Below are 72089 nucleotides of genomic sequence, written 5' to 3'. Positions count from 1 at the left end.
GACAAGTACCGTGATTAGACTGCAGTTTTGGTAATTTGTACTGGTGACATCATTCCAACCATGACCCTTCCCACTGAGGGAAGACAGGAGCTAAAGAAGTGGTCCTTAGCTGTGGCTGCCCACTGAACTTATCAATGGAGATTTAAAAATATTGATGACCAAGTTCAACCCCGTCTCCTTACCCCTTCACTATTATCCTCCACTGAGATTCTGATTTAATTCATTTTGGGTGTGGCCTAGGCATTGGGAATTTTTTTTAACCCAGGTTAGAGTTGGACATGACTTAGCAACTCAATCACCACCAATCACCATATTAATTTGCAGTTATACTTGAGGACCACTAAGCTAGAAAAACCAGGGCTAGCAAATAATATACAGTGACAGGGTAAAGTCTTAAATTCATATTTTAAAACTCAACCATAAGGAAAATAATGATATATTTGACCACAGTTTTTTGGGCAGGGGGGTGTACCACATGGGTTATGAGATCTTAGTTCCCTGATCAGGGATCAAACCCATAGCCTCTGCACTGGAAACGTGGAGTCTTAACCACCTAACTGCTAGGGAAGTTCTTGACCACAATTTTTTAAAAATCATTTTTGCTCTTCCCAAAACTATTGGACAAATTAGTATGCCAAACAGATAACTTCTTAAAAAGAAACTGAAATAGATAGGGAAGACCAATGAGAAAGTATACATCCCCTGAGTTACCCCCAGACCAATTTTAAAGTTCTATCATATATAAAAAGCCCCTGAAAATCAATAAGAAATATATAAAAAACATAATACTCTAACAAAAGAAAATGAACAAAGACATGAAAAATGATTCTCAGTAGAATAAATACACATGTCTAATAAGCTTATGATTTTTTTTTAACTCAGCCTTTTCAATAATCAAAGAAATGCAAATAGAAACAAGCCACTGGCTTTAAATCTATTAAATTAGCAAAGACAAAAAGAAAACCTCTATACTGGCCTGGGTAAAGGAAGCACTCTCAAACTCTGCTAGTGGAATTGTAAATTAGTTCAACCTTTCTAGAAAGCAATTTGGCAGGACAATCCCAATTAAGTTAAAAAAATATATATGTACATTTAGCCATATGAAAAATGCTGGGAGGATATAAAACAAATGTTAACAGCAATTTTCTTTCTATAATAAGATTAGGGTGATTTTTATTTTCTTTTTTATACTTTGCTGTATTTTCCAAATTTCCACAGTGAACATGAATTGCTTTCATAATGAGGAAAAAAGAAAAACAATGAAAGGAGACACATTTTTTAAAAACCTTGTTATGTTCTTTTGAAATGTGTTTTTTACCGTTTCATTCCAGGATGCTTGGTTTTGCAATGCTAAGCTCTTTCTGAAGAGTTTTGTGCTGCATCCTGAGAGAATTGTCCAATAAAAGGAATTGGTTATTTTAGTACATCTAGTAAAAGAGAAAGCACACCTGCTCTGTACTCAGCAGACCTGTGTAGGTATTTCCACTTTGCCCCTTCTTGGCTGTGTGACCTTGGGTGAGTCATTCAAACTCTGTGAGGTTTGGATTCCATATCTTTAAAGGAAGCCATTTAAGCATTCCTACTTCATGGGACCGAATGAGATAGTTTATGTAAAGTGTCTCGGACCATGCCTGGAGCATAGGAGGGGGTCAATAAATGGAAACCTATACAAACTACATGATAGGGTAAGTCATGAGATTCTTACAAATGGGAAGCAGTCATCCAGAGAAGAAAACTGGAGAAAATCCCTCTTGGAGATAAGTACACCTCATATCATCATTCCCATTTTACAGAGGGAGTTCTATCAGAAAGGCACTGCATAACACTTGGCCCAAGACCCTTCCAGGACTTCAGGGTTAAGAGCCGAATAAGCAGCAGAGCCCAACTTCCTTTACTCTTGGAATATACTCTGCTGTTCCCTGAGCCCAGAATGACCTGCCGTCCATCTTCCCAGGTCTCCCCAAACCAACGGCAGCATCTCTTCCCACCGTCCACAATATGATCCTCTCTTGTTCACTGCGGCACATTTGTAACAGAAGTTTCAAGCCATCCAGATGTCTGTGAGCTCCCCAAGGACAAGAACCATGTCCATTTTGCAATCCCTTGTCTTGTGTCCCTAGTTTCGAGTCAGATGTGAGCTGGAGTAGAAAGGAAACAAAGAGCCAACACATTGGAAAAGACCCTGATGCTGGGAAACATTGAGGGCAGGAGAAGAAGAAGGTGGCAGGGGATGAGATGGTTCTATGGTATCATTGACTCAATGGACAGGAGCTTGAGCAAACTCTGGGAGATAGTGAAGGACAGGGAAGCCTAGTGTGCTGCAGTCCATTGGGTTGAAAAGAGGAGGACATAACTGAGCAACTGAACAACAACAACAAAAAAGGAAACAGGAAGATTCAAAGGGCCCTGACCCCTGGCTCCCTGGCCACTCCAAACAGGTGATCTCATTCTGCTAGCTGCTGTCAGCAGAGTCAAGAAAGTCAGCTACTGGATGAACACAATGGGCAGGCTGTGTAAGATCTTGTAGGTCATGGTGAGCTGTGTGGCTTTTAATGGAAAGGCAGAGATTTTTGCCTATTTGTTCACTGAAGTAGCCTCAAGAGCACTGCCTGGCACAGGTACTGTGCTGTGCTTAGTTGCTCAGTTGTGTCTGACTCTTTGCTACCCCATGGACTGCAGCCCACCAGCCTCCTGTGCCCATGGGGATTCTCCAGGCAAGAATACTGGAGTGGGTTGCCATGCCCTCCTCCAGGGGATCTTCCCAACCCAGGGATCAAATCCAGGTCTCCTGCATTGCAGGCGGATTCTTTACCATCTGAGCCACCAGGGTGGGAAGCCTATCTGGCACATAGTAGACACTCAATAAACAGTTGCAAAAATAAATACTATGCAGCCAACAAAAATTCCTGCAACAGGAAGATATTTAAAATATATTGTTTCAGTGCTTTTATGTGTTCAGTGTTTTTAAAAATTGATTATAGGAGGACTTCCCTGGTGGTCCAGTGGTTAAGACTCCACCTAGTAATGCAGGGGAAGTGGGTTCGATCCCTGGTCTGGCAACTAAGATCCCATGTGCCATGGGCCAACTAAGCCTGAACACTGTACCACTGAGTCCACGAAATCCAGAGCTTGCGTGATACAACTTAGAGAGATCATGTACCATAATGAAAAATCCCCACAAACATAACGAAGATTCTGCAAGAAGCAACCAAGACCCCGTCAGTCAAATAAATAAAAATAAATAAAACTAAATTTAATTTAAAAATAAAACTTTTTTTAAAAAGGCTGATTACAAAAGAGTATAAAACTGGGCAACCACAAATTGTTAGCAGTGGTTGGCTGTGAATTTGACAGGGCAGTGAATTTGCTCCCCTCCTTATTTTCTGTTCTTCTAACTGAATATGTCCTAAAGAACTTACAACATCTGCGTAAGAAAGGAGAGAAATAAATGAATAAATTTGATGAAGGAGTGGGACAGAAGAAAGGGAAGAGCTAGGGAGAAGACAGGTTAATTCAGGCTGTGAAATCTAGTTCATGCCCTCACCTCCATCTCTTTCACACACACACACTAACATTGGGAAGCCCTCCTTCCCTTTCTTGGCCTTGCGCTTGGCAGCATTTCAGACTCTCTATGCTTTTTCCAGCCCCCTCACCTCTTCCCTGAGGCCAGTGCCAGCAGCCCACTGCTGCCCAGGCCACAGCAGAGGCTGCCTTCAGATCTTTGAACAAAGGCAGTTAGCAAGGGCCTGCTGCTTGGCTCTTCTAATTGCCCACACTCTCGAAAAGAAAGGAATGACAGCTTTTAATGAGGAAAGTAAGAACAACTCAACCATTAGGCCCACAAGTGTGCAGAGCAGGACTCCCCAAAGAATACCCAGAAATTGCCAGGGATGGGAATCACATGACAAGATGGCAACACTGCCCCAGGAGAGACAAGGCTGGCTAACCAGAATGGCCCCTTGCCTGGCTCTCTGAGGACTGACCGTTAATCTCCTAACATGAAATCAGATCTCTAGAAAAACTGGGTTCAAATCCCATCTCCATCATTCACTAGCTGGGTTCAGTTCAGTTCAGTCGCTCAGTCGTGTCTGACTCTTTGCAACCCCATGAATTGCAGCACGCCAGGCCTCCCTGTCCATCACCAACTCCCGGAGTTCACTCAAACTCACGTCCATCAGGTCGGTGATGCCATCCAGCCATCTCATCCTCTGTCGTCCCCTTCTCCTCCTGACCCCAATCCCTCCAAGCATCAGAGTCTTTTCCAATGAGTCAACTCTTCACATGAGGTGGCCAAAGGACTGGAGTTTCAGCTTTAGCATCATTCCTTCCAAAGAATACCTAGGACTGATCTCCTTTAGAATGGACTGGTTGGATCTTCTTGCAGTCCAAGGGACTCTTAAGAGTCTTCTCCAACACCACAGTTTAAAAGCATCAATTCTTCAGTACTCAGCTTTCTTCACAGTCCAACTCTCACATCCATACATGACCACAGGAAAAACCATAGCCTTGACTAGACGGACCTTTGTTGGCAAAGTAGCCTGGACCAAATCACACAACCCAGCTGAGCCTTGACTATGAATGGGAGCAGTGACAGCATCAGCCTCACGGGGTTATTGTGGAGCTAAGAGAGAAAGCACCCAGTTAGAGCTCCTGACTTCTGTCCTTCATGAGCATACCACTGCCTCTGCCTATGCACCTTCCCCCACTCCTCCCCCAGTTTCACTAATTCTTATTTGTCCTCCAGGTTCAGGTGTTCAGGTGTCACCTCTTCCAAAAAGCCTCCCTGACTCCTTCAGGCTGAGTTTGGTGCCCTTGCCCTGTGCTCCTGGTTTACACACACTTATCTGTGCAGGTCAGGGCACATTGGTCGTGAATGACAGAGACACAGCCTCTGGCAAACTTAAATAGCAAGGGAGTTTATTGGAAGGATGTCAGAGCTCAAGAAATCAATGTGAGGCTGGAGAATGGCCCTTGAGAATGAACTAAAGATGCTCCAGGGAGCCAGAAAGTAGATTCTGGGCATGAGGTCACTGCTGGGATGGAAACAGAACCTTGATCCTTTCAAGTGCCTTGTCCCTCTGCTCAGAATCAAATTCCATAGAGAAGGGTAGACAGCCCTTGCTAAAGGCACAGGCCAGGGTAGAGCAGAGCCTCCAATTACAACCCCTCTATGGGGAGAGGTTACCCCATAAAAGAATTGATCTCTGAAATATGAGTGGGTGCAGGTCAATGAGTGAACAACTGAAATCTGTCTCAAATACAAGCAGGAATTTTGTCTTATTCACCCCTCTCCGAGTCTCTAGCACTTTACTCAGTGTCTCCACTAGTTTGAATGAATGTGTAATGGGGAAACCACAGCCTTCAAGGCAAGCCGAGCTAAGGGTCCCCTTTGGGGACCAAGGGCATTAATGGTTAGAAACACGGACTTGAGAGTCAGACAGAGCTGAGTTCAAGTTCTAGCTCTGCCTCATTTTTGACTTTGCTTTCTTTGACTTTGAGCAAATTGGTTTCTAGGCTTCAGTTTCCTTATCTGTAAAGGGATCTTTGTAAGTCTGTTGTAAGGATCCAAGAAGGTTCATGTAAAGAACTGATACAATGCCTGTGACATAATGGGGTCCCTAGGTAGCACTAGTGGTAAAGAAGTCACCTGCCAATGCAGGAGACGAAAGAGACATGGATTCAATCCCTGGGTCGGGAAGATCCCCTGGAGAAGGGCATGGCAACCCACTCCAGTATTCTTGCCTGGAGAATCTCATGGACAGAGGAGCCTGGAGGGCTACAGTCCATTGGGTCACAGAGTCAGACACAACTGAAGTGACTTAGCACGCACGCACGCTGGGACATAATAAGTGCTCAATAAACCACACTCCTAATACTCTCTTGTTTTTATCACTGTTGTGATTATATCAGGAGATGAGGGGGAGGGGAGAGATCTGCTAATTGAAACGTAGAACCTTACGGAGAAGGAATCACTGTGATACGTGTGGGCCCTGTGGGAGGCCCCTAGATGATCCTGCCCCAAGGAAGCTCAGAGCAGAGTGAGGGAAATATGAATTCTCACCCGAGATAGAGTGTAAAAGTCATATTTTTAAAAAATGGACAAAAATGAAACTAACATATGATGAAAAATGTATGCAGCCAGTAGAACCAGATGCAGGAAGAAGCAGAATTGAGAGTAGTCAAGGACTGATTTACTCAGCTCACTACATTCTGGGGGTAGTGATGAAACCACCCAAGTCTTGGGGAAGGGAGGAGAGTGCTCCAGAAGCCACCTGAGGCTGGAACTTGAGTTGAGGTTTGAGTTAAGAGGCAAGAAGGAGGGCACTCCAGGCAAGGGGCATGGAAGGAAACTAGAGTGTCAAGCCTTAGGAGGCTGTCTTAGCTCAGGCTGCTCTAACAAATGCCATAGGCTGATGGCTCCAATGATATATACTACTTACAGTTCTGAAGGCTGTAAAGTCTAAGATCAAGCTATCAGTAGATTCAGTTCCGGGTGAGGACTCTCTTCCTGAGTTACAGACACCATCTCCTTGCTGTGTCCTCATATGGTGGAGAGAATGAACTCCTGCCTCTTGCTCTTATAAAGGCAGATCGCACTATGGGGGCCCCACCCTCATCACCTCATCTAAACCTGCTTCCAAGTACCATCACATTGGGAATTACAGATTCAACATATGAATCTGGATGGCAAAGGGACACAAATATTCAGTCCATAACAGAGACCTAGGCTGTGGGCAGGGGGAGCTAAAAGGGAGATGGTGATTCTGCAGCTGGCTTACATTTTTGGCAAATCCTGTCTCCTCTCTATATCTTTATTCGCGTTCAGATAGGGGCACCCAAACCTGGTCTTACATCCAAAGCAGTTGCTGAGTGCAGGAATAGAGATGAAGACATAGAGAACAGACTTGTAGGCTCAATGGGGGTAGGCGAGGGTGGGACGAACTGAGGGAGGAGCATTGGAGCACATACATTATCTCACGTGAAATAGACAGCTAGTGGGAAATTGCTGGATCACACAGGGAGCTCCACTCAGTGCTCTGTGACAACCTAGAGGGGTCGGGGTGGGTGGGTGGAACAGAGACTCAAAAGGGAGGGCTGCTATATATGTATATATGTATATAAAGGGGATATATGTATAATGGCTGATTCACTTTGTTGTATGGCAGGAAACAACACAACATTGTAAAGCAATTATCCTCCAATTAAAAATTAAAACAGACATTGTTCAAAGCCAGGGTCTAAAAATAGTAGTGAAAAAAAAAAGAAAAGTAGCTGCTGAGGTTTCCTTCTATAATTCAGAACCCTAGCTGTGCCCCTGATATACTAAAGCAGAATCTCGTGGGACACAGCTAGGAAATTTGGATTTTTTCATTTCCTCAAGTGACTGTTCTTAATTGAGATAAAATTTACGTAATATAAAATTAACCATTTTCAAATGTATGACACGGTGGCATTTGGTACATTCACAGTGATATGCAACCACCACCTCTATCTAGTTTCAAAACACATTCATCATCCTGAAAGGAAACTCCTCATCCATGAAAAGGAAACCCTCATATCCTACAGCCCTTTCCTCCAGCCCCCGGCAACCACTAACTGGCTTTCTGCCCATATGAGTTCGCCTGCTCTCGATATTTCATATACGTGGAATCATATAATGTGAGTCCCTTTGTCTCTTCTTTCACTGCACATCATGTTTTCAAGGTTCATCTTTGTGTGTGTGAAAGTCGCTCAGTCATATCCGACTCTTTGCAACCCCATGGACTATACAGTCCATGGAATTCTCCAGGCCAGAATACTGGAGTGGGTAGCCTTTCCCTTCTCCAGGGAATCCTCCCAACCCAGGGATCGAACCCAGGTCTCCCGCATTGCAGGTGGATTCTTTACCAGCTGAGCCGCAAGGGAGGCTCAAGGTTCATCTATGTTGTAGCAAATGTCACAATGAGATGAAATTCTGACAAGGCTCATCTATATTGTAGCAAATGTCAGAATTTAATTTCTTTTTATGCCTGAATACTATTCTGTTGTATGGATGGATCACATTTTGTTTGTCCATTGGTCCACCAATGGACATTCAGGCTATCATCTTTCAGTGACTGTGAACAGAGCTGTCCTCCAGGTGATTTTGAGTTCATCGACTTGAGAGTTGTCATTTGGGAACTGCACTTAAGAAAACCAAAGTTCCGAGACTTCAGGGTGCCTAAGGTCAGAATCACCCACAGTGCTCGCTGGAAACACACACGCCAGGGCCCTACTTCCAGATACCCTGACTAGGTAGATTTGGGTGGGCCTGGAAACCTTCATTTTCAATGAGGTCCCACCCTTCACTCTCCCAGCTTTTGTTACAAATGACCAAACCACTGTCCTGTAAGAAACTTAAAGAAGGAAGTCATCCATGTTTGAATTGTGGGTACATTTTTTTTCTATTTTTTTTAAACACTTGCCAATGTCAAATATTCAATAGTGAGCATGTTTTATATTCAAAGTTATTTTAAGTACTAATGAATTTTTTTAAAAAGGAAAAGGATCTAATGGCCTGCCTGATTCCTAGCCCCTGCCTCTCTCCAGTTCCCTCCCTGCACCAAAGAAGGCTTCCTGAGCCCCTCCAGTGCTCTCCCAAGCTCAGGCTCTTTCTAAAAGCACACACACACATTATGAAAGCCACCCTCTTATTTCTATGCATGGGACACTGTTGCCTACGGCATGTCATACAATTTGCTTACTTACTGTGTGCTTTTTGGAGCATCTAAAGAAATCAAAGCTAGGGGCTGGATCTCTGTTTGTTTTCCTACAGATAATGATATTCTCCCACCACCTAAGTTAATAGATTGAAGCTTGCAGGCATTTATGAGTGGTGTTTTTAATACGGTGCTGGAATATTTGCCCTATAAATTCTTAAGAACAGACTTATAGATTGCCTATTACCAGCATTACGGACTATTAATAAATCAGTTACAGGCACGTATTTTTTTTTTTTTGAAATTGCATTTTCCCTTTATGTTCACATTCTAAGCACCTAAAAATCAGAGAGAGACAGAATACTTGTGTTGGATGAGGGTTGCAATTTCCTACAGAGAGATGGCAGGGGAGCAGAGTTGACAGCTAGGTCTGCAAAGGCAAACAGTTTGGAGCAAGGAAGAAAGAGGAGCAAGAGGCCCCCAGCAGCTGGGTGTTGTTGCAACGTTTTAGAGTCGCAATCCATCTCCCAGTGTCCTCGGGCAGCAAGGCTGAGCCTGCCAGTGTCACTGTGATTCTGTTGCCGTAAATCCCCCCAGTAGTTCTCTACTCAGGATGCTTTGTGTTAACTTTGCATTTAATGCTATGCTGCCTTGTGTGGACAGTCACTTGAGCCTCACTGAGACTCCAGCAATACTCAGCATGGTCACATGGGTGGATGGATCCAAGTTTCTACAGCTCCCCAGCCCCTTCTCCCGCAGGAGGAACCCTGGGCCTCCTTCAAGTGTCCTGTCCCAGTCTGGAAGTTGGGGGGTCCCTGGGGCTGATGATGCATTCACATCTAGCATTTCAGGCAGCTGCTGCTTCCCACCCTCCAGCCCTACTTGCACAGCACTGCTCCCCAGCTGTGGGACTCAGAGCTCCCTCGACTGGCACTGACCTCCCCAAAGCTGAGCATCATTCACCCCTCAGCCCGCCCCACGGGAGGAACCCCCAGCACTGGCGCTGGGCCACAGTGTCATACGCTTTGCATTTTACACATACGGCTCTTTGCTCTCACCAGTGCCAAGTCCACTTGAAGAAAGTTAAAGCTTCATTTAGGTTTTTTGTTTGTTTGTTGTTTTTATCAGATCCCCTCTTTTCTTCCAACCCCCAATCTTCTTGCTGGGACCAAGTCCCTAAGCCCCTGGAATGTTATTCTCATCAGCAGGTTCACTGGAACAGACCCCTCTGTCACCTCACAGTCTAGTCTCTTCTTGCTAAGCCTCCCTTGCGGTGCCACACTGCTGTGTGTGCATGCCTGTTGTGTCTAAACACCACTCCAGAATTTTTTTCCGAGAATCCTCCAGTGCAACTCAGTCGATTCAAAGAGATACAGGGAAGAGCCGTTTCTGGCATCACACACCCCGTGTGATATAAGAAGGTGCAGCTACCTGCTCTTACAAACCAGCTCCATGTCTCGACGGCCTAAAACAATTAGGGTTTATTTCCTGCTGACCTCATAGTCTGATGCAGAAGGACAGGCTTTTCTGGTGGCTCTCCTCCAGGTGATGACTCAGGGATCCAGGCTCCTTTCATCAGGAGCTGCTGTGATCTTGAATACCTGACCTCCACAGTCACTGTAGAAGTGAGGGGAGAGGAACTATCAAAGAGATGCTCACATTTTAGCCAAGGGGCTAAATCACAGTCAGTGGGGGTCCAACATAATTGTAAAGAGAGCTGGGAAATTTGATGTGTGCCCAAGAAGCAGCAATGGGATTGTTGGGGCATCTAGCCAGTCTCTGCTATCTACTCACTTTCCACTTTGGCTCAGCCAGGAATCCAGACACATGTGGATTCCCAAAGATCTTGTATATTTTTTATATTGGATTGGCCAAAAGGTTCATTTTGGTTTTTCCATATGATGTAACAGGGAAACTTGAATGAACTTTTTGGCCAATCCTATCTATCTATCTGGATTCTCAGGTGGCTCCATGGTAAATAACCCACCGGCCAATGCAGGAGACGAGGGCTGGATCCCTGGATCTGGAAAATCCCCTGGAGAAGGAAATGGCAATCTAGTATTCTTGCCTGGGAAACCCTATGGAGAGAGGAGCCTGGCAGGCTACAGTCCATGGGGTCACAAAGAGTCAGACACGACTGAATGACTAAGCATACACACATCTATCTATCTATCTAGAGAACTCTGACAAATATAATACAAACACCTAGTATCCATCAAGAGCTAAAAGATGTATAGTATCTCATTTAAAACCCACAAAAATCACATGAGATTATTTTTATAATTGTCCCCAGGCTATACAGTATCAATGGTATAAATTGTATCTGAGCCAAGGCAAGAGATTCTAAAGCCCTTGCTGGTGACTGCTACTCAAAGGAATACACAGTAAAAGCTGTCTTCTTTGAACACCCTGTTCTACGAAATGTCTCAGATCCTCCTAACACGACTGCTACTAGAAGTATCTGAGCCAGTTCTGGGTGGAGGGAGGGGGTAGGGGGAAGCACCCACCCTCCTGTGTGCTAGGGGCAGGTCCATGTAAAGCAAGCTGCATTGCCATCCTGGGACACATAACCTTGTCAGTACATACCTCCAGTCCTCAAGCCCCCAGTCTCCCAGCTTCTCACCCACACAATAGCCCTGGAGACCACTGGGGCAATATCTCTAGCCCAATCTTATCCCCAACCTCCCCCTTTTCAGGTCGGGTGCTTCTTAGGGCCAGCCCCTACACATCCTGTCCCAAGCTCCCAGCCAGAATTGGACCAACTGACAATCAACCAGGAGAGTTGAGATCTCTGAGAAGCTTCCCAGACTATCCCCCACCAGGCACTTGTTACTGAATCAGAATATTCCCTAATGGAATCACACCTTGGATGGATAAAATGCTATTAACAATGCTCCTTCAAGAGAAAGTCCCTCGCGTGGAGTTGCAAAGTTCACTTATCAAATGAGCTCATTCATTCATCCAACATCATTGATGCCTACAGGAACTCAGGATTGGTGATACTTGTGACAAGAGTGTCCCCTTAGAGAGCAGCAGGCAGAGTACCCCAAGACAAGGACACAGGAAATGGGTGGATGGAAATGGGTAGCACCTGATCTGGTCATGGGACTCGAGTGAGGATGATCCGAGGCGTTCAGGGAGCACCAGGGACTTCTCTGGTGGTCCAGTGGCTGAAATTTCACACTCCCAATAAGGGGGCCCAGGTTCAATCCCTGGTTGGGGAACTAGATCCCACATGCCAAAACTAAGACCTGGAGCAGCCAAATAAATAATTTTTTTTTTTTTTTAAAGGAGGCACCAAAAGGCTCTGGGTATGAAACACAGGAAGCTAGAGAGGGGTTATTTGCTGATTTTGCCTGAGGCCAGCACTGCCCAAGATGACTTTGTCCTCCAGCCTCTGTTACACCTCTGGCCTATTTCTTTGAAGATAAGGTCTGGGGTTTAAAACCAGAGGCTTTCAATGTATAAACAGAAAGCCCTCATCAGCAAGGTCACTCAGCACAGGGGAAAGGCTGGACTGGAAGGCAGGAGCCTGGCTCTGGGCCTGGCTCTGGTGCTGACTTTCAACCTGGTGATGGTAGATCTGTCACCTCTTCTCCCCGGGCCTCAGTTTTCTTGTGAGCAGTTGAGCCACACTGGAGACAACAAGAGGACTGATCACACTGGAGACAACAAGAGGACTGATGGAGTTGGGGGAAAGTCTGAGGCTCTGGTCTGAGTAAGATCTGAGTTCACATCCCAACTCAGACATACATTTAGCCCATGTGACCAATATGATAGATTCACCGGCACAGCCATCTACAGCCCTTCTTCTTATTTTTCTCCTCAACAGAGGCCAGAAAGCTAAGTTCTCACACTTCTAAAGGCTCTTATAGCTTGAGGCAGTTATGGTCCATGAGGAGACACAAGTCTCTAGGGAGAGTATCCCTCCTAGAATGAAAGGACAAAGCTTCAAGAGAAAGGGTTTGCCATCCTTCGTCTTGTGTAGATCACGGACAGGATGCTTGAAGGTACAGCAGCAGCCATGATGTATCCATGAGGAAGAATGTCACACTATGAGAATGGAGGGTAGTAGAGCAGGAAGACAGAGGGAGCCTTGGACCCTGTGGATGTTCTTGTGGATGAAATCTTGAGCAGCTGACAGCAAGCCTCTTAATTCATGAACCAAATAAAACCCTTGACAGATCTGTCACATCTCAGATACTTGTGTGCGTGTTCAGTCATGTCTGACTCTTTGCAACCCTATGGACTGTAACCCACCAGGCTCCTCTCTCCATGGGATTTTCCAGGCAAAAACACTGGATTGGGTTGCCATTTCCTCCTCCAGCGGATCTTCCCAATCCAGAGATGGAACCCGCATCCCTGCTGCATTGGCAGGCAGATTCTTTATCACTGAGTCACCTGGGAAGCCCCTCAGATACTTGTACTTGTAGCTGTGTACAATTCTTAGTGAGCTTGAGCTGGTTCATTAACACTTTTTAAAAGTAATATTGATTGAGCATTTACTTTGTGACAGGCATATACCAAGCACATCATATCTATTCTCTCCAATTGCTCACAATAACTCATTTCATAAAGGTAAATTTTGAGGCTCAGACAGGGTAAGTAATTTGCTCAAGGTGAAACAGCATGAGTCTGACCTCTAGAATCTGAGCTGTTGACCATGACCCTTGCTTCCCTTTCCCAAGTCTCAGTTTCCCTATCTGCAAAATGAGACAGCAGGAGGCAGTGTTGTAAAGGAGATAAGGCTTTGATAAAGGTAAAGAATTTGAATAATTTGGAGAAACTCCAACTCAAATCCTGTTTTCACCACTTGGTACTGTGTGACTTGAGGAAGTAACTAAACTTCTCTGAGCCCCAGATTCTTCTTCAAAAGCTGGGGACCATTAGGGAACCTACCTCATTGGGTTGTCATAAAGATTAAAGGTCAGGTAAAGCTTCCCTGGTGGCTCAGATAGTAAAGAATCCACCTGCAATGCGGGAGACCTGGGTTCAATCCCTGGGTTAGGAAGATTCCCGTGGAGGAGGGCATGGCAACCCACTCCAGTATTCTTGCCTGGAGAATCCCGTGGACAGAGGAGCCTGGTAGGCTATACAGTCCATGGGGTCACAAAGAGTCGGACACAACTGAGTGACTCAGTACAGCACAGCACAAAGCTGTGAACAGGGAACCCAGCGTGGAACAGGCGCTTCTCTGTGACTGAGACCACCCCTCTCCCTTCTAGCACAGGCTGTCCATGATCTTGGTGTCTGATTGTACATCAGTGAAATATCTCACATCCTTCCCTGGGGGAGAAGCACTCCTGTGGTTTTCCACATACAGATGACAAATTGAATATAGGAATTTTTCATCTGAAACCAACCATTTTTTAAAAAAAACAACTGTTTACAACTTTGTTTACTCCTGGCAAGGGTTAGACCAAGGCATCCAGCCCCTCGATGCCACGGGTAATAGAGGAGAGAGAGAAGGGAATCACTCTTTAGGGTGCTTTGCCGGACTCCACAGCTAAGCTCGAAACTTAAAAACCTGCAAGTGGGAGGGAAAAGGGTTGGGGGCGCAGAAACAAGAAGAAGCGGGTTCCAGGGAGGTTATATAAAAACAATGAAATCGTAATATTTTCCATGACAGATTTCATCAGTGCCGCCTGAGTGCGTTCTATTAAACCTCATTTATTAAATTTTGAGGAACATAATTTAGATATAAGATCCTGGACAAACAGTTTTGCAGAATAGCGGAATCCGGACGCCTCGCCGTCCCCCCATGCGTGGAGAACAGACTGGCGTTTTTCATCTTGATGGTCTCACAGGGCTCTCCCTCTACAGCTTGTGTGGGGGAAGGAGGTAGTGAGATGAGAGGATGGAAGGGGCTCCATGCTGTTATCTGCCGCCTTTCTCCCCACCTCAGCAGCCGTTTGGAGGTGTCAGGCTTCCTGCCCTGTAGCATAAACATCTCTGAAGTTGATCGCGCATGCTTAGCTGTATTGAGGAATCCGTGGGCTGAGAGGAAATAGGGGCAAAGGTGCCACAAGCAACATACGCACAGCATAAATTACTTATTGGTTATCTAAGGGTCTCCCCGGAGCCTCCCAAGATTCCCCTACCCACCTGCAGAACCTCATTTGCAGGGATTTACAAAGCAGGACTTGACCAGGGTCTTCCCAATGGATGGAACAGACGATATTTGTATTTGGGGATTTCCAGGTCACTGGGAAGTCTCCTTATCCCCTCTCAAACTCCCAGCCCAACACACTTCCCCTCACCTCTGCCCCTTGCTTTCTAATGGTTAAAATGTCTCTTTGTAGACTTCCCTGATGGTGCAGTGGATAGGAATCCACCTACCAATTCAGGGAATATGGGTTCAATTCCTGGGTTCGGAAAACCCCACATGCCACGGAGCAGCTAAATCCATGCATCATAATTACCAAGCCTGAGTGCTGCAACTACTGAAGCCAGCAAGCCTAGAGCCTTTGCTCAGCAACAAGAGAAGCCACTGCAATGAGAAGCCTGCGCACGACAACAATGGCCCACACTCGCCGCAAAGCAACGAAGACCCAGCACAGCCACAAATAAGTAAATAAATAAAATGGCCCTTTGTGAAAACCAAAGTAGTTAAGGCATGCCAGAGACTCTAGGTTATTTCATTTACTCCTCTCCTCAGCCCACTCAGGGCATGGGCTAGCGATCCTGCTTCACAGAGGAAAACACAGATTTGGATTGGTGAAGCGACTTTGCCAGGTTAACTCAGTGACTAAGTGGCAGAACCAGGAATCCAGGCCCAGGGGATGCTGTATACTATTTGAACACTCTTTGAATGGCAGGACACAGCACATCAATGCTCAGATATAGGAAATGCAGAAGCCTTTGTCACTGACAGCTCCAAATGAGAGAAAGCCATCGTGCAGGGCCACCCAGGGGTTGTACTCTGGTTGCAACTCCAACAGCAACCAGTCCCCAGTAGGGACATCTGATGTATGGCGAGCACAGCAGGGCTGTCTGGGTCTCTGAGGTTCCCTGTGGACCATCTGGTGCTTGCTCTGGCATGACTGGGGCAGATGCACCATGACCCCAGAGTGTGAGAGCCCTATAATCAGTTGCTCAAGAAGATGAACTGACCAGCCTCCAAAAAGGGCCTCAAATCTGAATCAAGACAGGGTTCGATGCCTGGGTAGGGAAGATACCCCTGGAGAAGGAAATGGCTACCCACTCCAGTATTCTTGCCTGGAGAATCCCATGGAGAGAGGACCCTAGCAGGGTACAGTCCATGTGGTCGCAAAGAGCTGGACACAACTGAGCGACTAACACTATACACACACACACACACACATATATAAATATTATATATATAATGTGTGTATATATATGTATATATCATACATGTTAGAGCTGAGTCTAATTCTAAATCCCATACACTTTTCCTCCCTCTGTGCTGAAAACACCTATAAACCTTGGGGTCACCTATCCTCAAACATTCACTTGGTCACCACATCTTGTTGGCTCCAACATGTCTTGAAAAGTCTCTTGGATCAGTCCCCAGCTTGAGAAAGACATGCTCAGATCTCTTTCATGAACTGTAAGGCCCTTCAAGAGAGCATCATGGGGCTAAGAGAAAGAAAGGGAGCTCAGAGGTCAGCCTATGTGTCAAATAGTGGCTGTACTACTTGTTAGCCTCATGACCTCAGATATCTGTCTCCCACTGAGCCTCACCCACACCTGCCAAATGGGAATCAGAGGATGGTCACCACTACTGATGGCCAGGAGGGATGAAGGCAGATTATCTATCGGCCATCCTGGTAGAGAGTTCCTCCTCCCTTAAGATACTCAGTGCTGCTGCTGTGATTCTGTCCGCTCCGCACAAACCTGCATTTCAATCTCACCAGCCACACTCTCTTCCCCAAATACCACCGTGCTCCTCCTTACCTCTACCTTAGCTGGGATGTTTTCCTCTATACGTTTCCCACTTCCCAGCATGCCCTAGTCATCCTTCAGGGCTCACCCCCATGGTCTTCTCCTTTGAGAAGCCTTCTGGGGCCTCTCTTGAGAGTCCCTTGGACTGCAAGGAGATCAAACCAGTCAATCCTAAAGGAAATCAGTCTTGAATATTCATTGGAAGGACTGATGCTGAAGCTGAAACTCCAATACTTTGGCTACCTGATGCAAAGAACTGACTCATTGGAAAAGACACTGATGCTGGGAAATATTTAAGGCAGGAGAAGGGGATGATAGAGGATGAGATGGTTGGATGCCATCACCAACTCGATGAACACGAGTTTAAGCAAGCTCTGGGAGTTGGTGATGGACAGGGAGGCCTGGTATGCTACAGTCCATGTCCAAAGACTTGGACATGACTGAGCGACTGAATTGAACTGGAGCTTCTGCCCACCCCAGCAGAATCCACCTCTCCCTGCTCAGTGCTCCCTCCCACTCCATCAAAGTCTGAACACAGTTACCTGGTGAGAAGGAAGTCAAGTTCTTACCTAGCTCCCCCACAGTGAGCTTCGTGAAGAAGTGCAGAACCTTATCATACAGTGGAGTGGTAGCTGCTTGATGGATTAGTCAGGGTCCTCCAGAGATAGATATACATACATATATATATATATATACACACACACACACACACACACACACACACACATACATATATATATATATATATATATATGTATACGATATACATATATGTGGCTTCCCTGGTAGCTCAACTGGTAAAGAATTAGCCTGTAATGCAGGAGACCCTGGTTCGATTCCAGACCCCTGGAGAAAGGATAGGCTACCTATTCCAGTATTCTTGGGCTTCCCTGGTGGCTTAGCTGGTAAAGAATCCACCTGCAATGAGGGATGCCTGGGTTTGATCCCTGGGTCGGGAAGATCTCCTGGAGGAGGGCATGGAAACCCACTCCAGTATTCTTGCCTGGAGAATCCCATGGATAGAGGAGCCTTGCAGGCTACAGTCCATGAGGTCACAAAGAGTCAGACAACTAAGCAACTAAGCACAGCACAGCACATATATAGCTAGATAGATGGATACATAGATAGTTTATCTATAGACTATAGATTTATATCTATCCATATATATATTTGTATGGTGATACTTATTATAGGGATGCTGCTGCTGCTGCTAAGTCGCTTCAGTCGTGTCCGACTCTGTGCGACACCATAGACGGCAGCCTGCTGGGCTCCGCCATCCCTGGGATTCTCCAGGCAAGAACACTGGAGTGGGTTGCCATTTCCCTCTCCAATGCATGAAAATGAAAGGTGAAAGTGAAGTCGCTCAGTCGTGTCTGACTCTTAGCGACCCCATGGACTGCAGCCCACCAGGCTCCTCCATCCATGGGATTTTCCAGGCAAGAGTACTGGAGTGGGGTGCCATAGGCTCATGTGATTATGATCTGCCCTCTACAAGCTGGAGACCCAGGAGAGCCAGTGGTGTAATTCAGTCAAATTCCAAAGGTCCAAGAACCAGACACATCAATGTCCAAGGACAGGGGAAGTCAATGGACCACTTCAAACAGAGAGAGAGAGCAAATTCACTGTTTTTCCATCTTTCTGTTGTATTCAAACTCTCTATACATAGGATGATGCCCACCCATGTGGTGGGCACATCTTCACTCAGTCTACGAATTGCAGTGCTAATCTCTTCCAGAAACACCCTCGCAGACACATGCAGAATTAATGCTTTAGTAGCCAAGCTGACACTTGAAATTAACAATTGATGATGCACCTTTGAGTTAGCTGCCTTCCCTTTCTTGTCTCACTCTTCCACTCCCTCACCTCACTCCTCTCCTTGCACTCAAATTCTTGTCTTGGGGGCTGCTTCTGGGGGAATCCAAATTGACACATAGTCCCCACTAGTCGTGAGATCTCGAGCACGTTACTTAAATTCTCTGTGCCTCAGCCTTCTTGTCTGTAAGTGAGAATACTTTTACTTATGGAATTGTATTATGACGATGAGATGAGATAAACTGAGCTTGGAAAAATGCCTGAAAATAGAAAACACTATAAATATTAGGTCTTATTATTCTCAAGGTCTAGCAAAGGACCTGGCATATGCTAGGGCTTCAGAAAATGTTTGCTGGTTAAAGCACATTGAGTCCCTCAGGATGGAGGAAAGCTGTATATTACACCTTTTCACTCCACGTTAGACAGGGTCTTCTGGTTGCCAAGAACTTACTCAAGCTAACACAAGCAAGGCAGCCTGTTTGAAGAATGTACCTGCAGGAACAGAGACAGGAAACTCTAAGGAACTGCAGAACCACCAGCCAGGCAGACCATACCAAGGCAGGAGCATAACTGGGGAACACAAGGGTGGCTCAGATTCCCTGAACAGCGCTGTGTGGTAGTCGCTCAGTCATGTCCGACTCTTTGCAACCCCACAAACTACAGCCAAACAGGCTCCTCTGTCCATAGTATTCTCCAGGCAAGAATACTGGAGTGGCTTGCCATTCCCTTCTCCAAAAGATCTTCTTGACCCAGGGACTGAACCCTGGTCTCCTGCATTGCAGGCAGATTCTTTACTGTTTGAGCTATAGGAACAGCACTAACGAATGGGTTATCTTGTCACCCTCCTCAAGCGGTAAAATGTTTTTGTATCTTCCCTCTAGAGACCTATCACTCACACAGCTCATCTGCTCCCTCTGTCTTGCCTCTCTTTGTACAACTTTCTGGTTCCACGGAGGTCTCTGAGTTTCCAGTCACATCTCTTTCCCCTGTGAGTTCTGATCCAGGTGAGAAACAGTCATAGGAGTCAAACTGAGATGAAGACATCAGCTCTTGTGTGATAAAGCTATGCTGAGAAACACAGTTTAGACTTGTGACAAGAGGCAAGGATTCCACTCCTTCCCCCACCTCCTGGTCTAGACCTTGATTCTTCCCTGCTTTCTAGCCGATCTGCCCCCACATCCACTGAGCAAGAAAAGACCAGACAGGGGAGGGAATACAGGTCATCTCACTCCCCAGGAGCAGGAGCCGAAAACAGACATTCCTAACAGCAGGGCGACTGTGAAACCAGTTCTTGAAAGAGATTGAGCTGACCACTCTCAAACCTGTTCCCAGCCTCACCAACAGATCATCTCTTCACCACCATTGATAGAGTGAGAAGAGGACGGGGAGGAGGAGGGATGGAGTGATACCCTCCCTGATACTTTCAAAAGGGTAGAAAATGTTATTTTAATGGACTATGGCAGACTAACTCTGGTAAATACTGTTTTACTTATAAACCCTAAAGCAGGTTTGACTGTATCTTATTTAGAGGAAAAAAAACTTAAAAAAATAATAAAGTACATAGATTTAAAACAACACAATGTAGAAATACTGTGTACAGAAACACTGAGTAGTAGAGTGTTGCAGATTGTGGTAAATGAGCTTACGTGTCTATTCTGAAGGGCATACACAAATTCCATGTGACACTGGCTCTGTGGGTTAAAGGTATACAGAAATTCTCAGGATTTACAGACCTCTTTTTCTCCTGCGACCAAGGTCAATGTCAAAACAAATAATCTGAAGGTTTCCTGGATTCCTGTACCTCCCTGAGCTGATGACTTTATGGCCATCACTGCACAGGCAGGAAGCCTGGGGCAGAGAAGAGAGATTTTCTATAGTCTTGGATGGGTCTTGTGACCCTAGCCAGTGTTTAGGTGGGCATGGTCTTAATTGTTCTCCAGTTTTTGCTGCTACTGTGGCAGGTTTGACCCTACCAGGACATGGAAAGTGGGAGATAGTTGTGTTGATATAGGGTTGGTTGACTTTCCCAAAGAAATGGGAGATTCAGATTTTTGTGTACAATCATTTTGTCTCTTAACAGCTTTATTGGTTTATACTTGGAATAGAATAAACTGCACTTACTTAAATTGTGAAGCTTGCTAGGTGGTTCAGTGGTAAAGAATCCCTGTTAAGCAAGACACGTGGGTTTGATCCCTGGTCAGGAAGATTCCCTGGAGAAGGAAATGGCAACCCACTCCAGTATTCTTGCCTGGAAAATCCCATGGACAGAGAAGCCTCATGGGCTACAGTCCATGGGTCACAAAAGTACCGGGTATGACTTATCAACTACACAACAAATGGAAGACTAGGCAAGGGAGGGATGAAACTTTTTTTTCTTGAAGCTACTAACTGACCAGCATTGCCTATGTCTCAAGTTCAGTTTCCCAGGATAGAGGCCATGACTGGCCCAGGGACTCATCTTCATCTCTGAATAGCTAGGCTATGAATTGCTACCTCAAAGGCGATTGGTCAACCTACCCCTTAGTGCAAGCTGAAATTACCCTGTTCATTTATGTGTTTATCATCTGCCCATACACCCACCAGGATGCTCCTGAGGAATGGGAATCTTGTCCACTATGGCCTTTGTTTCATCCCCAGCATCTAGAAAGGAAGATGACACAAAGTAGGAGCTGGATAAATACTTACTGAGCATGAGATTGAGTGACTGATTAATGCAACAAATACATGAATGAATGAACAAACCTAATAGGTTTATAAAAATCCCTACCTACATCCTCAAAGCCTCTCCTCTATCACTCAGGGAACCCAGCTCTAGCCCACAGCTTATTTAGCCCATGGAGCAAAGTCCCTCAGGTAATGAGACCCCACTCACCTAGAAGACAATTGAGTTTCTATTGCCATGGTAGTGTGCCTCTGATCCTCATAAAAGCAACTCAGCCAAATGTTCCTTCCAACCACTGGAATCTTTTTGAGAGATTTTCTGGCCAACAGAATTTTCTCCATCTTATTCTATTTGCAGTGATTTTTTTTTTTTAGCCCCTCTTGAAACTGGACCACTGCCCTGATTATCTGCTTCTTAATCCAACTCTCTCTGCACCAGTACCCTTGATTAACGCATTTCCCATAGACAATAAACTCTTCCTCCAGCTAACAATCCAGGGCATTATTTAACAGAAACCTAAATCCAGCATGCTAATGAAAACAGCTATTGCAAATAATCCTTTAAAGGGATTTTAAGTACCCAGTACCTACTAAAACTGATGCAAATTAATGACCTTTCGGGGGCTTCTAAAAATCCACTATTCTTTTACCCAGAATGGAGAATCGATGAGGTCACAGATAATAAGAAGCACCAGGACAAGTCAGTCCCAAGTTTCATCACTGCTGAGCCTGACACAGTGTTAGAAGGGGACAGTGCCCTGGAGAGCTCAGAAGAACAAGGACATCAGCGTTGCTGAGATAGACAGAGATGCCCCAAAGGAAGGGACTTTGTCCCATTTTCCTCGCATTGGTCAGAGGGACTGGGAAACTTAAAAGTTGAGCTGCACTCATGAATAAATAAGACCTACAGGGTGACTGTGCAGATCAGAGATAATATATGAGAAGTGCCAGCATATATCATGCTCAGTAAAGGCTAAATGTTGTTAAGATGAAAGGCACACACCAGTGCCATGAGAGTAGGGACCTGGAGAAAGAGGATCAGACCAGGAGCAGGGATGTCTAGGCACCAAAAAGAGTTTTGTGCTCTAAGCAAAGTGGAGGCTCTGGAGCTCTGAGTTTTGTACCTCCAGGACATGGGTTTAAGGGCCTCTACGAAGGGTCAGTTTAGGAAGGTTCTAAGTTAGCTGGGTGGCTCAGCGGTAAAGAATACACCTGCAACCCAGGAGACACAGGAGACGTGGGTTCGATCCCTGGGTTGGGAAGATCCCCTGGAGGAGGAAATGGCAACCCACTCCAGTATTCTTGCCAGGAAAAATCCCATGGACAGAGGAGCCTGGTGGGCTAGCAGGCACGTAAGTTAGTTGACTAGTTGAAAGGGAGAACAGAGGCTTCCCCTAAAGAGAAGAAGACCTCTCCTGAGGCCAGGGTGAATCTCTCCAATGCTGAGAGTCTACACTGAACCAGAAGAGTCTTTCCTTGAATTCCTCTTCAAATTCACAATGTACTCTCTCTATCCCTTCTTACCATCCCTGTCCTCTGATTTACAGCTTTAGGTTCACCTCCTCCAGGAAACACTCCTAGACTTTTGCAAGCTACATACTGCTTTTCCCATCTCTATATCCCTATGACATTCACAATCTGCAGCAAACAGTCCAGGCTGCTTTTCTCACTTTACACCTTACTGGTTTCTGGTAAGGAGTTTCCCAGGTGGCATTAGTGGTAAAGAACCCACCTGCCAATGTGAGATCTTGAAGCCCTCTTGAGGGTTCAGACTCTGGCTCATAGCCTCATGTATCCCTCACAGTTATGTTTTCTAATCTGGGGCTTCTCATGCTGTAATATGCACATGAATTCCCTGGAGATATCTTGAACCTGTAGATACTGATTCTGCAGGTCTTGCATAGGGCCTGTGACTCTGCATTTCTAACAAGCTTCCAAGCGATGTTGTTGCTACTTTGAGTAGCAAGGATGTAGAGCATCTTACCAACATTGTTTCTTCAAGCTTTTAATGCATTACATATCTGAAAAGATAACAAGCCCTCTGTTCAAGGGCTTGTCCTATAGCATTTATCTCATTATCAGACACACGTCAGTTGCTAATAATAAGAGCAAATATTTATTGTATCCTCACTACAGGCCAAGCATTTTATACATATCATCTTATATAATTATTCCACTTAACACTGTGAGGTACATACTATAGAGCTCCTCATTTTAGAAGAGGAGATGGAAGCTAAGAGGAGTTAAGCCATGTGCCCAGGTGTACATGGTAGAGTCAGGAATTGAACCCCATTAGTTTTGACTCCAGGGTCCTCCATTTTAACCACTGCATTTGATTTCTAAGCCTGGGCCCACAAATCTTCCTTCTGCCTTTAATAATGTGTAAGAGTCCTAACTTGGTGAGGGTGGACCTCTGTCTCAACAGCAATCAGTTTTGTCTAGATGTTCTTTATTTTTTTTTTTTTTCACAGCTATGAGGTTTTCCCCCCTATGGTAAACATTTACTAATCACATATTCAAAAGAAAAACAGCACACTTCTGTTTCAGCTCAGAATGTGTCTGCCTGCAAGTAAAGAGGACAAAGAGGTGTTTGTTCTTATACTACAAGATGTCCAGAGATGTTGTTGTTAAGTCAGTAGGTTGTGTCTGACTCATTGTGACCCCACGGACTTCAGCATGCCAGATGAAGTGAAGCAAAGTGATGTCTCTGCTTTTTAATACACTACCTAGGTTTGTCTAGGTTTCCTAGGTGGTGCCAATGGTAAAGAATCTGCCTGCCAGTGCAGGAGATGCTAGAGAGATGGATTTGATCCCTGGGTCAGGAAGATCCCCTGGAGAAGGAAATGGCAATCTACTCCAGCATTCTTGCCTGGGAAATTCCGTGGACAGTGGAGCCTGGTGGGCTACAGTCCATGGGGTCACCAGGAGTCAGACATGACTGAGCACGCACACAGTTCTGTTTAAGCATGTTTGTCATAGCTTTCCTTCCAAGTATCCAGAGATGGACAGAAACTTGTTAGTTTAGCCAACAGAAACCCAGGTGCTTTCTTTCTCCCCAGGTGCCATGAACAAAGATGAAAAGACACAACCGAGTCTATGGGTTATATACGATTATACAGATAAGTAATCTCACAATTATGATACCATGTAGTGACATTTATTTCAACCCTGGATTTCTACAGAAAGGATCTGAGGCACTAATGTACTATTATAGGTATTGTAAGAGAAGTAAGCACAGGATCTCTGGGAGCCCAGAGAAAGGGCCCCTCCACTACCTGGGGGTGAAGAAGATCATGAAGGGTCAGGAAAGGGGTAGATCTGAGTTTTGTAGGGCAAACAGAAATGAGCTGGGCCAGAGAAGGTCAGGTAGGCAAGGCATGCTCTGGATATCATAGAGGGATGGAATAATGTTCTCACCTTTCTCTGAAGTTCCCCTGACACCTTTGCTTTTCCAGGAAAATTTGCTCACTTTGTGGTGTAGCACAGTAGTTTGCACCTGGGCTAGGATGTTAAATTAGATGAGATCCAGTGGAGACACATACAGTTTTAAAAGAACTGTATACTTGAAGAAACAAGTATGACCTTGAAATGAAAGGGACAGAAACATACGAAGTGAGAAGAAATATTCAGATCATTAAATTTCTACAAGCAGAAGGCAGAATGAGAAAACTATTCAGTATATATGCACACTACTTTTTATACAAAAAGAAGGATGACTCAGAGGGTAGAACCAGGAGTCTAGAATTTGGAATCAAGAACCATGGAGACTTACTCCCAGGCCTCCAGGCTGAATCAGGGAACTGCCAATCTGTGCCCAGCTGGATTTCAGAATTGCTATGAAGCAGTGACTCTAGCATTGCATCACATCTTCCCCTTTATGAATAAGAATATCTATCAGGGGACCTCAGAGAAAGGTGAGAACATTATTCCATCCCTCTATGATATCCAGAGCATGCCTTGCCTACCTGACCTTCTCCGGCCCAGCTCACTTCTGTTTGCCCTACAAAACTCAGATCTACCCCTTTCCTGACCCTTCACGATCTTCTTCACCCCCAGGTAGTGGAGGAGCCCTTTCTCTGGGCTGTGGTTATGCTGTGCCTGCTCCACCATAGTATCTAAAGATAGTTTGTCTTCAAATCCTGGCTCTAAGCTTGGTATTTTGGGCACATCCAACCATACTTTGGCCACCTGATGCGAAGAACTGACTCATTGCAAAAGACTCTGATGCTGGCAAAGATTGAAGGCAGGAGGAGAAGGGGACGACAGAGGATGAGATGGTTGGCTGGCATCACTGACTCGATAGACATGAGTTTGAACAAGCTCTGAGAGTTGGTGAAGGACAGGGAAGCCTGGCGTGCTGCAGCCCACGGGGCCGCAAAGAGTCGGACACGACTGAACAACTGAACTGAACTGAACCATAAGCCAATTTCTTCATCTGTGGAATTGTAACAATAATGCCTAGCTATCTCACAGATAGTTATAAACAGTCAATAAGCTAATGCATATAATCACTCCACAGTGTCTGGCACATAGAAGTGGTGTTCAGTAAATGACTAGTATTATTATTTTTCATTATTCTTGCCTTTGTGTTTTGAATATACCCTTATTATAGCACCTGTCATTCTACACTGGAATTATATGCATGTCTGTCTAACCCATTAGGTTTGAGTACTTGGGGGTTAGAGAAGATATTTATATTTGTATCTTCAAGAAATATTAATACCTGAGCCTATGGTAGATGCTCAGGAAATAGTTATTAAGAATGAATACAATACAGTGGAATGGAATGGAATAGAAAGGGATAAAAAAAATGTATACCAATGATTCTGCATTCCTTTCTGCTAGCTTTTAATAGATGAGTAGCATGATTTTCTTTCCTGGTTGTTGTTGTAGGAAATGATTTAAGACAGGCAGGGGACCTTCCTGTTAGTCATGATGACGACACAATTCTGGTAACCTAATGGTGAAGGATTCCAGAAGCAGTTCCTACAACAAGAATTCGCAGTGGCTGGGATGAAAACTCTGGAAAATGAAGAACTTCTCCCAGTTTGGAGATATCAGAGCTTCAGAAACACTCAAAAAAAGCCAGCTCTCTTCAAGCCACTTCCCTTTCCCAAAGAACTCTGTGGACCACCCTTCTCCCAGCTCTGTGTTGTGAAAAGATGAAGTTCAGAGACGAGATTTCTCTCATAGCCCCAGATGATTGAAGGCAAAATGGGGTGTGGACACATGGATATTTTTTATTGACTCTTCTTTAGTGCTTCAGGGGACACTATATTTGGCTAATTTAGGAAGAATATCAAATTTAGAGATACCTATCTGCATAAGGATCAGAAATAAAACCCTCAAGAAGCAAGGAGCTGTGGTGCTTAAAGTGACCTATGACCTCCTCCAGAGCTAGGATCCTTCACAAGCACCAACAACAGTCCTAGCATAAATGCCAACAAAGAACAACAAATGCCTAGCATAAATTATGCCTCTCACAGCAGACATTACTAATCAATTATAGCATACTTCCACCCCAGAAAGTGAAAGTGAAGTCTCTCAGTCGTGTCCGACTCTTTGTGACCCCATGGACTGTAGCCTACCAGGCTTCTCTATTCATGGGATTTTCCAGGCAAGAGTACTGGAGTGGGTTACCATTTCCTTCTCCAGGGGATCTTCCTGACCCAGGGATTGAACCTAGGTGTCCTGCATTGCAGGCAGATGCTTTACCCTCTGAGCCACCAAGGAAGACCTCCACCCCGGACCAGACATAGATTCAAATGCTTCTCATCCCACTCACTGAAGAAAGTCACTACTAATTGATTGGGAGTGCCATGCACAATTAAACCTTCTTTCCTACTCTGACCTAGATGTTCACACTACCTGTATAGTCCTCATGATTATCTTCATGTCCCTAACAACATAATCCTAACAGCATCCTAAGTAAGCATGAGCAGACTACTTCTATTTTATCATATTGCTTCCTCTCTCTAGGATCCTCTTACTTTTCTGAATTGCACTTTAGTAGGACATAGGGAGTTGGTGATGGACAGGGAGGCTTGGTGTGCTGCGATTCATGGGGGTTGCAAAGCGTCGGACACGACTGAGCGACTGAACTGAACTGACTGAGGACATAATATGAAACAGTCGAATAAAATCACGTTTACCATGAGAATATTATTGAGGATATTGTTCATTACTTTATACACAGTCTTCTCTATGAGGCTCCAGGAGGGAAAAAAAAACATCTTCTGATCTTAGAATCAATAATGGATGTATCTCTCCTGAGCCACCAGATTTTCTTGCTTTATGAATCATATGCATTCTGTAACTGATGCGTTTGCTTCTTTGCACTGGCTGCAGGAAGCTTATACACTACTTGCCTTATAATTCATGCTTTAATCTAATTACAGAACCCAAATTATCTTTCTGGGTTGTTTCCCTCCATTGTTTTATTTATCTTACTTTTCTTTTCTTTTATTCTGCTACATTTTGTGCATCTTTGTAAGACATTGAATATCTAGGGGAATAAACTTGGTATAAATAGAGAGGTGGATAACTAATAACTCAATGAATGTGAAGCGTTATTCGGGCTTTTCACTATTCAATTCATGTGCAAATATTGGGGATAGGACGCATCAGAGTTATGTTTATTGGGGGAGGGGAGTACATAAGACCATCTTTCTCTTTAAGCAGCCACCCTTGTTCCTCTTACTCTGAAGGACCTAAAAAAGGGGCGTGTGTGTGTATATGTGTATGTATAACTATGTTTGTGTATATATCCTCACTTCCTTGCTTCATACATGCTCTTATAGGTCTGAGGCCACCTCACAGCAACCCCAATCAGCCTGCCAAGAGGCACATAGTTTAACCTTAATACCAAATGCCTACAGGGTATTTGAAATACCAAGATGACAGAACAGTCACTCTCACTATTTCCCAGAGCCCAGCTCTTCACTGACTAAACTACCTTCCAGTCACATGGGAAATACCCTGGTATGCCCAGTAGCTAAGACTCTGTGCTTCCAATGCAGGGGACCTAGGTTCAATCCCTGGTCACAAAACTAGACCCCAGATGCCACAGGGAAGATGGAAGATCCTGCATGCTGCAACTAAGATCTGGCACAGCCAAATAAATATTTTTTTAAAAAAGTTAAACACATGGACTTTGAAGTTGCATTTATCTATGTTTAAATCCTCATTTTGCCATTCAAAATGTATTTACTTAGCCTCTTTTTCTAAGCCTCAGTTGCCTCTTCTACAAAATACCTACTTTCTGGAGTGAGATAATACACGAAAAGCATTTAGCACAATGTTGGGCACATGCAAAGTCCTTAATAAATGATAGCTATCATTCTACATCTTTTATTATTATTGTATCTCTTAATCTTATAAATGGTAGGCTCTGCTTCACTATGCCTGGTGGAGAAAGAGAATAATTTGGTTTATTTCATCCTTATTAGCATCTAGACCAGGGTCAGGTACAAGAAGATGTTCAAAACCTAGCTGCTGAATATCTGGTAGAATGCATACCTGGAGACGTTAACATTATATTGAGTGTTTCCCATGCGGTACATCCCACTACACTGTACCACTTCCTCCTTCCTTCTACCACTTCTCTCTTCAGTTGGCATCAGTTGTATTGATAGCGCCCTCTGCTAGCTGGCAGTAGCAACAAATAACCATGAGATTTGCTCTGAGGGAAAAGAAAGGAAGAAAACAGACAGGTACTGAGTGCCCGCTGTGTGCCAGCCAATGTCCTGGACATGTCCATCATCTGTGCGTAAAACTGTGTGGTCAGTGAGTGAAATCCACATCAGCCCCCTTCAGGTCAATTCTCCCTGTGTGTAAATTCTACAACCAGAGCACCTAGCAATCTATACTCTTTTCTGGGTCAAATGAAATGACAAGAGGATTAAAAATGTGTCTCAGAAAACCTTAGCCAGAGCTCAAGGAGCCAGCAACTGGGAGAGTCCTGGTTAATTTCAAGATGCCAAACAGCCAGCTTTCCATCAATTTCCAGGACCTCATTCCCCCCCTTCATTCTCAGAATTGATGTTTATGTTTCCACCAGGATAGAGACCAATTCTCCTTGGCATCCTCTGTCAGAGAGAATCAGAAATTTTCCACCTGGGATGCTACAAATTGCATTTCTCAACACAGTTCTGGAATACGGGATATGACCAGCATAGCTAATACTGAGTGATCAAAACTCAGGTGCTCCAACTTTATAACAATCATCATCAGGCAGGCAGAGCTTCACCCAGGGATGGGGCCTCCTGTCCTCTAAGATTCAGAGAGCAAGAGCACAACGAGCTGAAAGCAGCTCCCAGGGGAGACTGCAGCATGAACGGAGGCTGGGTGAAGGCTCTGCCAGCTCCACCCATGCAACTTGGGGCACACTGCCACATTGATCTGAGCCTCAGCTTCCCCATGTATGGAATGAGGATCAAAGCAGGACCAAATTCAGTGAGCTATTGGCAAGACTGAATAAGAAAACACTATGTGAAATACTTAGCCCAGTGCCTGGATCGTGGGACGTGTGTGATGTCTTAGCCAAGCTAGAGTGGGCAGCTTGGTCCAATGTTTGTTCTTCTTCTGTAAAGATACCTCTTATTCTACACTCTGGTTAAACCCTCAGGAGCTATATTTATCCTATCTGGAACTCCCCACCACCCTCCAGACTTCCCAGCCAATATTGATTGGAATGCAGAGGAAACCTCTCCCAGACCAGACCAATCAGACTCTCCTCCAGAAACCTGGAATGGAACTAAAGAAGCTAGTCTCTGCTGGTTGTCTCAAGTGAGAACATGTAGAGTTAGGAGCTAGGAGCGTGCCGTCTTCCATATGGGACTAAAGAAGCACAGAAAGAGTCTTTGGAAAAACAGCATTCTCTTCCAGGTCTGTGGCTACTCTGGGAGAGACAGACACAGAGAGAACAAAAATTTGCTTTAGTTCCAGACCTTTTCTGGCTCATGGTTCCAGGGCCATGGAAGGCCAGGCTGCATCTGTTCCCCATGGGTCCCTGAGTCAGCACTGTGGGCCTTTGACAAACCCCATTTTTTCCTTAACCTATTCTAAGATTTCTCTTTGAGGCAAAGGCAAATAGACTTCAGGCCCCAAACTCTTTTCTTTGAATATGCTACTCCCTGGGATTTAATGAGGAATTCTATGATGGAAAGAAAAAGGACAAAAATAAATACCATCTAATGAGCATCTATTGGATACCAGCCCCTCTTCTTGATGTTCTCTCATATTACCATCCAGATGTGAGACAACTGTATATGGCTGGGACAACTATCAATACTTTATGCATTATTTTATCAATATTTTAAACCTCTGAGAGGTTAAGAGCCTGACCCCAGATCACATAGCCCAAAATCATGGTGGAGCTCAGAACTGAACCCAGATCCGTCTGAACCATGTAAGCATTTTTTATGCATTCAGTATTAACAACTTGGGACTTAATTCAATGTCTGCTTCATGGTCACAATCATCATCACCATTACTAGCACATCATCATCATCTCTGATCACCATCATCACTGTCATCATTACACCATCATGATCATTATCACTAGTATCATCATCGTTAGCATCATCACTATCATCAGCACCATCACTATTATCACTATTGCAACCATCACCACCACCATCGTTATCACTATCATCACCATCATCAGCCTGCTCACGGCTAACGTTTATTTAAGTCCACTCAATCAGTCTTTGTGTTGAACATGGTATGTATATGTGTTAGCAAACAACAAGCCTTTGAAGAAGGTATTATTATTATCTTTACTTGACAGCTGAGGAAACTGAGGTACTGTGAAGTGAAGTCACTCATCTGAAGTCACATTTTTGTTGTTGTTGTTGTTTAGTCACTAAGTCGTGTCCAACTCTTTGCGACCCCATGGACTGTAGCCCACCAGGCTCCTCTCTCCATGGGATTCTCCAGGCAAGAATACTGGAGTGGGTTGCCATTTCCTTCTCCAGGGGATGTTCCCAGTCCAAGGGCAAACCTGAGTCTCCTGCATTGCAGGCTGATTCTTTACCACTGCACCACCGGGGAAGCCCCTGAAGTCACTTAAGAGTCAAACCAAGTCTATCTGAATCCAGAGCCAACTCTGTATGACTATACTGTCCTGGAGGGCAGGGGCTGCATTTCCTATTTCTTTTGAATCCCCTGTGATGCCCAGCATTGTGCTCTGCATGCAATAGTTTCAAATAAATATCCGCTGAGCTGATGAAAAATGTGGAAAGGATCATAGAAATGCTGAAAGGGAAAGAGTTAAATGCTCTGCTCCAGGTCACTGACAAAGACAGCAGGAGAGCCAAGCCCTGAGCACCAATCTCAAGGCACAAAAGGGTCTCTTTCAAGTTGGTAATAAAGATGTTCGTCAAAATGCCTTTCGACGTGGGGCTGAGAGGCTGGTGGGAGCGTGATGAGCATCTCAAAGGCTGAGGTTAGCTTCTTAGTTCTTTACCTTATCTCCAGGGCTGAGTCAGGACATGAATTAATGCCAGAGAATCCGTCTCTGACCCTCAGCTCAAGCCAAGGAGACAATCAGAAGAAAAGATCCCATTTAGTGAGTGCTTGTATGTACCAGGTGCTGTGCTAAGTACTTTACTGAACAGGACAAAATTGCTGAGGTCACCTGATACTACAGTATAGTGATTAAACAATCAGGCTCTAGAATCAGCCTGCTTTCAGCTCCAGCTCTACCACTCACTACGGGTGTGTCCTCAGACCTCAGCCACCCTGGTTATAAAGTAGGAATGATATTAATGCAAAGCAAAGCTACAATGAGGAATCACCTCACACCAGTCAAAATGCCATCATCAAAAAGTCTACAAATAATAAATGTTGGAGAGAGTGAGGAAAAGAGAACCCTCTTACACTATGGGTGGGAATGTGAATTGGTGTAGCTACTATGGAAAACAGTATAGAGGTTCATTAAAAAAACTAAAGGTAGAGCTATTATATGATCCAGCAATCTTGGGCATATATCCAAAAAAGACGAAAGCTTTAATTCAAAAAGATACACGCATCCTAATGTTCACATCAGCATGATACACAATACCAAGATACGGAAGCAACTTAAGTGTTCATCGACAGATGAATGGATAAAGAAGATGTACACAATAGAGTATTATTCAGCCATAAAAAGAATTAAATAATGCCATTTGTAGCAACATGGATGGACCCAGAGATTATCATACTCAGTAAAGTAAGTCAAAGACAAATATATGATATCACTTATACGTGGAACCTAAAAAATAGCACAAATGAACTTATTTACAAAACAGAAACAGACTCACAGACAGAGAACAAACTCATGGTTGCCAAAGGGGAAGGATAGGGGAGGGTTGAACTGGAAGCATGAGATTAAGTAAGGAAGGAAGGAAGTGTTAATCGCTTAGTCATGCCCGACTCTTTGCGACCCCATGGACTGCAGCCCACCAGGTTCCTCTGTCCATGAGATTTTCCCAGCAAGGATACTGGAGTGGGCTGCCATTTCTTTCTCCAGGGGATCTTCCCAACCCAGGGGTTGAACCCGGGTCTTCTGCACTGCGACTGAGCTAGAGATGCATATAATTACGTATAATACAGATAAACAATAAAGATTTGCTCTACAGCATGGGGAACTATATTCAATATCTTATAGTAAACTATAATGGAAAAGAATTGAAAAAAGAGTATAGAGATAATATATATGTATTTCAGCAGTATGCATGTATACATACGTATTCATATATATACATGAATCACTTTGTTGTACACATGAATCTAACACAATACTTTAAATCAACTATACTTTAATTCACTGGAGAAGGGAATGGCAAACCACTTCAGTATTCTTGCTTTGAGAATCCCATGAACAGGATGAAAAGGCAGAAAGATATGACACTGAAAGATGAACCCCTCAGGTTGGTTGGTGCCCAATATGCTACTGGAGAAGAGTGGAGAAATAACTCCAGAAAGAATGAAGAGACAGACCCAAAGTAAAAACAATGCCTATTGTTTTTAAAACAATTAAAAACAATGTGGATGTGAGTGGCGACGGAAGTAAAGTCTGATGCTATAAAGAACAATATTTCATAGGAACCTGGAATGTTAGGTCCATGAATCAAGGCAAATTGGAAGCGGTCAAACAGGATATGGCAAGAGTGAACGTCGACATTTTAGGAATCAGTGAACTAAAATGGACTGGAATGGGCAATTTTAACTCAGATGACCATTATATCTACTACTGTGGGCAAGAATCCCTTAGAAGAAATGGAGTAGCCCTCATATTCAACAAAAGAGTCTGAAATGCAGTATTTGGATGCAATATCAAAAATGACAGAATGATCTCTGTTTGTTTCCAAGGCAAACCATTCAGTATCATGGTAATCCAAGGTCTATGCTCCTACCAGTAATGCTGAAGAAGCTGAAGTTGATCAGTTCTATGAAAACCTAAAAGAACTTCTAGAACTAACACCCCAAAAAGATGTCCTTTTCATCCTAGGTAACTGGAATGCAAAAGTAGAAGGTCAAGACATATCTGGAGTAATAGGCAAATTTGGCCTTGGAGTACAAAATGAAGCAGGGCAAAGACTACCAAGAGAACATACTGGTCACAGCAAACACCCTCTTCCAACAACACGAGAGAAGACTCTACAAATGGATATCACCATGGTCAATACCAAAATCAGACTGATAATATTCTTTGCAGCCAAATATGGAGAAGCTCTATACAGTCAGCAAAAACAAGACTGGGAGCTGTCTGAGGCTCAGATCATGAACACCTTATTGCTAAATTCAGACTTAAATTGAAGAAAGTTAGGGAAAAACCACTAGACCATTCAGGTATGACCTAAATCAAATCCCTTATGATTATACAGTGGAAGTGACAAATAGATTCAAGGGTTTAGATCTGATAGAGCGCCTAAAGAACTATGGACAGAGGTTCATGACATTGTACAGAAGGCAGTGATCAAGAACATCCCCAAGAAAAAGAAATGCAAAAAAGAAAAATGGTTATCTGAGGAGTCCATACAAATAGCTGAAAAAAAAAGAGAAGTGAAAGGCAAAGGAGAAAAGGAAACATATGTACATTTGAATGCAGAGTTCCAAAGAATAGCAAGGAGAGATAAGAAAGCCTTCTTTAGTGATCAATGAAAAGAAATAGAGGAAAACAATAGAATGGGGAAAAGACTAGAGAGCTCTTCAAGAAAATTAGAAATACCAAGGGAACATTTTATGCAAAGATGGGCACAATAAAGGACAGAAATGGTATGGACCTAACAGAAGCAGAAGATATTAAGAAGAAGTGGCAAGAATACTCAGAACTGTACAAAAAAGATCATCATGACCCAGATAATCACGATGGTGTGATCACCCACCTAGAGCCAGATATCCTGGAATGCAAAGTCAAGTAGGCCTTAGGAAGCATCACTATGAACAAAACTAGTGGAGGTGATGAAATTCCAGTTGAGCTATTTCAAATCCTAAAAGATGATGCTGTGAAAGTGCTGCACTCAATATGCCAGCAAATTTGGAAAACTCAGCCGTGGCCACAGGACTGGAAAAAATCAGCTTTCATCCCAATCCCAAAGAAAGGCAATGCCAAAGAACACTCAAACTACCTCACATTTGCACTCATCTCACACGCTAGCAAAGTAATGCTCAAAATTATCCAAGCCAGGCTTCAACAATACGTGAACCATGAACTTCCAGACGTTCAAGCTGGATTTAGAAAAAGCAGAGGAATCAGAGATCAAATTGCCAACATTTGTTGGATCATTGAGGATGCAAGAGAGTTCCAGAAAAGCATCTACTTCTGGTTTATTGACTACAGCAAAGCCTTTCACTGTGTGGATCACAACAAACTGTGGAAAATTCCTAAAGAGATGGGAATACCAGATCACCTCATCTGCCTCCTGAGAAATCTGTATGCAGGTCAAGAAGCAACAGTTAGAACTGGACATGGAACAACAGACTGTTCAAAACTGGGAAAGGAGTATGTCAAGGCTGTATATTGTCACCCTGCTTATTTAACTTATGTGCAGAGTATATCATGCGAAATGCCAGGCTGGAAGAAGCACAAGCTGGAATCAAGATTGCCAAGAGAAATATCAATAACCTCAGATACACAGACAACACCACCCTTATGAGAAAGCAAAGAAGAACTAAAGAGCCTTTTGATGAAAGTGAAAGAGGAGAGTGAAAAAGTTGGCTTAAAACTCAACATTCAGAAACTAAGATCGTGGCATCAGATCCCATCACTTCATGGCAAATAGATGGGGAAAAAATGAAAACAGTGAGAGACTATTTTTGGGGGCTCCAAAATCACTGCAGATTGTGACTGTAGCCATGAAATTAAAAGATCCTTGTTCCTTGAAAGAAAAGCTATGACCAACCCAGACAGCATATTTAAAAGCAGAGACATTACTTTGCCAACAAAGGTCCAGCCAGTCAAAGCTATGGTTTTTCCAGTAGACATGTATGGATGTGAGATTTATACTATAAAGAAAGCTGAGAAGGGAGGGAGGTTCAAAAAGTAGAGGTATATGTATACCTATGGCTAATTCATGTTGAGGTTTGATAGAAAACTACAAATTCTGTAAAGCAATGATCCTTCAATAAAAAAAAAATAATTTAAAAAAATTTTAAAAATGAAAGAAAGCTGAGCACTGAAGAATTGATGCTTTTGCACTGGGGTGTTGGAGAAGACTCTTGAGAGTCCCTTGGACTGCAAGGAGATCCAACCAGTCCATCCTAAAGGAGATCAGTCCTGGGTGTTCATTGGGAGGACTGATGCTGAATCTCAAACTCCAATACTTTGGCTACCTGATGTAAAGAGCTGACTCATTTGAAAAGACCCTGATGCTGGGAAAGATTGAAGGCAGGAGGAGAAGGGGATGACAGAGGATGAGATGGTTGGATGGCATCACTGACTCGATGCACATGAGTTTGAGCAAGCTTCAGGAGTTGGTGAAGGTTAAGGAAGCCTGGTGTGCTGCAGTTCATGGGGTCGCAAAGAGTCGGAGATGACTAAGCAACTGAACTGAATGAACTAATACTTCAATTAAAAATAAATAAATAAAATGGGGGTGATATCATTCATTGTCCCTTCTTCATAGAGTTATTTTAAGGGTAAATTGAGCACATGGTTAGTGTTCCATATATATTAGCATGTATTGGTCTTCCAAATGACCCTGTGAAGTAGGTACATCAACCCATTTTTCAGATGAGGATATGGAGGCTCATGGGCAGAAATGGCTTGCCTGATACCACACACCTAATAAATATACAGAAAACAGATTGAAATCTCTGTCATATTCATCCCAATGCTAGACCCTTTACCATTCATACTGAAAGTGAAAGTGAAGTTGCTTAGTCGTGTCCGACTCTTTGCGACCCCATGGACTGTATCCTACCAGGCTCCTCTGTCCATGGGATTTTCCAGGCAATAGTACTGGAGTGGATTGCCATTTCCTTCTCCAGGGGATCTTCCCAAACCAGGGATTGAACCCGGGTCTCCCGCATTGTAGACAGACACTTTACCGTCTGAGCCCATACTGTCTTGTTACTATAGGGTACCCGGTCATTGTGTCCTCAGCTTTGGGACGAAGGAAGAGGTCAAAGTCTTTTGTCTTTACAGACTTGCTGTCATTCTTCCAATGGTTTAATTTGTCACACGCACATATACATGGGAGTTGCAGGTACAAAGAAGCCAAGTGTCAAGGTTTATATCACTCATGTCTTTATTCATCACATATTTACTAGGCCAGGCACAGAGGAGGTGCTGTGAATAAAGTCACTGACAAAACAGACTCAACCTCTGACTTCATGGAGCTCAGAGGATGCAAACATAAATGCAGTTCAGTAACATAAATTAGTTATGCACATGTACTATTGTGGCTATAACATGTGTAACATGTATGTAAAGCAGTGATGTTGATGCTCAGAGGGCCTGTGATAGAAAGCAATGACAGAGAAAGCAGTCAGAGAAGGCTTCTTGGAGAAGGTGATGACTGAGCTAGAGTACATAATAGTCAATAGCCACAGAAAAAGTGAGGGAAAGTCATTTCAGGTAGAAGGGATTGCATATGTAAAGGCCCTGTGGCAGGGGGAGCATGTGAGTAAGAGGGACTGAAAGCCAACTCGTATGGCTGGAGCAAAGGGATGCACGTTATGGGAGGCAGCTAGGGACACCACTGGGAGTCAGGCCAAGTAGGACTTGAGGCCAGAGCAGAGGCTCAGACTGATGCAACAAAGCAAATCAGAGATGCCTTGGTTTATTTGCTTGTTCATGTTGCAAGCTTCATGAGAACAAGGATGTTGTCTATTGGTTTACTGCTGCATCTACACTGCTGCATGTCTAGAATGGTACCCAGAACACAGAAGATGCTCAGTGAACATTTTGGAATGAGTACATTTATATATTCATCCCACAAATATTCACTGCTTTATGCCAGACCCTGACCAAGGTCCTGAATGAATGATGGACCTTGAGTAGTTGTGGGTTAATGAGAAAGGCAGAGGGTCCACCAGACTGAATGTCCTAAGGACAGAGACCGTGTCCTTGGTTGACTCTGCACCTTTATAAGAGCAAGTCTTCGCCTTCATTATGCAGATCCCCAGGACCCTGGTCTCAGACAGTCTAACCTAGAAGTTTATATGTGGACCTGGGATGCTGCATTTTAACAAGGGCTCCTGTTGATTCTGAAGCAGGTAGTTCCCCCAAAACAGTCTTGAGAAACACTGTTATAGAACATTGCATGGCACAAAACATTACCTGTTCAATATAAAGTTGACAAATGAATAAGCGAAAGGACTGAGTCATTGACTGAAAACAACCTATAATATAATGTAATGAGATGGAATGCTGTAATAATGAAGGCACAGAGAAAGAACTACAGAATTGCTTATAGGAATGCAATCGCAGGACAGGGAAGGCTTCCAGGAGGAGGTGGCTTTTGAGTTGGGCCCTGGAGACTGAGAAGACATTTTCTAGGTGGGCATGTCTTCATATGTCTGAACTTCAGTTTTCTCAATTGTTCAACGGGAATAATAATAGCTTCACCAGGATGAGAGTGTAAGAATTATATGAAATTTACTTATTCATCCTATAAATACTTATGGAGCATCTACCACGTGACAGGCACCATTTTAGGCACATACTCAGTTGCTTCAGTCATGTCTGACTCTGTGACCCCATGGATTGTAGCCCGCCAGGCTCCTCTGTCCATGGGATTTCCCAGCAAGAATACTGGAGTGGGTTGCCATTTCCTCCTCCAGGGGATCTTCCTGACCCAGGGATTGAACCTGCTTCTCCTGCGGCTCCTGCATTGGCAGGCAAATTCTTTACCATTTGAGCCACCACATGAGGCATCAACAAAGCACTGGAAGAATCCTGTCTTACTTACACACTAGGAATAAGACACACAATAATCCTAATAAATGAGTGTATTATCTAGTATTTTAGAAGGCAAGAAATGCTATGAGAAAAACAGCAAGGAAATGTATCACATCAACACATCAGACACCTTAAACTTACACAATGTGGTGGTTTAGTTGCTAAGTCATGTCTGACTCTTGATGACCCCATGGACTGTAGCCTCTCTGTCCAAGGGGTTTTGCAGGCAAGAATACTGGAGTGAGTTGCCATTTCCTTCTCCAGGGGATCTTCCCTACCCAGAGACCGAACCTGGGTCTCCTGCATCACAGGTGGATTCTTTACCAACTGAGCTACCAGGGATAGTGTATGCCAATTACATCTCAGTAAAAATTAAAAAATAAAGACAACCATTGCTGCTATCATGAGCAAACATATGTCGAGTAAATAACTGCTCTTTTTGACAGATCTTATATTTTTGTGGCTTTCCTTGCTTGGGATGATAAATCCTTGCTCCCTCAGTTTCCATGAGGACAAAAGAAGTTCTTCCCATCCAGAAAAATGGCTTTTTCCATGAAAAACAAAAACAAGCAAGCAAACAAACAAGCAAATCTCCTACTTCAAGCACTTGACAAATGGAAATGTAAGGTCTGGTGCCCAAGAGCTCCCCTTGCCCTGAAGCACAGGTTCTCAGTGCGGGTAGTGCTGCCCCCTAGAGGGAAATCTGGAAATGTTGGTAAGGGGTTAGATCATCGCTAGGTCTGGGAGTGTGCAATGCATTCATACCAATGTCCAGACAATATCCTGGAAAAGTAAATTCATCAGAACCAACTGAGCCTGACTCCAATTCCTTTGTACATAGAAACAAAAAAATATATTTTCTGCATGGTTTAGGAATACATTGAATTTTAAAGGAATATAACTACTGGATAAATTGAGCAAAGGTTGTTCTTTGCTTTGTTCAGAACGTTACCAAAAGTTGTGTGCCATTTCAGAAAACCAGGTCAGGGACAGCAGTGCTGTGCATGATATTTTTTTTTTCTGTAGGTGACACAACACATCTGTGTAAGTTTGCTGCTGTTGTTGCAGCAGTCACAGTGATTATATATAGAAGCAATTATCTGGCTATATCATTATGTTTTATCGTAGAGTCATATCCAGGCATTTACATATTGAAATATACACTGTCTTATTATAGACTACTTTCACTTTATTCTCTGTTATAATGCTGTTAGGACATTATATTGATTTTTTGAAGTTATGTGTATATATAGATTCTATTATCTGTGAATTTCATTTCTGGATAGTAAAAAAGGGGTTATAAAATGCTTTTTTTTCTTTGTATATAAAGGGGCATTGAATCTGACTGAGGATCAATTCATCTAAATGCTACTACTGAGCTTTAGAAAGTATGCCCTGTGGATTTCAGCACTATTATTGCCCGATCTCTGCATATTTCAAGAGAAACGGGGCATCTAGGTGTTCACAAGCAGGCTTCTGATTTTTAAAGAAACAGCAACAAATTTTAAATACGTATAAACATTTAATGAAAAGATGAGTGGTGTCAGGGATCTGGGTGAATAAAGGATGAGTGGGCAGAACACAGGCTTTTAAGGCAGGGAAACTATTCAATCTGATACTAAAAACGTATGTCAGTATGTGTGTGTGTGAGACGCTTAGCTGTGTCCGACTCTTAGCGACCCCAGGGACTATCGCCCTCTGCCCATGGAATTCTCCAGGCAGTAGTACTAGAGTGGGTAAACATTCCCTTCTCCAGAGGATCTTCCCAACCCAGGGATTGAACCCAGGTCTCTTGCACTGCAGGCAAATTCTTTATTGTCTGAGCCACCAGGGAAGCCCATATGTCATTATACATTTGTCAAAACCATAGACTGTACAACACCAACAGTGAACCCTAAAGTAAACTATGGCCTCTGGTGCAATGATGTTGATCCATTCACTGTAATAAGCATATCCCTCTGGTGTGACATGTTGGTTAGGGGGAAGGTTGTCCATGGGTGGGGGTGGGAGGTGTGTATGGGAACTCTCTGTCCTTTCCACTCAATTTTGCTGTGAACCTGAGACTCTTCTAAAAATAAAGTCTTTTTTTTTTCTTCTATAAACACTGAAGTGAAGTGAAAGTCGCTCAGTCGTATGTCCAACTCTTTGCAACCCCATGGACTGTAATTCTCTAGGCCAGAATACTGGAGTGGGTAACCTTTCCCTTCTCCAGGGGATCTTCCCAACCCAGGAATCAAACTCAGGTCTTCCACATTGCAGGCAGATTCTTTACGAGCTGAGCCACAAGGGAAGCCCTCTATAAACATTATTCAGGACAAATAATCACATCTTTTGGCTAAATATAGCCAGACTGTGATCTCAAATTTTTAAAAAAATGATGTATTTGATGGAGGAACCAAGAGAGATATGTGAGCCTCTCCAGGGTGTATGTAGTCATTTCAATTGTCAATCACTAAACATATGTATTGTGCAATATTAGACACATTATCACTTCATTTCGCAAGAGGCATCTAAGGTAAGTAGTGTCCATGTCACAGACGAGAAAGCTGAGGCTTGGAGAAATGAACTGACTTGGCTTCAGAGGTAAAACCAGAATTCCCACTGAACTCTGGAATTAATTTTACTCTGTGATTAACTATAGTAATCACTGCTCAAAACATTTTAGGGCTCACCATTTTCCTGACCCTGTGCACAGGGCATTTCAAATATTCTCTTATGATTACTATAGACACATTTTGAGAACTGCTGCTGCTGCTAAATCAGTTCAGTCGTGTCTGACTCTGTGCGACCCCATAGATGGCAGCCCACCAGGCTCCCCTGTCCCTGGGATTCTTCAGGCAAGAACACTAGAGTGGGTTGCCATTTCCTTCTCCAACGCATGACAGTGAAAAGTGAAAGTGAAGTCGCTCAGTCATGTCGGACTGCTAGCGACCCCATGGACTGCAGCCCACCAGGCTCCTCCATCCACGGGATTTTCCAGGCAAGAGTACTGGAGTGGGGTGCCATTGCCTTCTCCATTTGAGAACTAAATATATATATATTTAGTTCTACCTGTTTATTGCTACCAACCCATCTCCCTCTGACTCCTTCATGCATGTGTGCTCAGTCATGTGACCCCATGGACTGCAACTCACCAGGCTCTTCTATCCATGGACTTTCCCAGGCAAGAATATTGGAGTGGGTGGCCATTGCCTACTCCATGAGGCATATATATTTTTTTTCATGAGGCACATATATTTTTATCCCCACTTTCTAGACTGTGAACCTGACGCTCAGAGAGCAGGACCTGCACAGACCATACAGCCAAAAAGCCTCAGAGTAATCTCAGAATGACTCCAGCCAGATCTAGTTGATTCCAAAGCTCATATGATCAACTACAATTTCTATATTTACTCTAAAAATATTAGCAATACTTATAGTGGGAATGGCAATCCACTCCAGTAATCTTGCCTAGAGAATCCCATGGACAGAGAAGCCTGGTGAGCTACAGTCCGTGGGGTCACAAAGAGTCAGACACGACTGAGTGACTAATACTATAGTTATATTCATTCACTGAACCCCTTCTATGACAGGAAATTCATTCATGGTCTCTACCAGAGATTGTCAATCTTGACTACACATTAAACTCACCAGAGCTCTTTAGAAATTATTCATTCCAGGACCTCCCATCATTGTTCTAGGATATGACCTGAACGTCAGTATTTGTGAAAGTTCTCCCATGTAATTCCAATAGTTGGTAGTAATTAGTATAATGAATTAAAAACTTCAAAGTTGGGTGGGAATCCCGACTTTCCCTCTTGAGCCAAGTCACCTCTCTAAGCCCTTTTCTCATCTGCTACATGGACACTACTTGTCTTAGGTCTTCTATGAAATTAAGTGTGACCTCCAGGTGATGCCCACGACCCGGCCAGGTCAATGGTTCTCAGGGTCTGTGTGCTAGGATCATCTGGAGGGTCTTCTTTTCTAGTTACAGATGTCCAGGCTCCATCCCAGATTTTTTTCAGCTGGTCCATTCACTGGGTGCAGATAAAAAGGCTCCCAGGAGATTCTATATAAAGGTCAAGAGCTACTGAACAAGGTGTAACTGATACCCTATTTTGCTTATGAACTAAGTGAGGCTCACAGAGAAGTGACTTATTCAAGGTTCCATACCTAGCAAGTTGTGCTTTTAACCATTATCCTACACTATCCTGAAAAATTAAAACCATCTTTTTCTTGCCACTAAATCCAGATTGTTGCTAAAACCTTCCTGTCAAGCCAGAGAATCATAAGATCTCAGGGTAAGTATGTCCCTTAAAGACTACCTTAGTCCCACCCACCATCTGATGCTGACCTCCTTGCCTTAGTGGTTATCTTATTCTACTTGGTTCCTTTGAAAACTGGGAGATCATTAGCACTTAAGCAACCCGATACGCCTTTGAACAGCTCAGACTCCTAGAGAGAGCTGCCGTACTTACTACACAGCTGTTGAGATTTTTGAGATAGATCTGTTTGAGCTGACACAGAAAAAAATCTCTGAGATAAATTATTAAAACCAAAAAGCAAGTTGAAGGACTATATGCCTAGGATGATCTAATTGTTATGCAAAATACAAAACCTTCTGAATGTGTATGTAATTGCATAGGGGAAAAAAACCCTGGAATCGTAAGAACAAGTCAGTAACAATGGTCCACTTTAATAGGGAAAGGGAAATTTAGAGGGAGTAAGTGTGTATTTTTTCTGAATAGTAATGTTATGGACCTCACAGGTTGTTGTGGGAATAAAATGCAGAAAGTAAGAGACTTAAACTGATCCTATCATAAACACTCAATGAATGTTAACTAAATATTTTTTAGTCATAAAAAAGTTTCAAAAGGATTCAATAGTGATTATTTATGGATTTTTCTGCTTGGTTGTTTTTAATATATTTTTTCTAAAATGAGCATTTGGTTAGGGGACAACAAGAAAGAAAAAGAAGTCACTTCTGTATCAACTCAGAATGCATTTGGCTGCGAGTAATGGAAAACCTAATGAACAGAGGCTTATACAAAGAAAAAATAATAAAAGACGTATTTTTATCTCTTAACAAGATGTCCAGAAGTAGGTGGCTGCTGTTAGCTCGGTCATCAGGGATACAGGGCCACCGGGCGTCCTTGCACATTTGCATTTAGCCCCATGCTCCTTGCACGGTGGCCGCTGCATCTGCAGGCACCACATCCACTTTCCACACAGAAAAGGGGAGGAGAGCTGGTGCCAGCTGCATGTTTTCCTTTTTGTTGGGAGACACACTTGTTCCCAGAAGCACTAACAGCAGATGTATTTAGGTCTCCTGGATCTCATTCATGTCACTTCTAACTTCAAGGGAAGCTGGCAAAGTTAGGAACAAGATTGTCATGACTGGCTTCAGCTCACCATTAACTCATAGTCTAGGATTGGGTATACCAGTGCCTATTTTTTAAAATGTTGTTCTGTTATCAAGGAAGAAGGGGGGTTTAGATATGGGGTGTGATACACAAGTGTGTGCTACAGCTTCCATCTGTGGAGCCTCTATTTCTCCCCCACACATCTACCACTGATCCTCGCTGTTTACAAAATCACATGCATTATTAATAACTGCACTTGTAGGCTGCTTACAGTGTGACACATAACTAATTTAAAATCTCATGGGGAAACCCAGCAGGGTCAGAGCTGGGATGTGCAGACTCCCACCTGTGGAGATGAGTAATACTACCACCCCCAGTATTTATTTATATCCAACTGAAATACAAAACTGAGCAGGGAGCGGGGAAATAACTTGAATCCCAAGTGTGGGATTTATACACATTCAAACACCATCTGAAAGAGAAATGGATAAGGAGGAGTAGAGAATGGGAGCCTGGTTTTAGGGAGGGATGGCTCAGGTTCTGAGAGAAATGTCACCATAAAAATAAAAACGTGACAGAACAGGGAAGACTTGACCGCAAAGTCTGCAGGGCAGAGGGAGACAGGGGGTCCAGGGAACTGGCAACAGGTAGAACATAGCCTAACCCAGATAACGGGCTGTATGTGTGAGAGTGTGTGTGCCCTGGGAGAAAGGGGACTCTCAGACAGAGTGACATGAAAGTTCAACTTAAGAGACAGTAACTTGTCTTCTCTCTTCACAACACAATACTCAGCTTCTGTGGCACCATGAGAATCAAGAGCTGCTTACAACAGAGGGTGAGGACTTTGGTTCTAGAATCACATGACTTTGCTGCACACCCCGCTTCTATCATCAACTATCTCTGTGACCTTGGCCAAGCTGTTTATCCTCTCCTTCCTCAGTTTCTTCATCTGTAAAATGGACATAATAAAAATATCTACCTTTAAACAGGGTCATGAACATTAAGCCTAGAGAGTGCCTGGGACTTGGTATGCTCTTGCTACTGGTTAGCTGGGGGCTCAGACAGTAAAGAATTTTCCTGCAATTTGGGAAACTTGGGTTCAGTCCTGGGGCTGGAAAGATCCCCTGCAGAAGGGAAAGGCTACCCACTCCAGTATTCTTGCTTGGAGAATCCCATGGACACTGGAGCCTGGTGGACTATAGTCCATGGGGTTGCAAAGGGTCAGATACAACTGAGTGACTTTAACTTTTCACTGGTTAGCTAGTGGTATTGCTATGCCAAAGGGCTGAGACCACCAACAACTACATGGGGATTTCAGCATAATGAAGGCCAGCAGTTAGAAATCAGAACTGATTTGAGAGTCCACATGTAACCCTAATCAAACACAAGTTCCCACATGGCCAAGTCTGGAGCACTGTAGAATTTGGTTGCTCAGCCCAGCAACCAAAAGTATGTTAGTCTGGTTTTTTTTAAATATTTTGGGCACCATTAAAGAGGTATCAAATTCATGACCCCTTTGCCTCACATGTCAGCTCTCCCCCTTTCCTTTTCAGCACATTTCTCACTCCCAATTCTCCTCTCAAAACCTCTAACCTCCACTACCACACATGCCTCACAAAGCCTCCCTTTCTCATAGAACTCTATTCTCTCTCATCTCTGACAAGTCCATCGAGGTCTTTTCGGACAAAACCCCACCATCTCTTCTCTGGTTCTTTATCCAGGGATTAGCACATACTGCATTTGAGTCTGAGGCAGGGAGACAGGAAATGATAAATGATAAATGGGTAACCCCAGAAATCATCCCCAAAAATGAAGGATGGGAAAAACACTATGGCTAGTCATTTGGTCTCTGCTTTTTATGCAAGGGTACTTTTCCTTTGTTAATATGATCATTCAACAGATATTCATTTGTGCTGGGCACAATTCTTGTCTTGGGCATAGGAGGATGGTAATATGCGGTCTCTACTCTTAGGAGCTCACTGTCATCTCCTCTTACCTCAGCCACTTGCCAGCACAGGGGATGCCCCAGGTTGCCCAGCACCTGAGCCAGAAGTAGATGCTTAGCCCTTCAGAAAGTCCTCCTAAAAATCCCTGGTGAGGTATGGGGTTCCAGCCTGATGACTATTTCCAGCCTTTCCACAACACTCTCAGGAAATGAAGACGCAGAGTTGACAGTGGCCTTGGCAGAGCCAGAGAGAGATCCCAACACATTTATCACTAGCCAGAGAGCTGCTGTTCAGCCTCACTGACCTGTAAAATCCACACTAAACTCAGATCTGGCTCTTCAGCTTCTGAAATTGATTTAGACCTGAGTAAAGGCCCCTAAGGCTTGATACTGACAAATCACCATTAAATCGTGACTGATCTGCTTAATGTGGATGTCTGAAGGATGCTAGTGGGAAGAACCAGACTTGTCTCATCTACTAGGCACAAGGGACCACAAGCTTCCCCAAATCCCCCCTCAACTGGCACTGTTCCCTCATAACACTCTTCACGTTTTAAATTATCAAAACAAAATCAGCCTCTTATGATGGAGTAATGAGTTTCAGTTCCAGGAGGGCAGGGACCATATCCGACCCATTCATCACAGGGCTCTTTCACATATTAAGCTGAACTTTCCCGAGGACACCTGAGTCCTTTCTCCTCCCATCAAATTTTTATATCCTTGTGGGTCTGCATGCTTCTGGGAGATAGCTACAACCATGTTAAATTGCTTTGATAAACTTAATTGTGAGCCTTAGATTGCTCAGCTTTTCTGGAAGTTACGTGAAGGTTTTGAACTGAAATCTGTCTTAGCACTAACCTAATCCTCAGGAGGACCAGCTTCTACTTCTTCAGGGTCACCCTAAAATATTTGGAATCACTATATCCTAGAGGAATGATTCATAACTGTTCAAAGGGAAAGCATGGCACAGACCCTTTTAAGAACCTGACGAAAGCTCTAGACTCCTCTATCTGGGAGAAAACACCTTTGCACAAAATGTTAAATACAATGTCAGGAGCATGGTAGACACCTCTCAAAACTTCATTTTGAGATTAGGTTAAAACCCAGGGATGAGAACATCAGAACTGGGAGAAATCTTAGAAATTATCTAGCTGAGCTGGTCCACTGACCAATAATGATAACAACAATGATCATGATTATAAAGTCTATCAAGTATAGTACTTACTATGTCCTAGGCACTCTGCTGAGACTTTATATACATCATGTCTTTAAGTGCTTACAATAATCCATCCTGCTGCTGCTGCTGCTAAGTCGCTTCAGTAGTGTCCGACTCTGTGCGACCCCATAGACGGCAGCCCACCAGGCTCCCCTGTCCCTGGGATTCTCCAGGCAAGAACACTGGAGTGGATTGCCATTTCCTTCTCCAATGCATGAAAGTGAAAAGTGAAAGTGAAGTCGCTCAGTCGTGCCCGACTCTTAGTGGCCCCATGGACTGCAGCCCACCAGGCTCCTCCGTCCATCCTGCTAGGTATTATTTCATCCCCACATCTTAAATGAGGCACCTGAGTCTCCTGGAGTCTAAGCCACTTGCCTGTGGATAGGGAATAATTGAGTGGCAGAAAGCCCACTGACTCCCAGATCCAGGCTCAAAACCACTGTGCATTAGTACCTGCCATTCATAGTTCTTGTTGTCACCCTTGGTGACAAGTAATAGGAACCCTCTGAAGCTAGCTTAAGCACAAAGGGGGGTTGTTGTAAGGAAGGATATCAAGTGTCTTACAGAATCCATAAGCAAGGGACTAGCTGGACTGCAGAATTCACCTGGAACTAGACATTGGTTTACTATAGGAACTGAAAAAAACAATCCATCTGTTATGGAGAGAATTATTCATATAATGAAGCCCTAATCATCAACGTGACTGTATTTGCACCTAAAAGAAAGTGATAAAGGTTGAAAGAAGTCATAAAGATGGAATCCTAATCCAACAGGGCTGATGCCCCTATATAAAGAGGAAGAGACACAGCAAGAAGGCAATCCTCTGCAAGCCAAGAAGAGTGCCCTCACCAGGAACCAAAGCTTGCCAGAACCTGGGTCTTGGACTTTTCACCTCAAGAACTCTGAGAAAATAAATGTCTAGTGTTTAAGCCACCCAATGTATGTTATTTTGGGCTTCCTTGCTGTGCTTAGTCGCTCAGTTGTATCCGACTCTTGGCGACCCCATGGACTAGAGCCTGCCAGGCTTCTCTAGCCATGGGGATTCTCTAGGCAAGAATACTGGAGTGGGTTGCATGCCCTTCTCCAAGATATCTTACCAACCCAAGGACTGAATCCAGGTCTCCAACATTACAGGCATATTCTTTACCATGTGAGCCACCGGGAAAGCCCAAGAATACTGGAATGGGTAGCCTATCCCTTCTCCAGGGGATCTTCCCAACCCAGGAATCAAACGGGGGTCTCCCACATTACAGGCAGATTCTTTACCAGCTGAGCTACCAGGGAAGCCCTTGGGCTTCCTTAGTGATTTTTAAACACTGCACACTTTTACAGTCCAAACTAAACACATGTATGGGCTATTTTTAGACCGAGGGCAGACCGCTTGTGGGCTGTGTTTACAAAGCCCTATAGAATTCAGTGGGAGGGAGGGAGGGGAGCAAAAGAGAACTTCCTATGGACTCAACAGACCCAAGTTCAAATCCTGGGTCCAACGCTCACCGTGCCACTTACCAGGTTACTTAACTTCTCTGATCACGGTGAGCTAATCTCTTAATCCTATTGTTTCCAACATTTTGCCAGTACAAACAATGGTGTTATAAATCATGCTGTACATGCCATTTTGTATTTTACTAGTCTGTCTGGAGGATAAATTCCTAAAGGAGAGATTGCCAAATGTCACAGGTTATATTCTCTGGAGCAGATGCTGAGATGGAGTTTGGGTTGAAAAATGTTTACTAGAAACATATGTCAACATGAAAACTTGTACGTAAATGGTCATCGCCACATTATCCATAACAGCCAAAAAAGTGGAAACAACTCAAATGTCCATCAACTAATGAATGGATGGATAAAATGTGTCATATCCATACAGTAGAATAGTATTTGACAATCAAAAGGAATGAACTACAGACACATGTTACAGCACAGATGAACAATGAAAACATCATGCTAAGTAAAATGAGCCAGACACAAAAGACCATGTATTAGATGATGTCATTCATCTGAAATGTCCAGAACAGGTGAGTCTTTAGAGATGAAAAGTATATTAGTGCTTGCTTGGGGCTGGAAGTTCTGGGGGAAATGAAGAACAAAAGCCAAAGAGTACAGGGTTTATTTTTAGGGTTATAAAATTCACAGTTGTGAATATACTCAAAACTTGACCTCTGAAAGTTAACTGTCCACTTGAAATGGGTGAATAATATTTCAATAAAGTTGTCCCCTGGCTTCCCTGGTGGCTCAGATGGTAAAGAACCTGCCTGCAATGTGGGAGGCCTGTGTTCGATCCCTGGGTTAGGAAGATCCCCTGGAGGAGGGCATGGCAACCCACTTCACTATTCTTGCCTGGAAAATCCCCAGGGACAGGGGAGCCTGGTGGGCTACAGTCAATGGAGTTGCAAAGAGTCGGACATGACTGAGTGACTAAGCACACACACACAAAGTTGTCCCCAGTATGTGAAAGGGAGGGGGAAGGAAAGAGAATTGGGCAGATAAAAAAGTCTAAACTGTAGTGAGGGTCCAGGGCAGTCAGCCAAGCAAGCAGAGAATGGCTGAGCCAAGACAGCCACATCTTTCCAGCCATCTCGTTCAGCCAGGATGTTGACTGCTCTAGAAGGCATGGCCTTGGCTGGGTGAGGTTGCTCTCGGCAGCTGAAAGCTGGAAGTCACCTGCTGACCACATTCCCCACAGCAGAAAAGGAAACCCTCCCCTGAAGTGGGGATCTGGGAAACCCATCTCCAGGTCTACCTCACCAACTTAAAAGGCAAATTTAATTAATCTTGATAGATATGGCCACACTACATGATTGTCACTGTTACCACTGTCATCCAAAAATTCCCCCACAACTGGAAATATTTTTATATCTGGCAGGTGGGATCCTATTGGACAACAGCAAGGGATACCTTTTAGAAGTCCACTCCAAGGAATATTCAAACTGCCATATGAGAGATTTTTCATTTTCTCCTGTGATGACTGGTTCTGTTGTTTTCCAAAGAGAGCTGACATGATGTAAAGCTATGTTTTAGAATACTCATTCTAGCGACAGTGTGCAAGATGGATTGGAAGGGGAGACTCAGAAGACAGGGAGACTAATTAGTTGATTATTGAAACCACCCAGCCATGAGGTGGGGTGGGTGGGTGGGTGGTTGCCATAGAAAGGAAAGGAAGGTATAAAAGGAAGAAGTTTTAGCACAGCTGGAGACTGACTGGAACTGGGTGGAAGGGAGAAAGTAACTCCTTTTAGTTCAAGTTCAGGGGCACTGAATGGATGCCTTGGCCCTATCCCACCATACTAACCTCCTAAAAATCTTCCCCATCCACCCATTTCCATCTCTACTATGACCACCACCATCTCTTGCTTGGGCAGCTCTACAACTTTCTAACCAATCTCAGAACCTTTATTTTGGCTTGCTGCAATCTACTTCTGCTATAGTCCCTATTCCCCTATAACCAGAGGGACCTTCTTAAAACTTAAATCAGGTCCTGTTACCCCCAGATTCAAACTCTTCAAATTGCACATTGTCCTTCAGATAAAGCACTGTCTAAAGGACCGTTATTGATTGCCTCTGCCCTCCTCCTCAACCTCACTGTTACCAGTCCCCACTCCTCTCGTTGCTGAACTTCCTAGAGGTCTCTGAAAGTTCCATGTTCCCCTTTGCCTTTGAGTCTTCACACACACTGTTCTTCTGTATTAGATATTCCATAATCTCTAGCCTATTCCTACTCAAACTGTAGGTGTCCAGTTAGATGTTGCCTATTCCAGGAAGCTTTCCCTGACCACCATACCTTAAGGATGGATGAGTTTACTGTAGTAGATTATCGGCAAAGATAGCATCAACAATCTCCCCATCTCTGTTTGCACCTACTCTGCCTTCCTCATCACAGAGTGGACTCTGTTCCCCCACTCCTTGAATCAGGCTGGAGGTTGACCAGCTTTAACCAATAGAAGGTATCAGAAGTGACATTCTGGGATGTCAGATCCAAAACCTTAAGAGACTACAAATCCTCTTCTGTTTTCAATCAGGGGAAACAGCCCCTGAGTAAACAAGTCCAGGAGAGAGAAGCACCGCATGGAGAAGTAAGGTCCTAAACTATGTGAGAACCAACATCATGAGAAGAAAGCAGCCCAGCCATATGAACAAGCCCCAGGAGAGTCAAGTCATCCCCATGAGGTGTCAGACATGTGACTGAGGTCATCTCAATTCCTGTCCCTGCCCAGATGCCCCAGCCAATACTATGTGGGGAAGAAACAAGCCAGCCTACTAAATCCTTAACCCAAAGAATTGTGAAAAATAAAATATTTGCTTAAGCTATTGTATTTTGGAATGCTTTGATATATAGTAATGGATAATTGATAAAATGCCCCTCCCCTTAGTTCCTGCAGCACCTCCTGATGCCTTCTATCACAGCATCTATTTCATTTTCTATGGTTACTTGTTCAATCCCTTCTATCCTCCCATCCGGGCTTCTATGGTATAACAGTGGCAAAGTATCTGCCTGCCAAAGCAGGAAACACAAGAGAGAAGGGTTTGATCCCCATGTCAGGAAGGTCCCCTGGAGAAGGAAATGGCAACCCACTCCAGTATTCTTGCCTGGGAAATCCCATGGACAGAGGAGCCTGTCTGGTTATAGTCCATGAGGTCACAAAGAGCCAGACACGACTGCATGACTAAACAACAATCTTCCTATCTACACACACATTAGCATCCTGAGGAAATGCACTAAACTATGTCTTGTTCAACACTGTCTCTCCAGGACCTGTCAAGTGGTCAGTTCAGTCAGTTCAGTTGCTCAGTCGTGTCCGACTCTTTGCGACCCCATGAATCACAGCACGCCAGGCCTCCCTGTCCATCACCAACTCCCGGAGTTCACTCAGACTCACGTCCATTGAGTCAGTGATGCCATCCAGCCATCTCATCCTCTGTCGTCCCCTTCTCCTCCTGCCCCCAATCCCTCCCAGCATCAGTCTTTTCCAATGAGTCAACTCTTCGCATGAGGTGGCCAAAGAACTGGAGTTTCAGCTTTAGCATCATTCCTTCCAAAGAAATTCCAGGGCTGATCTCCTTCAGAATGGACTGATTGGATCTCCTTGCAGTCCAAGGGACTCTCAAGAGTCTTCTCCAACACCACAGTTCAAAAGCATCAATTCTTCGGCACTCCGCTTTCTTCACAGTTCAACTCTCACATCCATACATGACCACTGGAAAAACCATAGCCTTGACTAGACCGACTTTTGTTGGCAAGTGGTAGATGCTCATTAAACATGTTAATAATTCAATCAATCAAGATAAGGACACTCTAAGCACCATTTCCCCTAATAAAATGAAGTCATCTCTCCAGGTTGCCAAGTGAAGTGAAGTGAAGTGAAGTCGCTCAGTCGTGTCCGACTCTTTGTGACCCCATGGACTGTAGCCTATCAGGCTCCTCTGTCTATGGGATTTTCCAGGCAAGAGTGCTGGAGTGGATTGCCATTTCCTTCTCCAGGGGATCTTCCCGACCCAGGAATTGAACTCAGGTCTCCTGCATTGCAGGCAGACGCTTTACTGTATGAGCCACCAGGGAAGCCCAGGTTGCCAGGGAAGGGTGAATTTCCACTTGAGAAGAGTGACCAGACCTCATTACCATACTCTTTCTCCTCTCCTCTCCCCCAAATTTACCCAACCACTGGCTCTTTGGAGAATTTGGATGTTTTTATGAAAGGAGTTATGGGTGCCCATATCTTTTTTTTTAACTTTATTTATTTTAATTGGAGGCTACTTACTTTACAATATTGTAGTGGTTTTGCCATACATTGACATGAATCATCCATGGGTGTACATGTGTTCCTCATCCTGAGCCCCCCTCCCACCTCCCTCCCTATCCCATCCCTCTGGGTCATCCCAGTGCACCAGCCCTGAGTGCCCTGTCTCATACATCGAACCTGGACCGGCAGTCTGTTTCACATATGATAATATACATGTTTCAATGCTATTCTCTCAGATCATCCCACCCTCGCCTTCTCCCACAGAGTCTGAAAGACTGTTCTATACATCTGTGTCTCTTTTGCTATCTTGCATATAGGGTTATCATTACCATCTTTCTAAATTCCATATATATGCATTAGTATACTGTATTGGTGTTTTTCTTTCTGGCTTACTTCACTCTGTATAATAGGCTCCAGTTTCATTCATCTCTTTAGAACTGATTCAAATGTATTCTTTTTGATGGCTGAGTAATATTCCATTGTGTATATGTACCACAGCTTTCTTTTTTAAAAAATTAGAGTAAACTCACAACCATAGGATCCTTAACTATAAGGATTATACACATTATCCTTTCATTTCTGCCCCTCAAAACCTAGCACATTTTTTGGCTCACATTCAAAATCAAGTAATTTGTGTAAGAGATAGAAAGAGAGGAAGCAAAATGGATTGGCTAGAAAGGGAGGAAAGGAATGGCTGTCAGTGCCAATGGTCCAGTCTTGGGCAAATTACTTAACATTTCAAACATCATTACTCTCCTTATCTATAAAATGGGCATAATGATTTTCTGATAGCTAACATTTAGTGAATAACTTACTATCTGCAAAGCATAAGTCCAAATGCAATATCTCACTTAATCCTTAAGTAGCTACTATTTGCTATTCACATTTATTCTTTTTTGCCTATTTTTATGACCAAAACTCTAATTTTGTTTTGTTTTGAGTTTTTCAGTGTGTGCAAATACACACATACACTTCACAGATGAGGAAACTGAAGCAGAACATCATTAAATAACCTGTCCAGGATCACACAGCTTCTAAGTAGTTGAGTCAGGATTTGACCCCAGGACACACAGTGTTTATAAAGACTAAAGAGGATGATGGATGTAAGGTGCCTAGCCCAGGGCTTAGTATATATGGATCATTATTAGGAATAAGGGAGGGAGAGAAGGAAACAGGATATCAGACCTAGTCTCTATTTTCTTGTGTTTGTCTCCCCTTTCCAGGTACATAGAGTCAGGTTAATCACTAGCTAATGATAACCATTTTATTTATTGTTTTTTAAATAATACAATGACCACCACGAACTCATCGCCCAAATCAAGAACCTAAATGTTTTTCTAATATTTATTTTATTTTTATAATTTATTTGGCTGCACCAGGTCTTAGTCGCAGCAAACAGGATTTTCAGTCTTCCTTGCTGCATTGGGAGGATGGAGTCTTAGCCACCAGACTACCAGGGAAGTCCCAAGGACCTAAATGTTAGCAATAATTTCATCTACACGTCCCATCTTCTGTGTTTCTCTTTAAGGTAACCATGATCCTAAATGTTGGATCCAACATCCCACTGATTTTTTTCTTTAGTGTTTTTACATTTATATGCCTAACGATAAATTATTTCACTCTGTTTGTCTTTAACTTTCTAACCTCTAGGTCTTTCAATTATAGGCTCTTACTTCTTTTGTTGTGGTTGAATTTTATAGTTTCACTCAGGCTGCCACGTTTGGTTGTATGGGCTCTTCGGTGCACAAGTGTTCCCAGCCAAGGATGCTGAAGGGGCTGGGGCTGTGTTGAAATCCACCCTGCAGCTCCTCTGGTCTACTTCTTATCAGCACAAAGACCCCAGTCTCCCACCGGGTCACGTACAATGAGGCAGCATCCAGGTTGGCAGGGGATGGAGTGGGGCAGGGGTGGCTTTCTCTAATTTGCACAAAGGTGTCATAACGGCTAATGGGGGCTCTGAGTTCGCCTCCCCTGAATCACCAGCAATCCCTGTCAGACTCTCCACATTCAAGGTCAAGATCGAGCCTACTGGGATTAAAGATGGGAAATGACCCAATTGATGGCCTCTGGAGACAGCCTGCGTCATGAGATTCACTGTTCCTGCTGGAAGCTCGCTGGCCTCACTCCATCCGTCCATCTCTGACCCACCAGGAGGGACTTCCTAATTGCGTTCCAGGGGATTTAAGATTTATGTCAAGGGGGCCTTGATTTATTGAATTAATGCTGCTGAGCAGAACTGTAGCTGTTAAACAGTGTGGAGATCTGGATTTTACAGCAATGTAACTAATAAGGCTATTAACACAAACGGGGCTTGCCACTGGCATTTATAACACCATAAATCTCTCTTACCCCTGGAAGTATTTATGGGATGGCATGTCCTCAGAGTCCACTGTCTTTTCTGTGCTCTGCTCGCCAGGCTTGGTCAGGAGGATGTCTGCACAGTAAGGGGAATAGTCAGGAGGAAGGAGGGAGAGAACTGAACCTGGGCTGATTCTTGGCTCCCATCCCTTCCATCAGTTGGAAAGGCTGGCCACTGCCACGGGCAGATGTAGTAGATCTTTTCAATTATTATTTATGTATTTATTTTCCATTTATGGAGCATTTACCATGTTCCAAGCCCTTTGAATACTTAGTGACTATGACTTCCCCAGCACCTTCTCAGGAGTGAAGCCTGTATGTCCTCTCACTGAACTGAACTTCTGTCTTGAGCCCCCTGAAACTCTCTGAAGCAGAACATTTAATCTTGTCGCTTATAGCTAAATGCAATCATTTTAGTGATTTTTATTTTTCTCCTTGATTTCAGCTTAAACCAAGACAGATTTTGGATTTTCTCCCTCCCTTCCTCTTAGTGGAAAAGATGCCAACCCCCCAGGGGTATGCAAATCTCCCTGTGCCATATGGAGAGGAGCGGCCAGCTCTTTGTTTTTTCCTTAATATTTATTTATTTGGTTGTGCTCGGTCTTAGCCGTGGCACACCGGATCTTTGACCTTCCTTGCAGCATGCAGGATCTTTTAGTTGTGGTAGGTGAACTCCTAGTTGTGGCATGTGGGATCTTGTTCCCGGATCAGGGATCGCACCCAGGCTCCCTGCATTGGGAGTACAGAGTCTTATCCACTAAACCACCAGGGAAGTCCCTGGTCAGGTCTTTATTTTCATCTGTTCATGTTCTCTACTAACACCCACTGAGATGGAACCCCCAGCTCACTGCCAGCCTCCATGCTGACTGACTTCAGGGATGGGATGTACCTCATGTGGTCAGCATGTCCTTCACTATGGTACCAGTACTCCGGCCAGAGGCAACCTTGCAGAACCACTGTCTCATCCTCTCCCTCCCCTCCTCCTGAACTCCAAGTCCCATTTAGGGGCCAGGAACTGTGACACTCCAGGAACACTGGAAAGACAGTCTCTGTCCTTCACATGCCTGGCTAGACCCCCCACCATGTATGGTCCCTCCAGCTAGTACACTACGATGCCACAGTGGCACTGTGGACATCTCCACGAAGCCTGTCATCTCCCTTAGCTTTCTCGCTTTCCTTCTTTCTTTTCTTTCTCTCTCTCTCTCTTTTTTTTTTTTTTTGCAGTGCCTGGGCTTTCTCTAGTTGCAGCACTCAGCCTTCTCCTGTGGACCAGGGACTCTAAGGTACACAGGCTCAGTAGTTTCAGCTTGGGGGCTTAGCTGCCCCATGGCATGTGGGATTTTAATTTCCCAACTAGGGATCGAACTTGAGTCCTCCATACATTGGAAGGCAGATTCTTAACCACTGGACCACCAGGGAAGTCCCGCTTTCTTTTCTAACATCTTATTGAGCCCTTCTCGGGCACCATTCTCAGGTTTACAGGGTGTGCTTCATTTACTCCCACCAACAGCTCTACGAGGTAAGATCTGTTTTGAATCCCCCCCCAATCCTAAATGTAGAAACTAAGGTCCAAAGCTTAGCTCTCCTGTGTAAGGTCACATGGCCATTAAGAGGGGGAACTGGAGCTAGACTCCCCAGGGCAATGAGACACTCATAGAATCCAAAACTAAAAGTGGGGTCCTGCTCCCTAAAACCTCTCCAGAACTTTTCCCCAGAGAGGCAGAGTCCCGTGTGCATACAAGTGTTTAACTCCCCTCGCTTCCTCCAGTCTGGAGTTAAAGGAGTTTGGAAAATAAATGGTTTCTAAAGGAAATCTTCCTAAACTCTCCCAAATACCTCAGCCTTTGGACTTCCAAAGCTACAGATGTCACTGGAATCCTTTTTTTTTTTTTTTTTCTTCTTCTTCATCTTCCCTTAGGGCAGTGGAGGCTAAACTTGAATATTTCAGGGAACAAAGAAGCCAACAAAGGTGGGAGCCTCATGCCTCATCCATAGTCACATGATCACATTCAACCTCACGGAAGTCCCCTTGAGAAATATGCAGTCCTCCCCTTTGTACAGGGGAATAAAGATTGAGGAAAACTCAAGGGCTTCTCCAGAGATGTGAAACTCACAAGTTGGGAAAGGAGAATTTGGACCCATGTCTGTCTGAGTTTCTGAGGGATCACTAATCTCTCTCCTGGGAGTAGAAACTTGGTTTGATTGGTTTTTCTGCCTGGCCTAATGATGAAGAAACTGGTCTGAGTAGAGAGTTGTCTTCTGGGAGCCAGGCCAGGCAGGAGGAAGTGCGTCACAGAGGATGCTCAGCTATGGACCCTTGCCAGGAATTTTCTGTTGAAGTGGAATTCTGGAGATCCACTCTTCTGATGTTTTGTGTTTGTGTTTCCCCTTTCTGCTTCTTCCTTCTTTGGCTCCCATTGCTTATATTAAAAATATTTGTGAATCCCTACTCTGTGTTGGGCTTCCCTGGTAGCTCAGGTGGTAAAGAATCTGCCTGCAATGCAGGAGACCCTGGCTCAATTCCTGGGTTGGGAAGATCCCCTGGTGAAGGGATAAGCTACCCACTCCAGTATTCTTGGTCTTCCCTTGTGGCTCAGGTGGTAAAGAACCCGCCTGCAAAGTGGGAGACCTGGTTTCAACCCATGGGTTGGGAGATCCCCTGGGGGAGGGAGGGCATGGCAACCCACTCCAGTATTCTTGCCTGGGGAATCCCCATGGACAGAGGAGCCTGGCGGGCTACAGTCCATGGGGTCACAAAGAATCGGACAAGACTGAGTGGCTTTCATTTTCACTATGTGCTAGGCTCTGTTTTAGAAATTGGGGAGATAGCAGAGAGCAAATCAGACTCCTTCTCTTTCCTCGAGATCTTAGAGCCTCAGGGTGACCAGGAAGACTATTAGTTCCCCTGGAGGGCAGGGTCCTGGCACAGAGTCAGTTGTTAGTGAATAGATAAGGATTTTCAGTTTCCATCAACTATACAACTTAGAAATACAAGGTGAAGGGATGTCCCTGGTGGTCCAGTGGTTAAGAATTCATTTTCCAAAGCAGGAGGTACAGGTCTGATCCCTGGTCAGAGAGCCAAGATCCTGCCACACAGCCAAAAATACAAAACATTAAAAAAAAAAATAGATGCAATATTGTAATAGGATCAATAAAGACTTTAAAGAAAATGATCTACATCAAAAAAAATCTTAAATTATTTTTTTAATTAAAAAAAGAAATACAAGGTGAATACCTTACAGGTTTCTCAAAGATTTGGTCAGTTCTGTGCTCCCCAGATTCCTAGAAATACAGAGACATCCAACTGTGGTCATTACAGGCTTCAATGACAACTGATGAAAAAGGAGACAAAGCAGATGAGGAAGTACTCAGACTAGGACTAGAACTCAGATGTGAGTCACTGCCAGGGGGAAGGAACCTCACATTTTCTGAAAACCTACTCTGTGCCAGACCTTGGCCTAGACAATTAACCTATACTATCTCACTTCATCTTACAACAGAGGAATCAGTGGGCATTGTTGCCAACCCTGCAAATTATTGCTCATCAATAAAAGAGGGCTCTGTTATTGTTCAATTTCCTGTGGATGATGATTGCCTAACTCCTATGGGTATTGAATTAATTTTATTAATAAAACTAGAGTGGAAGCCTGACCCATGTTGAACCTGGGAAATGTGGCCCCACATGCCACAAGGACATGGTTGGCTCATTTGTTTTATTTAATCAAACTTCTATTTTGCTAAAATAATATGCTGAGGTTTTTTTTTTTTTGCTTCATCAATACATATACATGGTTCCTCTGCCTCTCCTTTTCGCTGTGTTAAGTCATCCTCTTCATCCTTCAGGCTGTATCTTAAGTGCTTCCTTCTTAAGAGAAGAATCTTAGCCCCAAACAAGTTCATGTCCCCTATTATGTGCTTTCTCCATGCCCTGTACTTGTACTTTAAAATATGTATTATAGCAGTAATTAATTGCATTTTTAATTATTCTCATAATGTCCCTGGTCTGCAAGTTCTGAGAGCCTGGACTGCATCTGCCTTGCTCACTTCTAGATTCCCAAGACCTAACACGAAATCCTAGTCAACTCTCATCTCCCAGCTCTAAAACTGCCCTTCATTAATATGCTTTGTGTTGCTGCTATGAGGTCTGAAAATTACACTTCTCCTTTGCCAGCTATATCTCTTTATCCATTGTAAATAGCGGGAGATGTCAAGGCTGAAGGAGGCAGAAGGGACTTAGGGACTTGCTCCTTCTTATGGTTGGCACCCAATGCCCATCACCCTGTAGCCCCAGCACCATCACCACTACCACCTGCCACTCTGCTTTGGCAAGTGATTCTAGCCCAGTTGCTTTCAGCACTCCCAGAGTCAGGCAATGTGTGCCCTTTCACAGGTCCTAGCACAAACGAGGGGTGTCCCCTCGTCAGAGGTATAAGCTCAGATCCAAGAGCCCCTCCTCTCTGCTTCTAGGCTTTGATAACCATATGTTCTTCCCTTTGATCCCCCAGCGATAGAACAGTAGCATATTCCCTTGGCTATTACATCTATCTTTCTCCTACTTTTGCCATTTCCACAATCTATCCATCCAATTCCCTATATTAAACTCCCCCCATTAAAATACCTTAGGAAGTCTGGAGGTTAAGACTCTGCCTTCCAATGCAGGGGGTGAGGGTTCCATCACTGGTCAGGGACCTAAGGTCTCACATGCCTTGAGGTGCTGCTAAAGTTTTTTTTTTTTTTTTTTTAATACCTAGTGTGGTTTCTGTCTTCCTCACTGGATACTGATGATACAGTAGACATTCAATTAAAATTTCACTGAAATCAGGCATGATCCTGTGGTTAGAAGACAGCATGAACAACTTAAATCAATCTTGAGAGATTGGGCATCTACTATGAGCCTGGCATTGTGTGGGATTCTGGAGGTCCAGCAATGAAACAGAAACAGAATGAGCCAGGAGTGCCCAGAACACCTTTAGACAGAGAGTCAAACCCCCTTTCTCCCACCTCCATATCTAGATCAGAGGTTTTAAGCCTCTTAAAGGGGAGAAGTTTAAGCTAAGGATTCCTCCTCCTCTCTGTATTTTGAAGGGTTTATCAGTAAGTGTCTACTAACATACTGGGGATAACTTTTTATGAGGACTGACTTTGCAAGAAGTTTAGCATTTTTTTTTACCCCCTCAGGTAGATGTTCATGCCCCTCCTCCAGTCATTACATCAGCCAAAAATGCCTCTACTTATTGACAAATGCCTCTTTGGCAGTGTCCATACTCTCTGACCATAAGGAGGTTGTTCACTGTGGAGATACCCCTGGAGCATGAAGAATTTGCTACTGATTTCTGACATTATCAGCCCCAGCAGAGAAACCTTTAATAAATGTAGAAGATGGTGTATTTCTGCCTGATTTCTGCAAATTAACCAAGACAACCGGTGGAATGAAATTCAACAGAGGGCATGACAGGACGGCAGACTGGTAGGGTGTTGGGTAAAGGAGTAAGGCAGCCGGAAATCTAATTAGCCAAGACTGCTCATATCTGAGTTGCTCTGCTCCCAGCTGCTTCCTGACTTATAACTTGTTGAAAATGAAATCATCAAGAAGCACTCACACACAGCCACTTGTTAGAAATGGGTCCTGAGTAGGCTTAATTGGAAGAAGAAGAATAGGGAGAAGGGAGGGCATGGAAGAAGGGAGGTGACAGCTGACTGTGGGTCCCCCATACATATGCTATCATCAAAGGTAGGGTATTTCTGAAGGAATTGAGGTTTTCTCCACTTCTTTCCCCTCCTTTCCCACTATTCCACACACTGGTGACTTGTGGAGAACCAGTTTTCAACAAGGTAGGTTGATACACTTTAAATGCATGGAAATTGACAGTGAAATGTGGTAAAAGTAACCCCACTGTGGTTTAAAAAACACACTAGCAACAGTTTTCAAAAGATGATTTGTCTCTTCCTTTTATTTCTTTTTTCAATTCTTTAAAAAAATTAAAGTCAATTCAAGTTGTGTCTCTAATAATATATTATTAATTATAATATAAGTTTGTGGCACTTGTGTTCCAAAATCCTGTCTTACATGGGAGAGCAAAAAGACAGAGCTCCATGCATGGACCACAACTCAATGAATCTCGTCTTCCCAACCCAATTATAAATTATGTTTGTCTTTTACTTCCTATACTTTTCACCCCCAACCAAGGAAAATAGTTTTGACTTTTGAGATTAGCATAGTACCACACGATAAAGGGCAGTGGAGTCAGATCTGAATTCTAATCCTTTCTTGGACGTTTAGTGTCTCTGGGATTAACATCAAATCCCTAGCCACTCTGAGCCCTAGTTTCCACCCACACCACCCCCCTTCACTGGATACTGCCATTGACTTCTCAGTCTCTGAATTCTGGGTAATCATCCCACTGATTATCTATGTTTGTTGGTTGTGTGTGCATGCTCAGTCATGTCTGACTCTTTATGACCCCACAGACTGTAGCCCACCAGGCTCCTCTGCCCAGGGGATTTTCCCCAGCAAGAATACTGGAGTGGGTTGTCATTTCCTCCTCCAGGGGACCATCCCAACCCAGAGATGGAACCTGTGTCTTTTGCATCTCCAGCATTGGCAGGTGGATTCTTTACCAGGAGCCAAGTCTATGTCTGTCTCTCAAATAATCCTACATGGGAGCTCTGGCCAGAGTGAGTGAGTGGCAGCCCTTTTGACTGCCTACCCAGCAACCATTCACTGCATCCTTTTTACCAAGAGAATTCCAATTTTATTTATTTTCCTAACAGCCAAGTGCTAGGATTGGGGCTATGGTCCCTCTTAACCCCAGGAGAGGAGTAAATCTCAACTGGTCCAAAACAATCATGGTAATTTCATTGCCTTTGTCAGTGATTTGCTGAAGCACAGGCATGTGATACAATTCTGAGCAATAGGAAGTCTGCTGGGGGCTCTGGGAGATACATTTTCTTGTTCTAACAAAGTCAGTGCCTCACTTAAAATATCATTAAAAACATATTTAGAAATACATTTAAGAAAAGATGTATAAGGCCTGCATACTGAAAAACCACACAACATCATTAAAATATTAAAGATTTTAAAAACAATAAACTCAATGTCTTTTATGATGATTTTCTCTTGATGCTTCAAGCTGTTGCAGACATCTCTGAACTCAAAAAGAAAAGTATAAGGACAAAAGCTAGCCACTGAGACTTTGAGAGCCTCAAAGTCTTTGATCCTCAGAGTTAACTCTAGATATGCCCTGTCTAGAGATGTCCTTATGTGTAGGATAATATAGGCTGATCACACATCCTTGCCTTAGCACAGGCTGATATAACAACTTGTCACAGACTGAGTGGTTTAAACAATAAGCATTTTATTCTTACATTATGGAGGCTGGGAGTCAGAGATCAGAGTGGTCAGGTGCTGGTGAGAGCCCTCTTCCAGATTGCAGAAGACCTTGAGATACTCCCTTGTATTCTCACATGGTAGAAAGAGAGGGCTAGCTAACTCTCTGGCCTCTTCTTGTAAGGGTACAAATTCCATTCATGAGGGCATCACCCTCATGACCTAGTGACATTTCAAAAGCCCCATCTCCAAATACCATCACACTGGGGATTAGACACTGAGGGACATAAACATTCTTTCCATAAAATCCTGGTTTTCCTGGAGCTGCTTCAGTTGACATTTGTGCCAGTGTATTTTCTGATTTAGCATTTGTCCTGAATAAAAGTTTACTGGTTTGAATGATACATCATATGGTCTCCCTACTGATAATAAATGTCCTTATTATTTAAGTCACGTTGAGTTAGATTTATTCTATGCAGTCAAAATATTCTAATTAATACAGGGCTAGAGAGAGGTATAAGTGACGTCTGTATACATATGTGTGCCTATTTATGCATACACACAAGTACATGAATGATGATATTAAAGCTTAGAATGAATATCTTGTCATCACCTCTACTTAAAATTTTCTGTGCTTTTTCTTCTTCCCTCTTTAGTAAACATCATTACTGTGGAAACAGAAAACACATGAGAGAGAAACAAATAATGACATTATAATCTGAGAATCCATCTTTTCCAAAATGTCTCATGAATCTTCAAGGCAGACCTATGTGTCTCCCCTCCTGCCAAACACTGTATTTTTATTATACTAGCATCTCATGCAGCAAAACCCTGTCCTTCTCAATATATATAGCTCTTTAACTTTCCCCAAAGTTACATCTGCACTGTTAGAAAATGCATCTACAGGTGCTTCTTCTCACACTCTCCTTCATCTGTCCTTCCCCAGTCACTCCATTAAAAGCTTCAATTTGCCAGTTGCCCTCTCCTCTTATGCTGTTACAGATAAAGATTAAGATGGCAGAGTAAAAAGATGTGCACTCATCTTCTCCTGTGAGAACTCCAAAATTGCAACTTGCTGCTGAACAACCATCTACAGGAGAATGTTGGAACCTGACAAAAAAAAGATACCCCACATCCAAGGGCAAAGGAGAAGCCCCAACAAGATGGTAGGAGGAGCAAAATCACATTTAGATTCAAACCCAGAGGCCCCCATATAGACTGACTCAGACTTGCCTTTGAGCGTTTGAGTGTCTCCAGTGGAGGCACGGGTCAGCAATGGCCTGCTATGGGGACAGTGGCTCTAGCTGTAGCAGATCTGGGTCACGCAGCATTTGCAGGAGGTCGCCATTAGCTCCACCATAGAACTGCCAGGCAGATGACCCCAAAACTGCAAAACAATTATACCAAAGAAATTCTCTCACTGTTAAGAAAGTTCTAGGACCCACAATAGACTTCCCAACCTGGGGATCCAGCAAAGCGATTGGAACTCCCAGCAAATTTGACTTTGAAGGCCACTGGCATTTGATTACAGAACTTATACAGGATTGGGGAAACAGACTCTTGGAGGGCACAAACAAAACTTTGTGCACACCAAGAGCCAGGAGAAAGGACCAGTGTCCCCACAAGAGACTGAGTTAGACTTGCCTGTGAGTGTCTAGGAGTCTCCGGTGGAGGCCTCAGGCCAAACAACTGGGAGGGAACACAGCCCCACCCATCAACAGAAAATTGGATTAAAGATTTACTGAGCATGGCCCCACTCATCAGAACAAGACCCAGTTTCTCCCTCAGTCAGTCTCTCCCATCAGGAAGCTTCCATAAGCCTCTTATTCTTATTCATCAGAGGGCAGACAGAAATTAAAACCACAATCACAGAAAACTAACCAAACTGATCACATGGACCACATCCTTGTCTAACAATGAAACTATAAGACATGCCATGTAGGCCACCCAAAATGGATGGGTCATGGTGCAGAGTTCTGACAAAATGTGGTCCACTGGAGAAGGGAATGGCAAACCACTTCAGTAGTCTTGCCTTGAAAACCCCATGAACAGGATGAAAAGGCAAAAGATATGACACTGAAGAATTAACTCCCCAGGTCAGTAGGTGCCCAATATGCTACTGGAGAAGAGTGGAGAAATAACTCCAGAAAGAATGAAGAGACAGACCCAAAGTGGAAACAACATCCAGCTGTGGATGTGACTGGTGATGGAAGTAAAGTCTGATGCTATAAAGAACAATATTGCATAGGAACCTGGAATGTTAGGTCCATGAATCAAGGCAAATTGGAAGTGGTCAAACAGAAGATGGCAAGAGTGAATGTCGACATTTTAGGAATCAGTGAACTAAAATGCACTGGAATGGGCGATTTTAACTCAGATGACCATTATATCTACTACTGTGGGCAAGAATCAATGCAAAGAAATAGAGAAAAACAACAGAATGGGAAAGACTAGAGATCTCTTCAAGGAAATCAGAGATACCAAAGGAACATTTCATGCAAAGTTGGGCTCGATAAAGGACAGAAATGGTATGGACCTAACAGAAGCAGAAGATATTAAGAAGAGATGGCAAGAATACACAGAACTATACAAAAAAGATCTTCATGACCCAGATAATCATGATGGTGTGATCACTGACCTAGAGCCAGACATCCTGGAATGTGAAGTCAAGTGGGCCTTAGAAAGCATCACTACGAACAAAGCTAGTGGAGGTGATGGAATTCCAGTTGAGCTATTCCAAATCCTGAAAGATGATGCTGGGAAAGTGCTGCACTCAATTTGCCAGCAAATTTGGAAAACTCAGCAGTGGCCACAGGACTGGAAAAGGTCAGTTTTCATTCTGATCCCAAAGAAAGGCAATGCCAAAGAATGCTCAAACTACCACACAATTGCACTCATCTCACATGCTAGTAAAATAATGCTGAAAATTCTCCAAGCCAGGCTTCAGCAATATGTGAACCATGAACTTCCTGATGTTCAAGCTGGTTTTAGAAAAGGCAGAGGAACCAGAGATCAAATTGCCAACATCTGCTGGATCATGGAAAAAGCAAGAGAGTTCCAGAAAAGCATCTATTTCTGCTTTATTGACTATGCCAAAGCCTTTGACTGTGTCGATCACAATAAACTGTGGAAAATTCTGAAAGAGATGGAATACCAGACCACCTGGTCTGCCTCTTGAGAAATCTGTATGCAGGTCAGGAACCAACAGTTAGAACTGGACATGGAACAACAGACTGGTTCCAAATACGAAAAGGAGTACATAAAGGCTGTATATTGTCATCCTGTTTATTTAACTTATATGCAGAGTACATCATGAGAAATGCTGGACTGGAAGAAACACAAGCTGGAATCAAGATTGCCGGGAGAAATATCAATAACCTCAGATATGTAGATGACACCACCCTTATGGCAGAAAGTGAAGAGGAACTCAAAAGCCTCTTGATGAAAGTGAAAGAGGAGAGTGGAAAAGTTGGCTTAAAGATCGACATTCAGAAAAATAAGATCATGGCATCCGGTCCCACCACTTCATGGGAAATAGATGGGGAAACAGTGGAAACAGTGTCAGAATTTATTTTTCTGGACTCCAAAATCACTGCAGATGGTGACTGCAACCATGAAATTAAAAGACGCTTACTCCTTGGAAGAAAAGTTATGACCAACCTAGATAGCATATTGAAAAGCAGAGACATTACTTTGCCAACAAAGGTTCGCTAGTCAAGGCTATGGTTTTTCCAGTGTTCATGTATGGATGTGAGAGTTGGACTGTGAAGAAGGCTGAGCACCGAAGAATTGATGCTTTTGAACTGTGGTGTTGGAGAAGACTCTTGAGAGTCCCTTGGACTGCAAGGAGATCCAACCGGTTCATTCTGAAGGAGATCAGCCCTGGGATTTCTTTGGAGGGAATGATGCTAAAGCTGAAACTCCAGTACTTTGGCCACCTGATGCAAAGAGTTGATTCATTGGAAAAGACTCTGATGCTGGGAGGGATTGGGGGCAAGAGCAGAAGGGGATGACAGAGGATGAGGTAGCTGGATGGCATCACTGACTCGATGGACATGAGTCTGAGTGAATTCCGGGAGTTGGTGATGGACAGGGAGGCCTGGCGTGCTGCGATTCATGGGGTCGCAAAGAGTCGGACACAACTGAGCGACTGATCTGATCTGATCTGATGGGCAAGAATCCCTTAGAAGAAATGGAGTAGCCCTCATAGTCAACAAAAAAGTCTGAAATGAAGTACTTGGGTACAATCTCAAAAATGACAGATGATCTCTGTTTGTTTGCAAGGTAAACCATTCAGTATCACAGTGATCCAAGTCTATGACCTAATGATTAATGCTAAAGAAGCTGAAGTTGAATGGTTCTATGAAGACCTATAAGACCTTCTAGAGCTAACATCAAAAAGATGTCCTTTTCATCCTAGGGGACTGGAATGCTAAAGTACGAAGTCAAGAGATACCTGGATTCACAGGCAAGTTTGGCCTTGGAGGACAAAATGAAGCAGGGCAAAGGCTAAAAGAGCTTTGCCAAGAGAATGCACTGGTCATAGTAAACACCCTCTTCCAACATCACAAGAGACGACTCTACACATGGACATCACCAGATGGTCAATCCTGAAATCAGATTGAATATATTCTTTGCAGCAGAAGAGAGAGAAACTCTATACAGTCAATAAAAACACAACTGAGAGCAAACTGTGGCTCAGATCATGAACTCCTTAATGAAAAATTCAGACTTAAACTGAAGAAAGTAGGGAAAACCACTAGACCATTCAGGTATGACCTAAATCAAATCCCTTACGATTATACAGTGGAAGTGGCAAATAGATTTAAGAGATTAAATCTGATAAACAGAGTGCCTGAAGAACTATGGATGGAGGTGCGTGACACTGTACAGGAGGCAGTGGTCAAGACCATCCCCAAGAAAAAGAAATGCAAAAAGGCAAAATGGTTGTCTGAGAAAAGAAGAGACACTAAAGGCAAAGAAGAAAAGGAAAGATATACCCATCTGAATGCAGAGTTCCAAAGAACAGCAAGGATAGATAAGAAAGCCTTCCTCAGTACTCAATGCAAAGAAATAGAGGAAAACAACAGAATGGGAAAGACTAGAGATCTCTTCAAGAAAATTAGAAATACCAAGGGAACATTTCATGCAAAGATGGGCACAATAAAGGACAGAAATGGTATGGACCTAACAGAAGCAGAAGATATTAAGAAGAGGTGGCAAGAATACACAGAAGAATGGTACAAAAAAGATCATCCTGACACAGATAATCACAATGGTGTGATCACCCACCTAGAGCCAGATATCCTGGAATGCAAAATCAAGGAAGCATCATTACGAACAAAACTAGTAGAGCTGATAGAATTCCAGCCGAGCTATTTCAAAAACTGAAAGATGATGCTGTGAAAGTGCCACATTCAATATGCCAGCAAATTTGGAAAACTCAGCAGTGGCCACAGGACTAGAAAAGGTCAATTGTCATTCCAATCCCAAAGAAAGGCAATGCCAAAGATTGTTAAAACTACTACACAATTGCACTCTTCTCACATGCTAGCAAATTAATGCTCAAAATTATCCAAGCGAGGCTTCAACAATATGTGAACTGAGAACTTCCAGATGTTCAAGCTGGATTTAGAAAAGGCAGAGGAATCAGAGATCAAATTGCCAACATCCGCTGGACTACAGAAAAAGCAAGAGAGTTCCATAAAAACATCTATTTCTGCTTTATTGACTATGCCAAAGCCTTTCACTGTGTAGATCACAACAAACTGTAGAAAATTCTGAAAGAGATGGGAATACCAGACCACCTTATCTGCCTCCTGAGAAATCTGTATGCAGGTCAAGAATGCAGTTAGAATGGGACATGGAACAACAGACTGGTTCCAAAGTGAGAAAGGAGTACATCACATCTGTATATTGTCACCCTGCTTATTTACCTTAAATACAGAGTACATCATGCAAAATGCTGGGCTGGATGAAGCACAAGCTGGAATCAAGATTGTCAGGAGAAATATCAATAACCTTAGATATGCAGATGACATCACCCTTACCACAGAAAGTGAAGAGGAACTAAAGAGCTTCTTGATGAAAGTGAAAGAGAAGAGTGAAAAAGCTGACTTAAAACTCAACATTCAAAAAACTAAGATCATGACATCTGTTCCGACCACTTCATGCAAATAGATGGGGAAACAGTGGAAACAGTGACAGACTTTATTTTCTTGGCCTCCAAAATCACTGCAGATGGTGACTGCAGCCATGAAATTAAGATGCTTGCTCCTTAGAAGGAAAGTTATGACCAACCTAGATAGCATATAAAAAAGCAGAGACATTACTTTGCTGACAAAGTTCCATCTAGTCAAAACTATGGATTTTCCAGTAGTCATGTATGGATGTGAGAGCTGGACCATAAAGAAAGCTGAGCGCTGAATAACTGATGCTTTTGAACTGTGGTGTTGGAGAATACTCTTGAGTGTCTCTTGGACTGCAAGGAGATCAAACCAGCCCATCCTAAAAGAAACCAGCCTTGAATATTCATTGGAAGGACAGATGTAGAAGTTGAAGATCCAATACTTTGGTCAACTGATATGAAGAACTGACTCATTGGAAAAGCCCCCGATGCTGCAAAATATTGAAGGCAGGAGGAGAAGGAGACAACAGAGAATGAGATGGTTGGATAGCATCACAAACTCTATGGACATGAGTTTGAGCAAGCTCCAGGAGTTGGTGATGGACAGGGAAGCCTGGCGTGCTGCAGTCCATGGGGTTGCAAAGAATCGGACACAACTGAGTGACTGAACTGAACTGAAGTTACACTGTTTTCAGCAGGCTGGGCTGACTTGGCCACTGTCATAGAGAAAACTGAGCACTCTGCTGAGGTGGTGTGTCAAACAAGTGCCCCATTGGTTTTCCGATCATCTAGTGAGCCTTATCCATTAGCTTGGCTGATATGAAACTGGGTTTCAAGGTCAATCTAGCAAGCAGACACCCTAAGTTAAGACAAAAGCAAGTTACAACACTCACTGCCTGCCTAGCCTGTAAATGACACTTGCAAGCAAACTCTCTTATCTCTTTTATTCCTCTGCTGCTGCTGCTGCTAAGTCGCTTCAGTCGTGTCCGACTCTGTGCGACCCCATAGACGGCAGCCCACCAGGCTCGCCTGTCCCTGGGATTCTCCAGGCAAGAACACTGGAGTGGGTTGCCATTTCCTTCTCCAATGCAGGAAAGTGAAAGTGAAATCACTCAGTCGTGTCCGACTCTTTGAGACCCCATGGACTGCAGCCTACCAGGCTCCTCTGTCCATGGGATTTTCCAGGCAAGAGTACTGGAGTGGGGTGCCATTTATTCCTCACCTGATGCAAATCCAAACATCTGAAATCAACCTCTAACCAGTCAATGTCAGGGGTATCTGGACTTGGAAATTGGAATCAAGGAACTTAGAAGACAATTGTTATGAATACTCTTTCCAAATCAATGAAACAGGCACTCCTCTATTTTGAAGGTACAGGTATAAAAAGGTACAACATTTTTGAGAGGAAAATATGATGGTGTGCACCAAAAAACTTAGAGTTCATATACTTTGATTCAGCAATCCAATTTCTATGAATTTATCCTAAAGAAATAAAGGGCCAATATATATGTGTATAAAATTAGTCACTGTCAAGGAACTGATGAGATGATTTAAAATACATCCATGAAACAGAGTACAGTATACTTATCAAAACAAGTCCATATAATTTTAACATCATTTTAACTGGCACAATCTGTAGGATAGTTTGGTAACATGTATCAAAAGCTTTAAAAATGTTCATACCCCTTGAAAGAGTCACTAATCCTATTCACAATGTTTCTGGCTCTCCACCTTCCAGACACACAGTAAAATTGAACTTCATGGTTTCCTAGTTATTATCCACCTAGTTACTATATATGGTTCAGACTAATGAGTTATTAAGAAGAGCTGAGTACCACTTCTAGACCAGAACACTAAATTGTCAATGCAACACCTAAAGAACTGTTTTCTTCTTCCACAGAGACTATCAATGATTGAAATGGTGGATGTTTTTTTATCAGCCTTGGTCCCAGTGAGTGAATACATAAGCATAACCCAGCTGAATATATAAGGTGAATAGGAAATAAGCCTTTGTTGTTTTAATATTTTAGAGTTGTTCATTATTGCAGCCTATCTTACCTATGCTGACTGATATACCCTTTGACTTATTAGCATATCCATCTCTAGAATCCACCCCCCTCCATAAGTCAACAAGGTCCATTCAACAAGGAATATAAAGAGAAAAAGCTTTTATCTATCTCCAAACATATCTGCTATGTTCCTCCCCTGGAGTAATGGGTACATATTTGCTTTGCATCTACATAACCCACTCAAGAAAAGTTTCCACCTTTAGAAATAAAAGCAGCTGGAAATGTAGGAATGTCTCTCAACTTGGAAATAACTTTTAAGTTTACCAGTTCCCTATACCACTATTATTATGAGTTATACAGACCATATTGACAACGATGAGAAATAAGACAAAGATGTAGCAGAGAGAAATGGCATGTTTCACCACCCAGATTAGAATTTGCCTTAGGGTCTCAGGATGCCCCTTTCAGCAACAACTCTTTAAAGTTTAATGACCCTACTGGATACACCTTCTGAGCCCTAGAAAGTAATTGGTGAAGAGAAAAAGTAGAGTGAAAAAAGTCACTGAGGCTCCCAAACGGATAGTTTCTCAATTGCTAGAAGACCTTCTAAAGTTGCCAGTGGTAGCAACAGCGGCAGTGATCGTAGTAGGGGTGGTAGGGTGATGGTGGCGGTGGTTGTAACAGGTAAACATGATGGATCCTCTCATCAGCCTACTCCTGACCTCTCAGTCCAGAAGGCTGAATTAATGAGACAGTAATGAGGCATTAATATTTATAAGGATTTAATATTTTATAACCAGTTTCTCACTCTAGAAATGGATTGAAAACAGAGAGGTCAGCTGTTATCAGGGAAAACAAGTAACTCAAAAGCACAAGAGAAAAGCAGGGAAGTCACAGGGGAGAGGTTAGATTAATGAGTAGAGAAGGGAGAACAGCGAATGCCACAATGAGAGTGGAGGATCTTAGGGCACCTGTCCTCATAGTCTCCCAGCCTATGAGACATAAGGATCACCAAAACATCTGGTCAACCATTCTTTCCTCATGTTTATCTTCTTTCTATAATATTCTGCCTCTGTTAGCTCACCTATCTCTCCTCCCATGAAATCCAGGAAAGGAAGAGAATGTTCCCTTTTATATCTGGAAAGCCAACAGGCTGACTTTAGGGAACAAATTGAGTTGGGTCAAGGCTAGCATGCAAGAACAGGACTAGAATCTAATCATTTATTGCCTTTCGGACACCTCCTCTCTGGAGAGAGGTGAACCCTACTAAGTATCACAGTTTTTCCCAAAGAGAATTTGAAGATGTAAGCTGACTGGTAGGGACCAGGTCTATCTTGATCACTAACATTTCCCAAGGGCTGGAAAAGTGGCTGCCATACACTCATAGCTCAACAATGCTTGAGAGATGAACAAATGAGTGGATAGTTCTATGGCATGTTTTCTTTTTAAAGGTTCTATAGTCAAAGAGTTGTGGAAAGCATGTGTCTCTTAATTCTCTTGCAGAATTACAATGCAACACCAGAGAAGTCTTTGTCCAACTCTTTTTCTCACAGAAGGTCTCAAATTTGTTTGAACACATTAT

This window comes from Bos mutus, chromosome 17, assembly GCF_027580195.1.
Source record: "Bos mutus isolate GX-2022 chromosome 17, NWIPB_WYAK_1.1, whole genome shotgun sequence".
In the NCBI taxonomy this organism is placed as follows: domain Eukaryota; kingdom Metazoa; phylum Chordata; class Mammalia; order Artiodactyla; family Bovidae; genus Bos; species Bos mutus.
The sequence above is the reverse complement of the archived record's forward strand: the minus strand, read 5'-3'. Positions refer to the sequence as shown.